Genomic DNA, 72,089 nt, shown 5'->3' on the forward strand with positions numbered 1-72,089 from the left:
GTGATACATACATAGGCTATGCACAAACTCTTCCTCTGCGTAGCATAAGCCCCGCGGCTGAAAGCGCCGTCTCGGTGCTAATTATAGCGACGCAGGTCGTGGACCGTGGTACGGTTTTGAGACGCGCTACGTGAACAACGTCCGTTGTTGAGCGGGGGAAGTTGGCGATGGCATGGCCGGTGATATTTCGTACGTGACATCGGTGACTTGTCGGATAACACGGTAAGGACCAGAATAGGGAAAGAGGAGTTTTTCAGAAAGTCCCACACGGCGCGACGGCGACAACACTAGGACAAGTGATCCCGGCGGAAAGTGAAGGTTTCGGTGTCGGGGGTCGTAGCGCGCCTTCTGGGCGACTTGGGATGACAGGAGGTTAGAGCGGGCAAATTGGCGAGCGTGGTCGGCGCGAGCGATGGCGGCTTCGGCATACTCAGTTGTTGTGGGCTGAGAAGGCGGTAAAAGGGTGTCAAGCGGCAAAGATGGTTCGCGACCATAGAGCAAGTAGAATGGGGACGAGCCTGCAGTGTCGTAACGGGACGAATTGTAAGCGAACGTGACGTAAGGCAACGCCACGTCCCAGTCTCGATGGTCGGTGGAGACGTACATGAACAACATGTCTGTCAGCGTCCGGTTGAGCCTCTCCGCGAGACCGTTGGTCTGCGGGTGGTAAGCAGTTGTGACTTTGTGTTGTGTTGCGCACGCGCGAAGAAGGTCCTCAACAACTCGGGACAAGAAATAGCGGCCTCGATCAGTAAGAAGCTGGCGAGGTGCTCCATGTTGGAGAATTACATCGCGTAGAAGGAAGTCGGCAACATGGGATGCGCAGCTGGTGGGAAGAGCACGGGTAATGGCGTAGCGCGTCGCGTGATCACTGGCGACTGCTGTCCACTTGTTGCCCGAGGTAGAAACGGGGAAGGGACCGAGGAGGTCGACACCAACATGATAAAATGGCTCACTGGGGATGCTTAACGGTTGTAGGAGACCGGGCGGTGACGCGGTTGGCTTCTTGCGGCGTTGGCATATGTCACACGTGGCCACAACGTTGGACAGAACGGTAAATGCCGGGCCAAAAAAAATCGATGACGCACGCTGTCGTACGTGCGGGAAACACCCAGGTGACCAGCCGTAGGTAGGTCGTAAAAATGTTTGAGGATGTCTAAACGAAGGTGGTTAGGGACAACAAGCAGGAGCTCAGGGCCATCTGGACGGAGATTCTGGCGGTAAATGATGTCATGCTGGAGTCGAACGAAACAGATGCGTGGTAGGTGCAGGGGGGCCGATGGTGAGACTGTCGATGATGGATTTCAAAGCGGGATCACGACGCTGCTCATCACCGATGTGGAGTAATCCCGAAATGAAAAGCAAGCAGGATTGCGGCAGAGGTTCGTGAGGGTCAACCGGGTAACGAGAAAGACAGTCAGCGCCTTGATGAAGGCGACCAGACTTGTAGACGACGGAAAAAGAATAGTCTTGAAGGCGTAGTGCCCAGCGGCTCAAGCGTCCGGTGGGGTCTTTCAACTAAGAGAGCCAACATAACGCATGATGATCGGTGACGACAGTGAAAGGCCATCCGTGCAGGTAGGGGCGAAAGTTTACAACGGCCCACACAAGCGCAAGGCATTCCCGCTGGGTGATAGAGTAGTTGCGTTCGGCAGCGGAGAGGAGGCGACTGGCGTAGGCGATAATGCGGTCGTGGCCACACTGGCGTTGAGCCACTACGGCGCCGATCCCATGACGGCTGGCATCGGTTCGCACTTCGGTAGGAGCGGCCGCGTTGAAGTGGGCTAAAATTGGGGAGGACGTAAGGAGGGATATTAGGGTGTTAAAAGCTTCATCTTGGTCGATACCCCAGAAGAACTTGACGTCTTTCTTGAGAAGGTCAGTGAGAGGACGGGCGATATCAGCGAAGCTTTTGATGAAACGTCGAAAATAGGAACAAAGTCCGACAAAGCTACGGACGGCGTCTATAGAACACGGAACCGGGAAGTTCTTCACGGCGTTGACTTTGTCTGGGCCAGGCTGAACTCCTTCAGTTCTCCGGTCAGCGGGATTTCGGTAGCGTGGAGGGCCGGGCATATAGCGAGGTCCAGGTGGGGCACAACTGTTGCGGGCTGCAGGAGGACTCACTGAGAATACTTGATGGAGACCCATGTTGCTAATTTTGTCTCGAACGACAGCTTGAATCAGCGATATGGCTGGAACAGGGCTGTCGACTGCATGGGGCAGAGTAACGGCAGGAGCAGTGGCTTCCAGTTGGCGGCGCACTATCCTTTGGACGGTATGTTCGAGGGGGTCGTGGTGAGAAGTGGCGGACGGAAACGGCTGGGGGGATGGTGGCTCGCAGGAAGAAGTCGCAGCGGTGTTGGGCAACCGTTGGAACTGCTGCGTGATGCGGCGGCTCTTCGCTTGCTCGAACAGTCGGCATTAGTTTAAGATGGCATCAACTGTAGTGCAGCCCTTACACATGAGAAAGTGAAAAGCGTCGTCAGCTATTCCCTTAAGCACATGCCCAACCTTGTCCTGCTCAGTCATCTTCTTGTCGACCCTAAGGCAGAGAGCCAGAACGTCGTGAATATAGGAAACGTACGGTTCGGTCGATGTCTGGGCACGGGATGCAAGTTCCGTTTTTGAGCGTAGCTGACGTTGGATGGGATTGCCGAATATTTTCACGAGTTCGGAATTGCAGAAGTCCCACCTGGTTAACTTGGCTTCATTGGTTTCATACCACGTGAGTGCCGCACCTCTCAAGCAGAAAAGAATAATGGCAAGCATGAACGTAGGGTCCCAACGGTTGTGGGCGCTGATCCGCTCGTAGCGCTTTATCCAATCTTCGGCGTCAACATCGTCAGTGCCAATGAAGAAACCGGGCTTGCGGGTCTGTGAAACGACGACCAGCGGAGTCGACGACTCTCTTGGTGGAGCCATGCTGGCAGGAGTAATATGACTCCCGCTTCGGAGATACGTGATGAAGGGTCACGATGCCTTTAGGATCGGATAGCTGAGACGAGAGGGAGGGTATGTCTGGCAACCTCCACCAAGATGTTACGGTGACGTGAAGGAAGACGTGAAGCCAAGCGGTTCAAGAGGCATCCACACAGTGTATTTACAATCCTGAGAGCACCGCGCAGGCAAGGAAAAATATCGTCCTGTACTTCGTCGCCTAGCTCGTTACCCGAGTCCGAACACGCAACCGTCATCTTCTTTTGGCTAGTACCTCGCACATGTCCCAATGTGATACAAACATAGGCTATGCACAAACTCTTCCTCTGCGTAGCAATATTACATCCAGTGTGTCGAACCGACAAAAAATACCGGTTCGGTTACGGTTCTGGTTCAGGCGAAATCATTTTGTACCGGTTGAGTTCCGCTTCGACAAAAATCAGGTGTCGAAGCAACCCAACGGGAAGTGTTCACTTATCTGATTCACTTCCTGAAGACGACCGGCCTCACGCAGCGGCTGTAGCCCGGAGTGCAGTGATTGACTGGTGTGCCCGGACTGACAGCGTTCTAGGACTGACAGCTCTCTTTATACCTTTCTCTCTCTCTCTCTCTCTCTCTTTCTACTTTATCCTATCACTCCCCCTCTACTTCCCTTCCCCTGCACTGGGTTGTATGCAGGTGAGCTCCCTGCCGAGCTCAAAATATCCCCAGTGAATTTCCTTTCATTTTCCGGTCGCGAACCACAACCCCCCCCCCCGGTTCGCGAACCGGTTCGATGAGTGAAATTATCCCTGAAATTAGAAAAAAAAACAATTATTTTTTTAAAGCGACAGTGAAATCAAAGTACAAACAAAAATTGAAAATGCTGCTGTTCCCAAGGGCAGTTGCGCAATTGCAAAGCAAACTTTTAACAATTGCGAGATATTAAAAACACATGAAGTGGTGACGACTTACCTCCGACTTTTTCGCCCAGATTTTATGTTGTCCTAGCGACTATTCATCAAGCCGCGCCAAGAGATATGACGGAGGGATATATTTTCTGCCCTTTCCATTTTTGTTGAAATCTCAATCGTCGCTATGGAATCGCCCATCACGCTAACCTTGAAGCCTTAAATTTAGGCCTGCGTACTGGCGCGTTCAAATACCAGCGCGTAATAGCAATGGCGCACATTTTTTTGTATTTGTAATAAAAGAAAAGAATCCTACAACCGGCACACAAATACTACCAATGAATTAGCTTATTTGGTCACTCTGAATAATTTTTTAGCTGTCACCTTATCGAATGTGTTAGCCACACTTCTGTTAAAAGTAAGCTTTAGTTAACGGTTATTCACTGCGCTATTGCTCTTACCACTGCAATCCCTTTTGAGATAGCTATACCGAATGTGTGCATAACAATCAGTTTTTCCTGTGCGGCCTGACCCCCGGCCATTGTTCCAAGTGCTGCATTGCGGAACCTTATAACAGATTATGCTGTTACAAAATGAAAGGGAAATTTTACGCGCGGAGAATAAAATTGGACTTTTGTGGGACGCCCTTTAATTTGTCAACAGCAGTACTCCGCTCCGGAACGAGTAGCAGTAAAAGTAATGTAGCGAGTTGGGCAGTCAGTAGAACTGCACCTTCGAAAAAAAGCAGATCTGAAAGAGACAAAACTGCAGAGCAAGCACAGAAGATGATTCCTGCGCGAATGGGACTGTGTGAGGTACCGGCCTGCCTTTCTGTACGTGTCATCTGCTTTATTACTGTTTCTGCTTCCAAAACAAGGATGCGGGCTGCAGTTTCTTGCTAAGGGATTCAGTGCGTACCTAACAGTTTTTCCTGACGTATCTGTTGTTATTTGTACATGTAAAAAACAGAACTTGTCCACGGTACTGTCCTCAAAAATTGACCACAGAACTCACTTCCTTCGCACTGATAACACGTTTGGTTGTGAAAGGCAGGGCAAAGAAAAGATAGAGCAATATCAACGTTTTGGTGCTTTTTTTACTCTTCCGTTTTACTTACATTTTGGGTAATGTTTTAAAACAACGTGATTCGCCTTTTCGTTTTTGTTGTTTCCCGTGTAAACACATTTATTAAAGAAAACTGGCGCATTTCATGCCTCGTTCTATATGCCTGCTTCGAGGCGCAGCTTATGTTGCAGGCCGACAGACTTATTTTAACCCGCTGGTGATATTAAACGCGGATCAAAATCTCGATACATGGACGTTCTCGATTTTCATCTACTTCAGAAAAACGGTCGTGGGGAAGGGAGATCACGGCCACTTGTGGTCAGCAGAAACGGCTTAGCCACTCAGCAGCTCCTGCGGTCACACTTGTCAGGTATTAACAATTGGCAGGTGTCGGACGTTTTAAACAAATTATCAAATGCATGAAGTTTGCACACATCGGGTGTGGGCTTTCGCTGTTGCGCGGTGCAGGCTCAGTGCTCAAACAAAGTCGCAGCAAGGGAATGGCAAAGTCGTTTGATATCCCCTGCAAGCTGCCGAATATCACATTTCGTTTGGTCAGCTTGGACTACGCTCGCGCTTCCAGCAGCCACAGATTTGATTGATTATAGCGTTTAACGCGCCCACGCAACAGAGGCGAAGAGGCGCGCCGTAGTGGAGGGCTTCGGATTAATTTTGACCAGCAGTGGATACTTAACGTGCGCTAAAATGCCGATGGAGCCATCGTTTGTCCTTTTTGAAGTTATGGAATGTCCGTGGACAAGTTTTGATATTATGCGTAGGCTTAACGTTTGAATAATTTGTTGTTTTGCAAGGATGTCCATTTTTGTAAGGATGTCCATTCGGTCACTTTCAAGCACGCCGCAATATTCAACAGATGGCGAGCACATTTGGGTCATCGTCTGCTGCTCCGCATTGAATAATAAACACGATCTCCGCGCCCGCGGTTTTCTGAACACCGTCACGCCCGCGGAAACGCAATTGGAAATTTATATTTTACTCCGCTCATTTCTTTTCCGCATCGCTCTTTCTTATAGCTCCAGCACACTGAGGTAATGTTGAAATGTCACAAGAAAAGCGCAGACTTTAAGGTGGTGTACAAGAAAGCCAAAACGTCTGCGCCTTTTTGGAAGTTTCTCCTATATAGCGTAAGCTTGTCTCTTGTGATTTGAACCGGCGCTAGGATGACGACTTGTGTCAAATGGTAGCTGTTGCGAGTAGTAGACCTTTACACTATAGGGATGTGGGCCTTTCCAAAGCCAAGCAAAATGTATTAGCGGGAAATAATAAAAGAACGACTTGTAGCTTTTCTTACAGCGGCTACGGGTGGCTCCATTGTTCTATCAATCCAGCAACGGGGCGCGCCGATGGCGATAACGTGAGAGCTTTTTTGGGGAGGCAAATTATGCGTCTGTTTTAAAGAAAAAAATATTTTTTTTGTACTTAACCGCGAGAGGAGGATGTCAGGGTTTCCTTTGCGGAAACGTACTTTACCTTGGGGATTTAAACTAAATCTGGTAGAATAACACCTGTCCATTACTTCCAATTGTTCATCAATCCACTCTCGTGCTACAAACGGGGAGCTTCGTGGTTGGCTTAGTTGGTAGAGTGACTGTTATAAATAGACGGTGGTCCCGCGTTATAATCTCTGAACAGGACCAATTTTTCTTCAACTACGAAATTTCCGAGAAAGCTGTACAACTTTTCTTTGTAGGTGTACGGCTGCATTGGAGGTGTATGTCAAACTTTCCTTTGTGCAGTAAGAAGCTGATGCAATTTTTGCGAAACGAAGCACGGGTTAAAAGCAATTCGTTAACAACGAAATTCATTAGGGCTCGCGCCGAAGCGTCGACCTTGTGTCGTCAACCCTAACAGTACCAAAGCAGTGACAATGCTACTGTATAGTGGGCATGCGAGCAGTACGAACGCAGGAAAATTTACAACCGCCGTTGTGTTCACCACGGGAGCTACATAAACGAAGTGGAACAGAGCATGAGGTGGGGGGGGGGGGGGGGGCGGGGATAAAGGGATAAAGGATATGCAGTTGCGTGGCGGCTGGGACAGAAAATTTGCAGTCAAGCGGGCAGATATTCGGGAAGCATTTTATCATCTTACCGGTATTTGTTGCTTTTTGGCTGTGCTCTGGGGGTATTTTAAAGCGTATTTAATGTGTGTTGTTGGCCGTCTGAACATATGCTGCTTTGCTAGAGGCCACGAGAAAGAGAAGGAGATGGAGAGGGAGAGAGGGGGAGAAACTTTGATTAAACAAGAAATCTGTCGATTTTGTCCTAAGAGTCGTTCCCTCCTTCCACGGCCTCAGACTCTTTTGCTCCTCTACCGGATGGGAGAATCAAGTACCTCTGAATCGCAAAGTCGGAGCTAGCCAGATCTACCTGCCATAGCCCAAGCGTATATGTGATGGTGGTGACTGAAGGCCAGAGGATAGGTTAGTTGCATGAAATAAGTTGGAAGCGTTTCCGCATTTAAGGCATGCGTTTCTGTGTGTTTGAGATATTTTTGCTAGCCGAAAATTGTTTGAGCTTCCTGAGTGTTTGGGCTTCCGCGCCAGAGAGGTTCCTGTTCGAGTTGGGAAAGAAGAGTTCGTGCACCTCTTCGGATCGCGAGGCATTCTCCAAAGCCTCTTGAGAGCGGCTGCTTAAGGCTCTGGCTGTTAGCCGTGCGGTTTGGGAGATCTCACGAAGCCTGGTCGCCCCGCTCACTTCCATCGAGCTCCTCTTGTCCTAGAGTCAAGATAATGTGGTAGAACTGATTCGGTGTTTTTGGCTGTAGTTTTTGAAGGCGTTTGTGTATTCTTCTACTTACGATATTCTGCATAGCCCCTTTTTAAATCGGTGACCATATGGACGCGTTCGTTTTAGCGCTTTCCTTACCCTATTAACCGGAAGAGAGCCGCAGCGTGGGGCAACCTTTGGTGGCTCCTTCATGACCGAGTTTAACAAGGGAGGCATTGCTCCTGTTGTATACACCAGAGAAACGTCGCTGTAGATGTCGTTTTTCTTGTTTTTAGTTTGTTTCCGTAGGAAGACTACTCCGGCTCTCCTCTCTTTGCGCCGGTGGGAGTCCATGTTTGGAAGGGGAGGGGAACTTTCAGTGTTTCGTACTCCTCTTCTCCTGTTTCGTACTCCTCTTCTCAAGTTAATGCTTATTTGTCCTTGGCTTGTGTATCAGGCGCTGTGGATTTAGAAAACTACAGATTTTTCTGGTGTGCATTGTACTCCATTATGTCCAGTCAGTTTTAATGCGTAGCATTCTTTGCCGAGTACAACCACAGCCAAGGCGGCGTAACGCCCCACATTTTCACAAAAATGCAGATATCACGGAAGTTCCATGTGCATACGCTATAATGGCGTGAATGGAGATAACTGGACGCGAAAAATTTCTAAAAATAAAAAATAAAAAAATGTAAAGAAACGAAAAATGGCGAAATGTGTAACGCCGTACATTTACACAATAATGCTTAATTCGCAAAAGTTTCAAATTTAATTGTTATAATTACGTAAATCAAGATAATTGTTCAGACGAATTTTTGAAAAACTAAAAAATAAAAGAAAGGCCTAAAAATTAAGATGATCCAAAAAAATATATAACGCACGGCAGTTCCACAATGATGCAAATTTCACGAATGTTAAACTTGTAATGGTTTTCACAGCGTAAAAGGTGATGAGTTGTCGAACGAAATTTTGAAACACTAAAAAAATAGGGAAAAAATAAATACGGAATATCAGAAACTGTGTTTTGCCCTGCATTTACACTATACTGCAGATTTCGCGAAAGTTCAAATTGTAATCGTTATAATAAGGTAAATAGAGATACTCGCTTGATCAAAATTTTGAAGAAGAAAAAATTGAAAAAAATATAGACTATGGAAAAGAAAATCGTATAACGACCTGCATTTACACAATAATGTTGGTTTCGCGAAAGTTACACTTGTAATCGTTATTATTGCGTAAACGGAAATAACTGGTCGGAAAGGATTAAAAAAATGGCCGGAAAAAAATTACACACTCAAGACAAGCAGGATAAGAATGCTACCCATTCCTAGGCCGCTTGTTTCGAGATAATTATCTGAGTTGTTGCAGAATTTTGCCACACATATTGTAGCCTTTCGAAGTGCCTTTTCTTTTTCAGCCAGCGATCCTTTGGTAGCCCATATTGCTACATCGTCGGCGTAAAGAGTATACCGTATGTCGGGAATGCTTTGCAGCTCTTTTTCTATTTCTATCATGGTAATGTTAAGGAGCAGAGGAGAGATTGCTGAGCCATGTGGCGTCCCTTTGTTGGTCATGTGAACGGGATTAGATCGAGTGTCTACTGTTCCTTTTGACGCGATTCGATTCCATATGAACGCTTTTATATAATTGTATGTTCGCGCTCCAGTGGCCATGGGGTTACTGGGAGAAAGAGTTTGAAGTTGTTCTCGGCATGCCCACGTATCCGCATCACTGGTTTCTAAGATAAAAGGAAATCACGAAAAGGTCATTATCCGTCTTTAGTGGAATCCGGAGGTAAAGGCGATGAAAAAAAATTTGCGGTCAAGAACCCAGCCGCCCTAATGAAACCAGGCCCACTGCGTCCGCAGGGGTGAGTGGCGTTTGCCGCCTTCAATGCACCCGTGGTGCGTTCTTGCTCGCTTGCTCTTCTTGTTTTTTTCGTGGGAAGGCATCTGAGCGAACGACACTTACGAGACAAGCATTTTCACTTCGGTGTGGTTTATGCGTGCGTGAAAATGAGCGATCGGGACCATGCGTTTTATTGTTGAAGTAAGCTACACAGGTGACGTGCCTTGAACACAACGAAATGGGGAACCTCGATACCTCTAAGTGGTTTTGTTTCTTTTTTTGGTGCTACGCATAGTGGGCGCTGCCAAGCAGTTGTTGCTAGAACAATTCATTGCGTGGTTTGTTTCATAACTACTCGGGAGGTGCGGATAGTTAGTAACGCCCTGAAGTTACTGCATTTTTTCTTTGTCTATACATAACAACAAAAAAGAAAAAAAGCTTCAAAAGCCCCCCGTGAAAGTAAAAGCTGCGCCCAAAGCGTGAGTTGGTGAATGACCAGGGCGTGGCACACAGGTATACAAGCCGCCTGAAGAGCAGCGTACTGAAAATAGGCGCCCTGCACCGGAAAGTGGCAACTGTGAGCGTCGCTCGCAGCAGTTTTTCACACAGAGCTGACTGTAGTGCACGCTAAGAGATCCGTACAGACATGGGGATTTCTCGACCAGTTATTACCCACTTCCTGCGGCGCACCGTTCCAGCGATCTATGGGGATGACACTGAGACACGGCTTAAAGAAAGACAGTCGTGATGAATGCATCGATTCCTCCCCGCCTTTTGCATTTTCTACTATCTGTCGTTTCGGCTTCATATACGCGACTACCGTGTTTTAGTCTGCGCCACCTAAACTTTTAGTACGTCTCGGCCTCTGTTATTCTGGAGTTCGCGTTATTGATACTGGGCTATCCCACAGGTATTACCATTGTTGCGACTGGCCATCCGAGCGCAGTCACCACTGTTGAGACGTTGCCTGGCTCCGTCTGCTATCGATGCGGACCAGAGCACAGCGATGAAGTACTTGAGCTGACGAGTACTTGAAGCAACATTTATATACAGTATGTACAAGGGTAAGTTAAGCGTTGCATGCCTCGCACAAAAGCGACAGCACGTCTAAACTAGCTACCGGCTCTCTTATGCTTCCGGGCTGTTTTATTCGTGCCCGGTCCGTTGCAGCCGCGAGAAGATTGAATAGCTCCAAGCAGGACTCTCGCTGGCTGAAGTCAAATTGAATACGACGGATGGAGGGGAAGCGATTGCGTCAGCCAAAGCCGCCACGTGCCACGCAGAAACAGCACGCAGGCATGTTTCTGCGTGTATGCCGCGGGCCGTTCGTCCGAGGCATGATTCGGCCCAGCCGTTGCGAAGGGGAAAGGAGAGGTGATTCTGCGGCGCCTTCAAGTTGGGGCACGCCTGCCGTGGCCGGTTTGGGCTGGGCGCTAGGCACAACAGCCTATTTTCTTTCTTTGTGCGACAGCCGCTGTCGACTTGTGATAACCCCGGCTTTTGGAATCTGGTACAGGACGCCGGCACTTACGTAAGTAAATGCTACAACCAGAGGCCATAATGAGTGTGACATCTTTCACAATAGAAATGGCGCCCGAGCCACTCAGATATAGTAAACGGCGGTGCTTCTTTCGAGGCAAATATCAACACAACGTACGAATTCAACTGGGTGAGCGCAGCACCGCACATCCATGTACCGAGCTGTCTAAGCTACTGCGACAGCGTCTTCGTGGGTGTCAGCCAACAGCTCGTGGGAGTCAGTAAACAGTCGTGACCCAAAGAATATAACAGTGACTCGAAGCGTGAGGTCAGAGCTACAAACAAAAATATAGTGTAGACGCAGATAACGCGAACTCGCAGGCCATCATGCGATCAAAAACGTGTGCTCTTACTTAAGAGTGGTAAGCAGACGGTGTTGATACGCTTGAGGCGTACACCGCATAGGTTACGCAAGCACATCAGCCCGCAAAAGAGGCAGGTTGACTGGAACATTTTGCAAAAAAGATGGACACGCAGGAGATGGTTCTTGATGCAAATAACTTATAAATAATCCCAATGTCGAAAATGCCAAAAAGCGGGGTCGAACAACCCGTACAAAATTCAAATGTGTTTAGTGCAAAACACATAATGCACTAATCTTTTGCGCTGCAAAAACATAGCAACTAAAAGAAATGTGTTAGCGAAACAAACGGTAAAAAAAAACGGGTTGACTGGAAGCGGCGCAATAAGGTGAAGATGAAGGCGAAGTTGCACAGGCGACACTGAAAACATGGAATAGACTTGGCTAAGTATACGATGCCTAAAGAATACAGGCCTACCCAGATAATTTTTCTTATAAAACAGACGTTGTAACTTATTTATAAAGCTCGAATGTACTTTGCGAAATAATGGTCTACTTTGGAAACGCACTGCCTCTACGTAAATTGTTATTTATAACGCTTAAATGTACTTTGTGAAATGATTGTTAACTTTGAGAACACACTGCCTACTTTTCTGACCACAGCCCAGAATTTTGTTAAGATTTATTGTGGCAATCACCTAAAATGGTGATGCTTCGCTTTGACCTACTCCAAAGGACTAGGTTACAGCGAAGCGTCACTTGCCGTTTTTCGGGGAACTGTAGTTGAGTTTCGAGCTTTGACGTTAACGGCATGGGTTCGAGGCCTAGGAGTTCAAGTTTCTTTCCCAGCGATTGATTTCTTCTAACATGTTCTGGCTGGTTATTCGAGAAAGAAAAGATGCGGGGGCACGCGCATTTTTGTTTTTTTCTAATATTTTTGTCAGTTATGCGCCCGCCGGACAATAGCCCAAAAGTGCGTTATGTTTTCCTGGAAGGTTTTTACTTTGCGAGAAACAAAAATAGTTGTGGCGCGGATGACGTGCGCTTTCCCGGAGCTTCTGTATATTTTCTAAATTTGAGTCTTGGCGCAAGGCAAGGTGTTAAACTTCTCTCCAAGCTGTGTTAAAAACAAAAACTACGCCAGAACGACCGTGAAGCACTTTTCTGCGCAGAAACTTGCTCCACCTTGCGGCTTTCCACTAAGTCTGGTTGATTAACACCAGAACGACGTGTAACAACGATTGCGAGGTGCGGGGAAGAAAAATTTCGAGAAACATTGCGAAATCCGACCGGAGGCTAGATTGTTACTCGCTTTCACGCCCACATCTCCTTATGTGTAATAGTTACAAACTTGAACGTAATAGGCACTATCGGCCAGGTATTTGCAAACATATATGCAAAATATCACTTGTCTAGAAAAAATATAACTATATGAAACAGTGATTGACTGCCGCACTTTCTTTAAAAATCCCTAACATTGGAAACCAAAATAGGATCTCCGATCTCTATTTTATTCAGTATTGACTGCTGAAATAGATATCGCATTTTTTTGTTTGTACTGAAGTTAAAAGTGATTGAACTCAGGCATCCATGACGTGTCTTCATGCCATGTGCTCCGCTACTACCGCTGCTTTTCTCCCTTCGCGAGATTATAAAAAAAAAACTGTCTGACCATTCTGCGGCCACAACAAGTAAAGCTGAACCTTTTATGTCCTTCTAAAAAAGAAATACGTGGTTATATTGTTCTATTTGCGATGTTTCACAGAATGTGAGCTAGCAGAGCTATATAGTGACTAGGATCGTAGTAAATACGCGCCATTGGGGAGTCACTTTCTTAAAGACAAAACAACTAGCGGGTTAACAAAAACAAAGAGTTTTCGTTTTATGTCGACTGCCGTCGCTGCCCCCGTGCCAGCCACTTGTTAAAATCAGTGAAATTGTTCAAAAATGGGGCCCCTATTTAAATTAAAAATGTAAATTCCTTACGTGGTTTCTCGCTCAGAGAAACGCTAACGTTTCCAAGGACATGCGTATATCATGCAAAGGTTCGATGTGCACTTTTGTTATAATTTTGGTTACAGGTACAAAAAACGTCTGCAACAGAAAAGGCCGTAGAGGTGTGTTTTTTGGCACGAAGGTATTTATTATAATAAAATTACAAGGAAACCTTATAATTCGCTACAGAAATAGATTACATACAAAATTATTTCTTTCCTATTTGAGCCCGTCGGGAGACACGACCATATGTATAAAATTGAGCTGAAATGCTTATAAAATCTGCGTTAGCACTCTGATGTTGAGAGGCTCAAACACAGCACACCAAGCATAAATAAGAGGGAAATAAAGCCAGACTTTGATGCTGTAATTTAAACTGAAAAATACCCATGCCTGCTTTATGGAAACTATAAAACATATTAGGTATCTGTGCTCGAGGATCCAGGTTCCCGATAAAGACTGAGTTTCGCCCTAGCGCCGCGTTAGGTTACCGTTTGCGGCATCTCCCGGGAAGGGCGCGTTAGTGCCTATGGCGTCATGTTTGTCCCTGCGTAGCAGCTTGCTGCCTTATTAGGTATTTCAAAGGTCTCTATATCTGCGCCGTAGTCTAAGACAGATGGCACTATTTTATTGCAGTGCGCCCAACAAGTTTCGTTCGAGAAAATGCGCACGTCGAGGAGAGCCAGCGAGTTTTTCGCCTGTTACCATTCAGAGGTCCATGCATCCCTCTGTTGTACTCGCAAAGCACGCGGTCAGTTATGGCAGCCGACACACCGAGAAAATTGTGTTTCGTTATTATGTTTTTTGTTTGCATTAAGAGAAAGGTGAAGCCCGAAAAGGAGCCCGTTGCTAGGCAACGCGAGGAAGCCGGCAGCGCCCCTAGCGGCGCTGGCACCGCGCCAAGCGGAGAACGCGGGCGCTCCAAGACCCCGGCGAGGAAACCGAACGACCCGATGACGTCAAAGATGGCGCAATTGGAGAACACGATCAAGATGTTGCAAGAGACCATCAAGCAGGTGCAGGAAACCATCAACAAGCTCACGGCAGCGCAGAAGCCGGCGTCCCCGTTCACGTGGACGCTCGGATCGGTCCCCAAACCGGCGAGCTTCACGGCCCTCGGGGTGAAACCGATGGCTGCGGAGCCGACGACGGCACCGGCCATGCCGTTTACACCGGCGCCGGTACAGCAGAAGATCCGGCCTCCCCTAGCAAAGCTGCGCAGGAGGAAGGCACCGGAATCGGACACCGAAACCGACAGCGCCATGGGCGAAAACAGCTCGGGCAATTCTCAGACCTCATCGGACGACGGCATCAACTACGCCGTCGGAATTCGCAAGATGAACAAGAGGCTCGATTGGCACGAGCTGGAAATCAAGGTTCTGAACAAGAAGGTGACCCATCTCGACGAGCGAGTGAGTCGCCTGGAAGTCAGAGTGGAGAATGGTTTCGCCGAAACGAAGCAGTCAATCGAAGAGCTCAAGCAACTCATCATGGGCCTAGCAAGCAAGATAGGCCACGGTGACCAGGAACAGCAGCAGGGTCCGACTCCGAAACATGGATAGAAGACCCCAAGGCGATCAACTCAGGATTTGGCACTGGAACGCGAACGGGTTTCGGTGCCGAAAGGCAGTATTACAGCAGCCCCTGCGATCGCTAGATGCATCGGAACTCCCCGACGTAATAGCGGTGCAGGAGACGCACGCGGAAGATTCCACGAAGATGACCTTGCCTGGATACCGCGCACACGCCTGCCCGCCGAGCGCCCGCACCTGCGGGAAGGGGGCGGCACAAGGCGTGTGCACGTTCGTCCGCAAAGGCATAGCGCACATCAAGCACGACAAATTCCTGGGTTCTCGGGATTCTGCGATAGAGCTCTGTGTAACCTAACTGGCCATAGCGGGACGGCGAAGCGGAAGCAGAAGAAAGGGGAAGACGTCGACGACGGTCTACGTTGCCAACGTCTACAGTAATCCGCAACACGGGAAACAGAAATTTAAGACGCTGTTTCACAAAGTCAAAGAAGGCACCCTTCAGGCGGGGAGGGACGTGGCGGGAAGAGGAGACGCGGCAGCCATCGTCTGCGGCGACTTTAACGCACAGCACACCGAACTCGGCTACACGCACACGACGGCCAAGGGCAGAAGCCTGCTGGACGACGCGAGCGAAGCCGAGTACACGTTACTCACGAACCCGGCGCACCCGTCACGCATCGGAACGTCGACTGCCCGAGACACAAACCCGGACCTCGCCTTTGCGATCCTGCCCGACGGCGGGACCGCGAGGTGGCGGAACACGGGCCACAACTTGGGCAGCGACCACTTCATCATCGAGATCACGATGCCGCTGAGCCACTCCCGCGAGGGAAGCGGCGGCAAGGTTACCAAGCACAAACTGGTCGACTGGTACAAATTCCGCGAAACGGAGCTTCGAGAAGTCGAAGACATCGAAGCGTGGACCGCCAACATGGTGGCCGCGATAGAGGGCGCCACCGAAGAAATCGAGGCGCCGGGTGAAGTGGAGAGGATGGATCCCCACCTCGCTCACCTATTGGGGGCCAGAAGATCGCTCCAAATGCGATGGAGGAAACAACGCCATAACCGGACGCTGCGCAAGCGGGTGGCCAATCTCGGTCGCGAGATCGAGAAATACAGCCGCCAGCTCTGCGCGCAACAATGGTTCGCGCTATGCAACCAAGCCGACGGGCAGCTGCACCCCGGCGGTACATGGAAGTTACTGCGACAGCTCATGGACGAGACCAAGAGCAGCGAATTTCAGCGCAGCCGAATGGCGCAGATATTACATACCACCGCAAGAACAGGCGTCTCAATGAGAAGTACCTGCCGTCCACCCAGCACGAGGATCATCCAGACTACGCTGGCCCGCCCAACCCCGAACTCGACCGAGACATCGAGGAATGGGAGGTGCGACAAGCCACGCAAGATTTGAACTGCCGGTCGGCCGCTGGCCCCGACAGGGCAACAAACAAAGCGCTGCGAAACATGAGCGACGCGGCCATCTCGTCGCTCACCAGCTTCTTCAACAAATGCTGGCGCAGCGGACAGTTACCGAAGATATGGAAGACGGCCAAGACCATCTTGCTGCCGAAACCCAACAAGCCGCCGGGGATAGAGGGCCTGCGACCCATCTCGCTTACGTCCTGCGTGGGCAAGGTACTGGAGGACGTCCTCAACACCCGGTGGAATCGATACTTGGAATCCCGTGGGATGTACCCGGATTCGATGCTGGGGTTCCGGGCGAAGCTCGGCACCCAGGATGCAATGTTGCTGCTTCAACGAGAGATTCTGGAGCCCCCCGGCGGGGTTCCGAAGAACGACAGCCGCGCGATCCTGGGCCTGGATCTGCAGAGTGCATTCGACAAGGTGCGTCACTCTGCGGTCCTGGCCCAGGTGTCGCGCCTCAGGTTGGGATCAAGATCCTACGAGTATATACGGTCCTTCCTCTCTCGTCGCACGGCTCGGCTGGAGGTGGGAGGAGTCAAGCTAGAAGAGAGAGAACTGGGCAACGTGGGCACCCCGCAAGGCTCGGTGATCTCCCCGCTCCTCTTCAACCTCGTGATGATCGAGGTGGCGAGGGGCCTGGAGAAGCTCGGACCTAACATCAAGCACTGCATATATGCGGACGACGTCACCATCTGGGCGACGGGCGGCAGCGACGGCGACGTCGAAGCCGGCCTGCAGGCAGCGGTGGACGCCGTCGAGACCGCGCTCTCGGACACGGGCTTCCGGTGTTCGCGCAGAAATCGCAGCTCCTGATTCTTCCGCCACCCGGCCGGCACAGAAAGAAGGCGACCGCAGAAGCGGCCCGCAACATCGTGGTCCGCACCGGAGACGGCGAACCGATCCCGCACGTCCCGGGCCTCCGGGTCCTGGGCATGTTCGTGGACGCCGTCCAAACCAACAGCACGGCGGTGAAACACATCACGACCAAGATGGGCATCGCCACGCGCCTTGTGAAGCGGGTCTCGTCTCGATCGCGAGGCATGAAGGAAGAGAGCCTCCTGCGTTTGCTGCAGGCCTTCGTGGTCAGTCACGCAGCTTACGCGGGGGTTTTCCACCGCTGGACGCAGGCGGAACGTCAGAAGATCGACGCCGCCATCCGCAGGGCGTACGCGGGGGCCCTCGGGCTCCTGCAGGGAACCAAGACCACGGCCTTGCTGTCTCTGGGAGTACACAACACGCTCTCGGAGATCAGCGAGGCACAACGAGCGTCACAGCTGGCGCTCCTGGGCAGTACTGCCGTGGGCCGACGCTTGCTGGCGAGAGCCGGCCTATTGCCTCCGGGCGAAGAGCCGACGACAACATCGACGACGGACGAGCTCGTTCCCCTGCTGGACGACCTCGTCAGACGACTAGTGGTCTACCCGCTCCCCAAGAACACGGACCCGGAGCGGGACGGCGGAAGAAGGGCGGCACGCGCTCTCGCGCTCGCCCGGCAGTACGAGAACGACGACGGCGCAGTCTTCGTGGACGCCGCGAGGTGCCGGGGAAGTCGCGACGCGTACGTGACGGTGGCGGTTCGGGCGAGCACCGGGGAGCTGATCACGGCGAGCAGCGTGCGAGCTCGGACGGCCGGCCAGGCGGAGGAGATGGCGATCGCCGCGGCCGCGGGCCTACGTGTCACCCGCACGGTGCTGAGCGATTCCAAGACGGCGGTGCGCAACTTCGCGCGCGGCGTGGTGTGGAGCGGTTCGGCGCGACTGGCGGAGTCCCTGGAGGCTTCGCGGGCTGCGCGACAGGACCGCGCCAAGAGTATCGTCATCAAGTGGTTCCCGGCCCACGCGGGTAGGGAGCTGGCACCCAACATCTGCAACCGCAACGAGGAGGCGGACACTGCGGCTCGTGGTCTCGCCACGTGCCGGGCCGCGGCCGATCGTCCGCCACACCTCGTCGACGACGGTGAGGAAGACAAAGAAGAAGAAGCGAAGCCCCTCGTCGACTACAGCGGGGTGCTCCGCTGGCACCGCGACCAAAGAAGAATTTTCCCACCTCCGCATAGGGAATTATCCCGGGCCGAGGCAACGAAATTCTGGCAACTGCAAACGGAGACCGTGCTCACGCCGGCGCTTGCGCGTCACGTGTGCCCGGAACTCTATGAGAGTGCTACGTGTAGCGTCTGTGAACTGGAGACAGCGACGCTCGCCCATATAATGTGGGGATGCAACAGTGCTGTGCGCGATGGGGGGGACAATGTGCTGTGCCCGACGGACACATACCCTCCGGAAGTGCGCGTGTGCGTGTGTTCCACGGAACTCCAAGAACAGCGACGGGCGATCCAGCGGCTCGAAGACGCCCTGGCGAAGCAAAAGCGAAAGGGGATCTCCAATCCGCCTACCCCTCCCGGCAGCGATGCCAGGGACGGTGGGAAGGACGGAGGAACCCAAGTAGCCGGAGCTAAGCCGGGCCCAAGTCTCCGAGGTCTACGTCCAAGACATTAGGACTCTTACCTAAGTCTACGACAGGGGTGAAACCGAGCCCTGCGTGGCCGGTGTAACCCTGCACGCCGGTTTCGTTCAATAAAGTCTTTTCTCTCTCTCGGCGTAGCCGTAGATTCACAGAGAAAATACTTGCACGGAAAACGCAAAGTCTCAGTGTGCATCACATCAATCAAAAGGCCAGTCTTAACGTCGTTCTGAAGTGAAATAATAAATTTCATGTTACAGGTACAGTATATAACGTGTGATTAAAGCAAGCGACCTGTAGTCACCTGTGGTAGCTCGTATGTAAACCTGTGCTTCCCAACCACCACCACAGGGTGGAGGGGCCCGCAAATTCTTACCGCAAAGCAGTGTGTCTAAACCCTCACCCCCATCCCCAGATTTCATTCCGATGTCATCGATTTGCTAAGCGCCACTCCTCGGCTCCTCCACACCACAGCTGATACCTATTTCAAAACTATTTTCGCCCTCGCCTCCAACGGTGCCACTTTGGCAAGTTGCACAATCTGCAGCTAACGGAAGTATGCGGTTATCAGATTATTGCGAAAAATACACAGAAGCACGGATGGGCGTAAAAAATGCACTGACGATTACTACACACACTAATATGGAATTTGTGCGCAGCGCGAGCTGCAGTCTTCTCGGTCACTGCGCATTTTTTCTGCGTCTCAGGAAGTGTTCGCGAGATCAGCGAACGTACGGCGACTTGTGCTGCTCTGCTGCTACCTCGCAGGGCGGCGCCGCCGCCGGCCAGCATGTTGCAAATCCTGTTTGAACATCCCACGCAAATGTCACGTGGGTTGGATTAGCGGAGAATGAAACAGCGTCTGGGGAAACTCAAGGGGAGGGCGCTCCTTGGTGGCGACACATAAAACATGTGTGAGGGAAAGGCAGTAAGAGAGATGACGCCGTAGCCGCACGTGTCGTACTCCACCTTACCCTTCGCTAGACGCTCATCACAGTTTTCTTTCGTCGATGCTGCGTTCGCTCACTCGGTTAAGCGGACATGAACAGACGTCCCTACGGCGAAGCCCAGGTAACGGCTGCCAAAGGGCTGCGCCCTAAAACAACCGAAAGCCGCCGTCACCGTTTCCACTCAAATTGACTTCACCAGGTAGGTGGGAATCCCTCCCGGTAAAAGAGAAGCGTTTCCAGTTGGAACGCCGGCTTAAGCTCATATTTCTGTTTCAGCGTCGAAGGCCCTCCGAGCGACATTTTCACCAGTGTCTTTCACGCCGAAGTGCATGCCATCACCGGTTGCCGGTTTATGCCTTCATGGTTCGCGGGTAGAAAAAGGGAGCGTGCATGCACAGCAAGGCTTCTTGCCGCTACCGATAAAATGCCGATTGTACTGGCATTTAGATGGCGAAAATACGTGGCTCAATGCGGTCATTCTGCTGTCTTCGTCAGTCGAGTATTTCTGAGGTGGATTGATGTGCGGCACAGAAATCTTACACACACAATAAGACGCACACAAGGGGGAAAGAAAACGGGCGGCCACATGTTTGCACGCGAGAATAGAGCTCAAGAGCTTCCAGGATTTAAATCGTTATGCGACGGATCCATGCCGTTCATGTGGAGCAAGAAGAGGAAGAATCGAAGCGTTGGCCTGAACACAAACATCCGATTAGGCTGACTTTTACTATACTTTTTCTGCTGTTCACTCTGCTGTTTCTTCGTGTTTTTTTCTCTCTCTCTGATTACCGTAGACAAAATTATTTCTTCTGCTCCTATATTTTGCCTCGTATGATTGATTGTAATGAAAACATAACTCTTCTTGGCCAATCCCCCTAAGTGAGTATGCGCCATTTTTTGGGCCACCAACACCACCTAACGTGAATGGGTGCAAAAGCAACAGAAAGCTGCTGGCACCACCGTTACTGCCTCAAGTTTTGCTCGTGGAGTAGCGGCGAATCCCTCCGGGATGAACGCAAATTGCCCGCTCGGAACGCCGGTGTGAGCGAACATCACTTGTTCAGAGGGTTTTCGGGGGATATTTTCAATGGCTTCTGCCACTTCTAAGTGCGCGCACATGACCAGTTACCGGTTTATGCGTGCGCAGGTTTGTAGTGGAGAATAGTGGAAGGGAGGCGAGCACGCAGAGCTATAGGTTTGACATCCGTACTGATGGATGGAAGGTTTATTGTGCTGGTGCGAGATTTAAAAGCGTTCATTAAACGACCCAATGGGACCTCTCCGGAGTCGTTAGTGGTAAAGCGGATTGGGTTTGATTACCGACGGAAAACCCAAATCGTGATATAGGGACGTAAATATGCTATCACGCAGTTCGCAAGGCTGAAAGGCGAATTGGCGTCATTCTTTAAACTTACTACGACAGTTGCGGTAACAGTCTGGACCTTGCCTTACAGAAACAGTAAGAGGCTCACGACGCGGAAGGGACACAAACAGTTCCATATTTACCTGCAAGAACAAAGCTTCGATCCGTCAGAGATTCAATCAGCTATTTGGCTACGAAATATGCTTCATAGCAAATCACGGTTAACGTGCTTTGTTTCTTGCACTCCGTGGACTGTGTCCAGCTTTGCAGGTCATTCTTCTTCACAGGGTGGAAGGGCACTAATTTTTTTCTTTTATTTTGGAGTTTCTGCGTTACAGATGCCATGAGTGAGAACACTGAAGCTCGGCTTTAAAAACTGTGTGTAAGGTGACAGTGGACGACGGAGAGGACTCAACGTGCCGCCAGAGCGTGCAGTAGAACAATTTGGTTTTTAGTTCCTCCCCACCTAAGAGAAATCGGCCTTATATGGGAGCCTGGTTTACGGCTGAATGAAAAAGCGGACTCTTTAGCGAGGTCATCACTAGACGGCCCTCTGATCGACGTCAGTCCATTTCCCTCCATACTGCCCTGAGCACGGATACGTCGGCATCAAGATCTGCCGAGGTGGCCGGAGGGTGTCATCACCTTCTTTGATGATTACGCCCATTTGGATTATGCGTGGAACTCCCGATGTTGCGAATATTGCCAATGCGAGGTTACTTGACTAGCTTACGTTTTAGAGATCCGCAGCTCAACTTCTTTATGCACCACGCTGGGCTAACCTCCTCTCGTCATTCTGCTCTTTGTGATGAACCCGAAACCATAGAGCATTTTTTCTTAGATTGCCGCGGTTTCTCTTTAATGAGGAGAAAATACCTCGTGGAGCCACTTCACCGCCTTGGACTTACCCTTTCTATGGCGGTCTTACTGTCGTTTTGTGCCATTTCGCTTGCGTTTCTTCACAGGAATTTGGTTACAGCCGTCCACACCTGCGTCTCAGAGACTAGGCGCCTAACCTGTTAGCCACTCTCCTACACAGACGAAAAAAAAAGCCTTTTCTTGTAAATTCCCGCATGGCCTTTTCCTAAGAATTCTTGCATAGTGCGCACTCTTCTTCTACAAATTCTTGTATTTCTAGTGCGATTATTCTGATCAACAATTTTTTTTTTCTTCTCCAAACTTTTTCTCGTAAATTGGGCACATTAGCCCCAATAAAGCTCCTGATCCTGGCCAATCCTCCAAGTGGGTATGCGCCACAAAAAAGGGAACAACAACAACCACAACAACCACAACAACAACAAGAATAGGGACGGCAATCCGGTGACACCTCTGACGCACTCGGCTTGACTGCGCAGCCCTGTGATCGCTCGCGGGTGAAAACCTGGAGTGATACCACTGCTGCTCCTGAGAGCCGTCCGTCACTGATCCCGACAACCAACGGCTGTCCTGTGCCAGGTGACGCGCTGGGGCGAGAGAGTGCGGGCCTGCATTCATCTGGAGGTGGGAGCTCAGCTCCGTCATGCTGCTGCGGTATCGACCAGTTAGCCGTGTGCACCGTGCCTGCCCGATTTGCCGTAGAGCTGGTGTTTCGTAGGGCCGGGATCCGACGTGGCGTAGAGCCGTTTGAGCCAGCCGCACCGTAACTTCTCTGTCGAGCGCGCCCGCACAGGGACGTCGACATCCTGAGAGACTGCAACAAAACGCCGCGGGACGTTTCTTGTTCCTTTCTCGTAACCACTCTCCGGCTATCCTTTTGCCACATTTGACGCGCCCATTTTAGTCTAGTCTTTCGCGTGTGTCTGTTACCCATCGCCTTTTATCCACGACCGTCATGGATAAAACGAAACGCCCTTTACCCGTCCCGCGCCGGTCACTGACTGGTGGCTTTCACGCCAATTCTGGGCCCGTTTATAACATAATTAGTGTGCCTGCCCGCATTTTCTAACATCTGGGGGAAAGAGTCAGGGGACAAGGGTGTGCGTGTAACGTTAGTAAGAGCATAGATCTTGAAAGGTTAATGGCAATGGGAGTTTAGAGGGGACTCCCGGGTCAAGAGCACACATGGATCGAGAGCAAACGTGCTGAGCCACGCATCGATGGAGCCGCCGAGCGTGACAGCCGCAGAAAGACCACCTTTTCGGGTTTATTGGTATAAAGACCTATTTGGTATAAAGACAGCACCAGACAACTTTCCGCGTTTAATGGGAGCTGTGTTAGGGGGGCTAAACCATGTTCACGACTACTTGGATGATTTCATCGTCGCCACTGACATCTGGCAAGAGCACTTGGACACACTCCGTCAAATGTTTCAAACTACCAAAACGGCCAACCTCATGATCCCGCCGAGCAAGTGCGAAATTACAGAGCGGACCATTTAAGTTTTAGGACACCACAATAGAGATTCTAAAGTCAAGCTCCTCTTGAAGTATTCGAAAAAGATCCTAGCCTCGAAGGGACCAGGTACGAAGTAAGCCATAGAGATTTCCTAGGATTAAACGGTTACTGCTCAAAATTTGCCCCCACTGCGCTGCCCCAACAAGACAACTCACAGGCCTTACTAAAAAGCAGCAAAGCAACAATGCGTGCACGGGCGAAGAACAAGATGTTTTCATGGCTTTGAAAAATCTACTTGCGTCCGCACCCATTTTGCAACCTCCGAATCTCACCAAGTCCTTCATACTTCGCAAGGACGCTTCAAGTACGAGCCTAGGTGGAGTCCTCCTTGAAAACTGAAGAGAGGACGTCTTATACCTTATCGCTTACGCAAGCCACAACCTGTTCCCTATACGGACGCGCTACTCATCCATTTAGTGCGAGTGTTTGGCTCTAATTTGGGTGGTAAACAAATTTCATATTTACCTATACATAAAACATTTTATCATACAAAGCGGCCACCAGCTCTTGAATTCTATGGAGTCAGTTAAACATGTCAACAGCCGTGTTTTGCGCGGGCACCAGCTGCTCTAATTGTGTTTTTCCGTGGAATACATCAAGGGAACTTACAATGTAGGTGCTGACTACAAAGGTAGAGTGTAATCCTCGCCTGTAACCTTCTGTTTTCTACATAGTGTGGTCTTCAGTTATTATAAACGTGTAAATTGGGACCGTCTGTTGTTTTAGTGTATTGTTTCTAAATCCTACATGCGTGCGCTTTGCGGTGAACTGGGACGGCGGGAGTGATTATATCATTGTGAACTGTGCGCCATAAAATTTCTGTGTGTACAACGAACATCTCCCAACTTCACCCTACCTTCTTAATTCGTAGAACATTTGTTTCTCTGAAACAACCTCCTTGACCCTTGGTCGTCGGGATGAGGTGCTGGTGAACGATGAAGAAGAGGACACCGAACGTGCAACCAGAGCGTGCAGAAGACCAAATCGGGACGGTGGTTCGTGGACGCTTGGGTCGCGCTGGGCTTGGGAGCGCGGCCCTGTGATCGCTTTCCGGTGAGAACGTCGTTCACAACCGCTAATATTAGCGATTGCCGTCCGCCAATGATGCTTACAGCTCGGGGGCTGCCCTGTGTCTGGAGCTGGTGACACTCTGGGGCGGGAGGGCGCCGGCTTGCAATCACGTTAGGGTAGGACGCCGGCTCACATCCGACGCTGCACCATCGAGTCATGACCCGAGGGCACGGTGCCTGCGCGGTGTGGCATAGAGCCGGGGTGGCGTAGAGCCGGGATCCGACGTGGCGTACAGCTCGTTCAGCCACGGCGCCGTGACTTCTCCGTCGACCGCGCAGGCATCGTAACGTCGACACTCTGAGAGACTCCGACAAAACCCCGTAGGACGTTTTTGTTTTCTTTTCCATGAACATTTCCCGGCTAGCCATTTGCCACATTTAAGGCTCCTACGTTTCGTCTAGTTGCTCGCCTGTGTCTGTTGCCCATCTGCTTTTTATCCATGCCCGTCATGCATAAAGCGACCCTTACCAGCGCACGCACCGTTCATCTCCTCGTGACTATCGCGCCAATCCTGGGCCCATTCATTACAAAAGTGGCGAGCCTGCCAGAATTTCTTAATGTCTGCGGAAATGAGTCAGTGGTACAAGATTGTACCTGTAATGTTAGTAAGAGCATGGATCTCGAAACGTTAATGGCAATGGGAACTTAGCGGGGACTTTCGGGCCAAGTGTTTTGGGCGTGGATCGTGAGCAAACGGGCGCACCAACGCGTTGTTAGAGCCGCCGAGAGGGACAGCCGCGAAAAACCGCCTGTCGTGTTTCTCAGGGCTGTAGCATTTCCGGTATACGCCTTTTACAATAAAGACAACGCCAGCTGTCTTTGCGCGTCTGGCGCGTGCTGTGTTATCCGGGCTAAACAATCTTCACCAATACTCTGATGATGTCATCGTTGCCACTGACCCCTGGCAAGAACACTCACACACACTCCGTCAAGTGTTTGAAACTATGAAAAGCCCAACCTCACGATCAAGCCTCACTAAGTGCGAAACGGAAGAACACACCATCTATTTTTAAGACACCACGTTGGAGATTCTAAAGTCAAACACCTCTTCAGACCTTGGACAAGATCCTAGCCCCCAAGTGACTAAGTACGAAGAAAGTGATAGTCTTTCCTGGACTTAGCCGGGTACTACAAAAAATTCGTCCCCAACTACGCCGCGCTCACAAAACCATTTACAGCCCTTACTTAGAATGGGCCCAGCAACATGTTTGCTGTGGCGATTAACAAGGTGTTTTCATTGCTTTGAACAATCTACTTGCGTCCGCACCCGTTTTTCAAGCTCACGATCTCACTAAGTTATTCATACTTCGCTCGGATGCATGAAGCACGAGGCGAGGCGGAGACCTCCTACAAAACGGCAGAAAGAACGTCTTACACCCCATCGCTTAGGGAAGCCGCAACCTGTCGCCGGGAGAGACGCACTACTCAACTATTGAGCGCGAGAGTTTGGCCCTACTTTCGGCGGTAAACAAATTTCGTATTTACGAATGCGGGAAGCATTTTAACATACGGTGAGACCAGCAGCTTCTGAAATATACGCAGCTAGATAAGCACGTCAACAGCGTTGTTTTGCGCTGGACCCTGCTGTTCCCAGAATACTCTTTTACAGTAGAATACATCAAGGGAACCGACAATGTATAGGAGGACTACAAGAATACAGTTTAACCCTCGCCTGTCACCGGCTATTTTGTACGTACTGTAGTCTTCAGTTATTATTACGCGCAATTTGGAATTTTCACGTGTTTTAGTGCTTTTTTCTATATCCTACGTGTGTGTGCTTTGCGGAAAAAGTGTCGGTGGGACTGATTGCTTCCTATTGGACTGTGCGCAGTAATGTTTCCTTGTGTACAACGAACTTCTCCCAAATTACCCCTGCGTTTTTAATTCTTAGACCAGTTGTTCCTCCCAAACAACATTCTAAACCTGGGGTCGGTGTGAGGGGGTGCCGGCAGACGACGAAAAAGAGGACACCAAGCATGCAGGCAGAGCGTGCAAAGAACACATTGAGACGGTGATTCGTGGTAGCTTGTAAAAACGTGATAAAGAGCTGCATTTCTACCCCTGATGTTCCCGACTGCCGTCCGCCACTGATCCTGACAACCCGTGTGCTATCCTGTACCTGGAGCAGGTGACGCGCTGGCGGGAGAGGGCGCGGGCCTGAATCCATCTTGCGATGGAATTTCGGCTCACACCCGCTGCTGCACCATCGAGCTGTGACCCGTGGGCACGGGGCCCCCCGATGTGGTGTAGAGCCGTTGTTAGATAGAGTGGGGATGCGACGTGGCGTTGAGTCGTTCAAGCCAGCTGCGCCGTGACTACTCCATCGCCTTTGGAGTTTTCTTGACGTTGAGTGCCAATAAAGAGAAGGAGTAACTTTAGCGATAATTCTAGGACCATGAACTTTCCAGAAGTCTGCTCTGGTGTTACTCCAGGCAGCCGGTAAGCCGGATAAGTCTTAGGCGGCGACCATTACTTTATGTCTACAGAAATAACGACTACGCTACTTAGACAAAAGACAAGGTCAAACCTCACAATTGTAGAATTGGCTAGCTTGCGGAAATCGTGTGCAGAGATGCCGCAAGTATGCCAGGACGTATGCGACATTGCGGCTTGGGTGAAGTCGCTATAGCTGGTGCCACCAAGGTCTTCCCGGAGGAGGTAATCCTAGAAGTGCATTCTCGCCTGCTTCACCAATGGAAAGCCAAATGAAGCCTACAGAGAACAATAGCATGAAACAATCAAAATGGCCCACTGAGACGACGCATCGCCAAATTCAAGGAGGAGATCGAAGAACACGCAATGCACCTCTCTAGTCAACAATGGAATTCCCTATCCTCGGAGATGGATGAGTCAATGAGTGTCCCACGCACGTGCAACATACGCCACCATTCACTAAACTCCACCCCAAGCAACGCCCATCAATTACAGGAACTTTATCGTTGACTACACGGTTACGATAGAATCCCTGAAAAACTGTTGGTCGAGAATAGACACCTTAGCATCGGCCCCCATAAGAAGGCAAGAAAAAACTAAGGAGCCCCTAACATAAAACTCGGCGAACCTATCACGGAGAAAGAGATGAGAGTAGCAGCGTCTCATCTGAGAACCAAATCGGCTCTTGGCCTAGACGGCGTCTCCGACAAAACGCTGAGGAACATAAAAACGATCAATTCGTTACCGCCCTGACCAAATACTTTTCAACAAGCTGGATGGAAGGTACTCTACCGAAACAGTGCAAAACCGTAAGGACCGTGTTCATTCCTAAACACCGCACAATTTTGAATTGAGATCCTAAGACCTATCTCTGTGACGTCTTGCTTAGGCAGAATTTCGGAGCGCATGGTCTTGAATAGTCTATACAACTACGTTGACGATAATCACCTCTTCCCAGACTCACTGTTCGGTTTCAGACAAGGTCTCTGGACGCAGGACGTGCTCCTACTACTACGGCACCAAGTCACTCAGGGACGACACCAATCTCCCTATGATACCAGGGCCGTCCTCGGACTACACTAAACAAAAGCATTTCGCGAAGTCAAACACTCGGTCAGACTAAAGAGAACAGCCAGCCTCAGGATAGCTTGTAATCAAAGGGACTCCATACACCTTGGAGAGCGAGTCACTAATCAAGGATCCGTCATGCCTCCTTTCTCATTAAACCTGCAGCTCTCATAGGACAGCCTCCAAAACTCAATCAGATACCCTGACTGAGTCGTAGTCCGTATGCAAACGATATTACACTTTGAGTAGCATTAGGTAGTGTGGAATGATAAAATATACCCTACAGCTAGCAATAGAAGTGGTTCAGACCTTCGTTATCACTAGAGTTCATCTTTACTCACTGCCAAAATTTGGGACTACTCGTCATCTGTCATCTACCCCAATGGCCGTCAGACCCAAGGTGACCATAGAATCTCAATCAAAACCAAAGATGGGACTGCCATACCAACCGTTAACACCATTAAATATTAGGCCTTCCGACCCAAGCTAATAGACGCAACACAGAAACTCTAAAAAAATGGAGAAGCCTGAGATGCAAGTTAGCCCCCTGATATTAGATATCCAGTAGATATCCAAGGATGTCTGAAAACAGCATCAGAAACCGCCCTCAGGCTTTCCTCATTAGTAGAATTGCGTATGGCGCACCACTCTTACGTCTCTAAAAGCCTGAAAAGGAGAGATTAAACACACTAATCCTAAAGATATATAAACACTACCTATCTAAGAATACCTCAAAGTTATAAGAATACCTATCTCCGTCAGGACACCCAGACTACTCGAACTCAGTATCCACAACACAGTGGAAGTAGCGCAACGTACGGTACAACACGTATGTCTCTCATCTACACGGAGGACTAAAAGTTCTGTGTAATTTTAGAGCAGAGGCGAACGCGGATAACCTTGAGCAAGTTGACCTTGCAACTGCTCTCAAATCGCACACATAATTCACTATCCCTCGGAACACGCGTTTCATCCAGGACACTGGATGTACGCGAGCTCAAGTAAGCGCTTTTTCAAAGAAACTTCGAGCAGAGCCGAATGCCTGGTATACAGATACAGCCGAATATCGTGAGAAGTGGGCGCAGAGTGCGTAGCTCAAACCAACTATCCAGGAAGTTAGAAAATGGCTGGCACAATCGTAGCTGCACACGCTGTAGAAGCTGAGGAAGCGGCAATCGCCCTAGCGGTCTCCTGCATCCAAACGTCGGGAGTGGTATTATCAGACTGGGAGGCTGGCATTCCAAACTTTACTAGAGGACGTGTATCGTCCAAACCAGTTGCAATACTAAGACGTGTAACCAACATTTTGAACCTCCAACATTTCGAAGGACGAGCGCTTACTAACAACTGAGTTTAATGAAACCAAAAACGACAAATCTCGACACAGCGCACCCTTGTGGCGCATCATACAGACAAAACTCACGTAATTCAACAGCAATCGGGAAGAAATCAGCAAACCCATGCGCCGCAACACATTGCCCGATGATCCGCGTGAATGTTAACAGATCGATAACATCAGCACCGAACATTGCGAATCCAAGCAATTTACTGCCTTTTCACTGGACGCTATCTTTAAGACAGGCGATTTCCTCATTAAGGAGGGCAACGGATGGGGCGCTTACACAAGTTCCATTGTTATTGCACAAAAAGAAAACGTAATCCTCTGCCACCTCGTATGTACGTTGCTCTGGGTGCCTAAATAGGACTTCTGTTTTCCAGCAGAGCAACACACCCATGCTTCCTACAATGGTCAGATAGATGGGAACATGGGGTCCCCTTCAAAGAAGACGAGTGTTCTCGAAGACGAATGTTCAGGCAACTGCCAGTCTGGCCTACGTAGGATCCACCCCAATAAAACGGGATTCGGTAAACAACGCCTTTCGCGCATTTTACCAATTCTTTTCTATGCCTGACCTCGCAGCCGTCTGCTCGAGTTTCTTTCATTTGGTTGACTTTTCTTGCAATAGCCCCACACAAAGAGGACAATTTGTTTCGTGCAGAGAACAGTACCTTGACATCAAACTTCCCCGCGACCTTCTTTAATCGGTGAGCCAAGCGATGGGTGTAAGGTACAACCACCTTCTTAACCTCACGGGCCACTTCAATCTCACCCTCAATGAATACACGCGAGCGCTTGATGTCTTTTACAACGCGTTGCGCTGCCGAAACCAACACTTCTTCAGGAAGCCCTGCCTACTTCAGGCAAGCCACCTGACATGAAAACCTGGACTGCAGTCGGTGCTGGCACGACTTTGAAATGCAGAGCATTTCAGTAACTCACGATGTCACCCGCGTTGTCCCGTCGTAGTCCGCACCGTCGTTGCCCGCACCCCTCCCCCTACACTATATAAAAGAAAATATTATCCGGCGCCAGGTTTCGATCCCTCGACCCTGCGGGCGGAACGAAATGTACATGGCGCTCTACCCACTGCGCCACAAAGCCGACACAGAATGGGACGCTACGAACGCGCCTTATATCGTTGGCTCATTCAAATTACTGTTGACGAGCGCTCTCTCGTCAGCAGTTGCCACAAGTGCAACAACATTAACGTAACGCAAACTACTTAACGTCGTGCGCCCCCGGAAATGCTCTGCATTTGATCGCGCCCCGCGCGAGGGGGATGTTTCACTGCGTCGCCATGCGAACAGTTTGCCACGCTTTAGTTTCAGTTCTTTCTTTGCAGGGGTGCCGACGAGCGCCGCCACCTCCTCGCACTTCACCGCGGGATGATCCGTGGCGGGGGCGAGAGATGGCGCTGGCGTCTCTGCGGCCGCGTCTGCTGCCTCCGCGGCCACCGGCGCCGGCGCTGGGTCAATTTTTCCTGTTTTAAAAGTTCGCACCAGGGGCTCTGCTAGCCCACTTCACCAAGGAGGTCGCCTTTTCTTTCGCTCTTTTCGTTTATCAGTCCTTCGTTCCGTCTTCTTGTTCCCTGCACCTCCTTTTAAATGCAGAGCATTTCAGTAACTCACGATGTCACCCGCGTTGACGTCCGTAGTCGTAGTCCGCACCCCTCCCCCTACACTATATAAAAAAAAATACTATCCGGCGCCTGGTCTTGAGCAGTGGGAGTGCGCGTTGCAGAGCTGCCAGCTCGAAGACCAGGAGGCCCTGATCTCTCGGGCGATGATGGCAGCCGCGGCACGCGGTCTACCGGAAGAGGATGGCCGCCCACAGCTCCTAACTCTTTTTCTCCCCTACCCCGTCCCTGCTTTCCAATAAACGTTTTCTTTCTCTCTCTCCGGCGCCTGGTTTCGATCCCTCGACCCTGCGGGCGGAACGCAATGTACATGGTGTTCTACCAACTGCGCCACAAAGCCGACACAGAATGGGAGGCTACGAACGCGCCTTATACCCTTGACTTATTCAAACTACGTCAAGAAGCTGCTGATACAACGCATTCACTACCACCAACTCCCCAAACACTAAACCTTAACGCAATACGCCCACCCCCTATGCGACACATTTACTCGAGTCCCCCTCGCGGGGAGATGGGCTTCTTTTTTCTGTCAAGAAAGACTTTTTGCACTCCTCGGACTGAACTCCCATCAAACGTGGTCCGAACCGAAAATTAGAGGCAGGCGAAGTGTCCACGCGAGCTTCAAGGTGCTGTTGGCTGGCTGCAGCCTACACCCAGCCACGCGAGGAGACTTTCCAGGCTTCTTCGGTTGGAGTGGAACCGGCAGGCAAGATTTTTTAGAGACTGCCTGCATGTGTGCTGTGTCTCTTCCGTGAACGCGGTTGGTGTCGGTGGGTCTTTTTTGCTGTGGAGTAAGCAGGCGGATGACCTGGTTGAGCTGGTTGAGTCTTGTGGAGGATGGTGTTCCCGACGCTTCCGAAGAAGAAGCGGCAGCTGCCTTTGGATGGCCAAGTCTAGGTTCTTGGTGACTGTCAGGTTCCCAACCGTTTCTGTGACGTTCTCAAGCACGGGCTAAAGTTCTGCCTTCCTCCGGACCTCACGCCATTTGACAAAGTCGCCATGACCCGTTCCTGCTCACGCCTTGCACCGGAGTCGGATTTGACCCACTTTCAAAGGGAGTGTGTGAAGGTGATTGCAAGTCCGGATGGGAGGCCACAATGATGCGCGCAGGTGGGACCGATGGTGCACATTTTTGCGACTAGTGGCATGAGCGCCCTTGTGTCTGACAAACAGGGCTTTTTTGTGGTGTTGCCTGAGGGAATATATTCTAAAAAAGACAGTGCTGCTATAGAGAAGAAGACTTTTGTTCCAGTGGCTCTTAAACCGGAGGCTGTAAAAAGGCAAGCCCTTAGGCTCACTAAGAAGATGAACCTTCTTCGCCTAGCAGCTTCTTTAAAGAAAGCCAGAGGGGTGCAGCTGGCCGCGTTCTTCACAGCCAAGTCCCACAAAACGGGCATTCCATTCAGGGCAATTGTGTCTGAACGCCAGTCTTGGCAGTATGAAGTTTCGGGGTTCCTACTGATGCATTTGAAGTCACTGAGCCTTGCTGGCCAATTTCTTTTGTCCTCTTCTCAGCAGCTGGTTGAGTTTTTCGTAACAAAAAACCCTGGCCACTGCCCTGGATTCAGTGTAGACGTTGAGGATTTGTTCTATAGCCTGCCGCATGCACAGCTTATGCAATCTGTGAAAGACTGCATTACTGTGCTGATCGATGAGGTTGCTTTTAGAGGTCGCTGCGGGATTTCGGTTGAGGGATTTCTTGAACTGTTGGAATTTTACCTGCGCTCCACTTTCATTGAATGGGAAGGCAAAGTGCATATTCAAAGATCCGGAGTTTGTACTGGTTCAAGAGTGGCGCCAGTTTTAAGCGACATTTTTCTAAGTTATGTGGACAGGTCCCTTGAGCGTGCGCTTGAGGGCACAGTTTTAAAAGTATGTAGATATGTTGACGATTACATGGTCTTCTGCCGCCGAGCGGGCATGATGCGGGACATGATTGATATTTTGAAGCAGTTCAAGCAGTGCGGGATGGGGCTGACTTTCACCACTGAAGTCCCTACTGATAGCGCTATCAGGTTTTTAGATTTAGTTATAATTTTCGGTTCGGACCACGTTTCATGGGAGTTCAGTCCGAGGAGTGCAAAATCCTTTTGAATTTTTCCTCCTGTCACTCGAAGACAGTCAAGAACGGTTTAGCCGTGAACTGCATCAAGTCTTCCTTGAAAAAGTCGTGCCAGCACCGACTTCAGTCCAGCTTTTCATGTCACGTGGCTTGCCCAAAGTAGGCAGGGCTTCCTGAAGAAGTGTTGGTTTCGGCAGCGCAACGCGTTGTAAAAGACATCAAGTGCCCGCGTGTACTCATTGCGGATGAGATTGAAGTGGCCCGTCAGGATAAGAAGGTGGTTGTACCTTACACCCATCGCGTGGCTCACCGATTAAAGAAGGTCACGGGGAAGTTTGATGTCAAGGTAGTGTTCTCTGCACCAAACAAATTGGCCTCTTTGTGTGGGGCTATTGCAAGAAAAGTCAACCAAAGGAAAGAAACTCGAGCAGACGGCTGCGAGGTCAGGCATAGAAAACAATTCGTAAAATGCGCGAAAGGCGTAGTCTACCGAATAGCGTTTGATTGTGGTGGGTCCTACGTAGGCCAGACTGGCAGGTGCCTGAACATTCGTCTTCGAGAACACTCGTCTTCTTTGAAGGGGACCCCATGTTCCCATCTATCTGACCATTGTAGGAAGCATGGGTGTGTTGCTCTGCTGGAAAAAAACAGAAGGCCTGTTTAGGCACCCAGAGCAACGTACATGCGAGGTGGCAGAGGCTTACTTTTTCTTTTTGTGCAATAACAATGGAACTTCTGTAAGCGCCCCATCCGTCGCCCTCCTTAATGAGGAAATCGCCTATCTTGAAGATAGCGTCCAGTGAAAAGGCAGTAAATTGCTCGAATTCGCAATGTTCGGTGCTGATGTTATCGATCTGTTAACATTCGCGCGGATCATCGGGCAATCTGTTGCGGCGCATGGGTTTGCTGATTTCTTCCAGATTGCTGTTGAATTACGTGAGTTTTGTGTGTATGATGCGCCACAAGGGTGCGCTGTGTCGAGATTTGTCGTTTTTGGTTTCATTAAACTCAGTTGTTAGTAAGCGCTCGTCCTGTGTAGTTCTTCTCTTTGTCCCGCGTTTTTCTGCGCTTTTATTTAGCATGTCTCCATACCAACTTGCCCACTTGTCGGTGCTCCTAAACTTCGAACCTCCCCACAGTCATGCTACTGTGAGTTCCTGCACACGCTGCCTTGGAAGGCAACAAGGAAGCACGGGAGTTCACTGTGCCGCTCTAACCAACCAAAACAACTGGTCATTCCAACCCACGGACGTACCTCGGAGCGGTGGCTAAATGATTCTAACGGATCGGGAAATTCTTAACTACATTACGAAGGGAAGGCTATCATATCCCGGCAGCCACGAGTCGCTTGTAGCACTAAGACTACTGCCGACGAGTTAATTTCCAAACACAGTCCGGTATCCTCAGATGTACCCTGACCTATATGAATCGAAATGTAGATTCTGTGCAGGGTGGCCTACACTCTCACACATCAAGTAGAAGTGCCCGAACATCACTACAAACTCGGAAGAAAAATCGCACATTTACAAAACATACACAACGACGTGCAGTGGGAGGCGGCGCTCCAGAGCTAAACCGCTGAAATCAACAGGCCGTAGTACTAGTCTTAATAGCAAGGGAGGCCGCTGATTTCCTTGGGATCTGCCCAAGTCTTGCAAGAAAGAAGACGTAAGACCAGTCTTCTCATTTGGGCCCAATAAAGTATTTTCTCTCTTTATCTCTCGGAGAAGCAGAGCGAAGCACTGAAGAGGCTGTGTTCGGGATTGCAGGGCATCCGAAATTTTGAACTCGGCAACACAAGCTAGAAAAATAGTCAACAAACGTACGCCAAGCCGATACGGCACATTTTTTTTAGATGCGACGCATCTCATTCACTCGCCTTGTCCCTGCATCCATCCGGCGTTGTTGTCGGCGTCCACCCCTCCCCCATTGTCCTCGCCGCGCCAGCTGTGCTCTCCGCCGCTCACCCCCTCTCCTCTCCGATAGCGAACACTCTCTCGCGAGGGGCATTGGATTGGATTCGATTGGCTTGGCTTGGCTTGGCTTAGATTGGATTGGATTTAATTGGATTGAATTGGATTGGATTGGAACTCTGCGATGCTTCGCATCACTTCAGGGTTCCACTCGGGAAGATGGTGTAATTTTTTCTTTCCAACCAATCTCTGCGCGAGGCCTTTTCTCTACAATCGCGCACATGAGGAAGCGCTGGTATGGGATTGTACACTTGTGATGCAGACCATGGTACTCGGGCTGACGTAAGTCGAGGAAGCGGTGATGGCGGCACTGGTTTCTCGGCAATTTATTACGGGAACACCTGAATTCTGTTTGTGGTCTCGAAGATTGTGCGTTGGTAAAACTGGAATTCTAAATCGATGCAGTACCACTAGGGCGTCAAAATTGATAGAACTACAACGATGGCGGCGAAACACCCGAAAGCTTCAAAATGAAACGGGGGACTTGCAGACAATTCCGGCTTTAAAAAGGCAAGTGCAACCACTGAGACACGTAGAATGCCAAGCAAGGTTTCCAAAAGGCTCTAATTAGGTTTGCAAATGAAGTGAAACCACGAGGTTATGAAGGCGGGAGGGAAGGGCGCGTTGTGTAGATGCTTAAGTTCACGAAAAAAGCGATAGGATCCTGACATTTGAAAGCATCTAGTAATGAAATAATTTAGATGTTTGCAGGGCGTTCTGAAGTTTTTGTACCTTCTCATTCGTACCCTCCAGTATATATATAATCTTGTGCAACTGGCATGGCTAGAAAGGTCACACTTTTAAAGCATTTTTGGTGCTCTCAATTGTGAATCCAGTAAAGCACAGCCTGTTATTGGAAACGAGCGTGTATCCATATATTAGGAGAAGGCGTGAGAGATTTGCCGCAGTGTTTGTCCTGCATTACGGAAAATTTGTGGGGCTTCCTCCGGTTACCCCGAAAAGCGAAATATATGACAAAAATGAAATGATTGGCATTTAATTGCCTAACAACGTTGTCACGAATTAGAGGTTATGGTTCGGCTGACAGCAAATATTAAACGACTCCACACAACAACGGAAGCATTTAAAAAACATTATGTAATTTAAATAGCGAACATTAATGAATTTAGTGTTATGGGGAATTACTATTTTTTTCACCCATATTCAGAAATGCCCTTAGCTCATTAGCTGGCTTCCAATTCCATAGTTCAAATATAAACACACGACGTATTGACGTCTGGAAAACACCTTATTTCTGTAAAAATTACAAACTACAAATTTTGGCCCATAACCTTCCAGCGGTTTCGAACAAATACCAAAACATAGCCAAATTCTCACAAAAACAAGTTCTACAATAGTTTTCAGATTTGTTGTATGGTAACTTTTGATTGCTTTTGTTTTCCTAATTTGAGATTTGCTGCTTAAATATATTGGCAATTGTGTTATGAATGACCTCCAGGAAATAGTGTTGTCTCTTTGTCTGGTTTTGTCGTGGTTTTGTAAAGTATTGTGAATTCTTGAAAGCGTGTAAACCTTCCTTATTTTATTTTTCTAATGGTATCGTGTTATGTTCCAGCGTGAACTTGTATTTTTGTGATTATGCTTGTCGCTGAGCCTTTTAGTGGGTAATTATGCTCTGTCAAGTTTATTATGCAGCTTTAACTCAGCAAACCACCCAGTTTTATCTGGAAATAAAAGTTGATCTGATTTGATTTGGTAATGACCAATGCCTTAAACTGGCAAGCACCTCAATCCCTGCATGCGAATCACATGATGGGGTTCGGACCTGCTAAACAGCGAAAGGTCCACGCCTGATTAGACGCTGGCGTGGGGAACGAGTCCCGGCACGGCGCGCCGTTTCAAAACAAAGCACATTTACTTTCCCGACATATACAGGAAAACAGAACAGACCGACGCAGAGGGTAATACAGACAAAGGAAAACAAAGCTCTCCAATGTGAGCTTAGGAGCCAGGTGACCTAGCAGGACGGGAGGAGTACAGGAAACAAAAGACGGCTTTGGAGTCTTCCCCCAACTACTAACAAAAGGCCCCCAGACATGCACACATCCACGCACACAATCCGGTACACTAAGGAAGGCGGATAAGCAGCTCTGGGCAGTTCATGGGAATAAAGGTGATAATTGGGAGGGCGATTAAAGACAGTCTGAAGAAAAAAAGAAGGTGTGGATGCCTCATTCCCGTTTGGTGGATTTTCGCTCTGGCGAACATGCGTCGGTTCTCCGGTCGTCTGCGGCGGAGTCATGCTGATCGGCGACGCAATTCACGTGCATCTGGACCACACAAATTCTCGGGGCCCGAAGTCACCGCTGTCGTCGCACTGGGGCCTACACCGCAGCCCTAGGAACCACCAGCCACGTCACAACCACACTACCGTCCGCCGCCACGTCATACTTCAGTTTCCCGCGAGTCACGAACGCCGCGCAACACCGAGCACACAGTCCTTCGGGCTGCGCGTCTTCTAAGAAAACCGACGGGAGGGGCCTTCCGTTGACCGCGGCACCTCGTCCACCTCTCTCCCGAAAACACATGGCCAGCCGGCACATGGCCATGCGGAAATGGAGGCGAAGGCACTGTTCCTACGCTGGTATGCCTCTGCTTGTCCCACAAATGTGACCGGAGAAGAAAGAGCCGATGAGGGACACGAACTCCGCAACAAACGTACAATCAGGTGAGCACAATGTTTCGAATACCCTCATATTAGATATAGAAGGTAAGCAATGGAAACCTTTCTGTGTAAAGTTTCTTATCTGAAATCTTATTTTGTACCTTCTTATTGTAAAATGCGGTGCTTTCCTAAATGGTAATACATTTTGAAGGTTGTTTCAGAAAAAACAGGGGCACCTGTTTATAATTGTTTTTATTGTCTTTCTTACGTGCAGGCCAGCAAATCACTTTTGCCGTTTTTCTTCACTGAGTGATGTTAGCAACCTGGTAATGCAGGCACACTTTCGCGACACAGGACCTTGCTTCCAATTCTTTTACATGTTGTACTTATGTGGCTGCCGTTAGCAGCAACATGCTGAAAGGAAAGAAAAATCAGAAGAGATCAGTAATAGCCTCTGGTAAAACAGAAATTCAGTAGCAGGTGTTTGTTATAGCCAGTCCTCTGTAAGACCAATTACTTACTTGTGAAGTTTTGTTGTGTTGCATTTCGAGCACCAGTACGCTACACCAAACAAAGGTAACTACCACACTTTTTATTCTTATGCTCAATAGCGTGGTAGTTTAACTCGACGGTATTTCCTGACGCCAGGGATATTAGGTCCCGAATAGCTACTTTGAGCGCGTAATAATACCCATCCTGATCAATTTTAGCCATAACAGTACAACATCTTCCTTTCTGAACTGAATGTAAGGATGTAAAACTTGCGCTTAAAAATGATCCCTTTATATGAATCTACAAGTAAAAACATGTGCATTCGCGAATTGCTTTGAGATCTATGCTCTCGGTGATCGTTGTTAGATAAATTCTTACCACGCAGGAGGAATAAAAATTCGACGGTCATTTAGAGGTTTTCGTACAGGCTGCGAATGTAAAACAAAATGTGTAGCCCTCCCTCTAAAGACGGCGATGGTTTCACGCGAAGGTTTTGAGTGACGGTTTTTACGTTTGTTGCCTAAGTTAGGACTTCGTTTCGACCATCTCGAAATGGAGCAATCGGATCGACGCAGGCTAGATAATGAGACAGACCCAGGTTAGATTCCTGCCAATGGAAACGTTATTGTCTGGCACACCACCCGGCGTTTTCGCGTTACAGACGCCATCAGTGAGAACACCAAAGCTTCGCTTTAGTAGTAAGGTCTGTCCTCGTGCTATGCAGTTAAAAACAGAGCAGGCTCGTCTTCTGTTTTATCCCTCACGGCGTGATTTTGAAATATGCGTTGTGAAGCGAAAAGTGGCGCTTGCTTGCTTTGTGTTCTATTTCTCGTCTTGGCACACTTTTGAAGTACGCAGTGTGTAGTACGGAATGGCGCGCGTTCCTTTTTTGCTAGTTGCGAGGTCATAAAAGGAGGCATGTCGGCCAAAGTTTGACGGCGGTCTGTCAACATAACGGGTAACACGCGTCGATCCTTCAAGAGAGCCAAGGACAGAAGAGCGCACAACGAAAGTGTGGATGAGTGGTCTCTGTGAGTGGAGAGAGCTGCCTTTGTAATACAGGTGACGTAGTCAATCCGACGTTGAGTAGAAACGCGACTGATTATCTGCATCTGCCAAAACGTCGCCAAGGTCACACACCGTACCGGCGAGTCTGCTCACTTCCGCGACCGGTTGTGCCTGAGTCGAACCGAGTCCGCAGCCAGTGAAGGGCGGCAACTATGGAAGGAATGGGAACGACGGCCGCAAAATGCGAATATTGGTGGACAACACGGAGAAGCATGTTACGGGGCAGACAACATAGAGCGACAAGCCCCCAACGCTGCTGCTAAAGCCTGTAAGCATGAATACTGAGACGGTTAAAGTACCAAGCATGGTTGGCGCAGAGCAGAAGGAACTTGCGAGGGGTGCTACATTCCGGACATCTGAAGCCGGAGCCAGGCACGTGCATCATCCCTAACATAAAGTCTGGAAATGACAGCGGCAAGTTGCTGACGCACTCTTAAAAATACACCCGTGCATCTTCAAATATTTGTTTTATTTCTGGCGTGGTACTCTTTTTATCCTTCTTTACAATAAATGGAGAGCCATGTTCCACGTGGCATCGGCGTATCGCATTAGGTCAATAACTTCCTTGTTACTCCGGACGCGGGGCTACATTTCCTTCCGTGCGCTCTTTTTGGAGTGAAGCTGTTCATCGGTACGGTCCGAGGGACTTAGGAAGGAGGAAACAATTTTCTCAGCGGCCTCTTTTAAGCGCATAGGAACATTTCGAAAAAATAGGAAAAGGTATTAGGGCCTCCATTTTTTTAGATTGGATGGCTTGTTTTCTTTATTGCTACTTAGAGTTAGTCGTGTGTTTGTTTCCCGTTGTTCGTCTGTCGCACCAATTACGTCGACAGACAGCTGGAAACACTAAAGCAGTTAATGCCATACACACTAAACTTTTTAACACCCTTAAAGGTGCTAGAAGGGTGCACTCAACATTTCGCACCCTTTTTGCACCTTTTAAGGACTAAAACATTGCTCCGGCACCCAATCATGAGGGTGCCACATATTAATGGGTGTAAATCTTAACATTTTTACACCCTTTAAGGTGCAAGGAGGGTGTACTGAACATTTTGCACCCTTTTTGCACCTTTCAAGCACCCAAATATTGCTCGGGCACCCCACCTCGAGGGTGCCAAAATTCAGGGGTGTAATCAACAGTTTCATAGGGTGCTACGACCGTTAAAGGGGTGCTAAAAAGTATTTCTTCTCGATTGGGGTGTTACCACGGCACCTTATCGTTAGGGTGCCTAAAAGAACGGTGTGTGAATGCAAGCATGCAAAACTGCACAAAAACAGGCTGAATGTTTAAACCGCACATTGCACTATTTCACCGCCCGTTGAGAGAATAAATATGAACTCTCCACATAGACCAGGGGAAAGGCTCTAAAATTGCTGTTCGTAAATTGAACAAAACGTGCTGAATGTTTAAATTCCACTCTGCACTAATCTACTGCTTCGAGTGTATCACAAGGTTCGTTTCGATGTCTGGGTGCACGGGAAGGAAAGGCTATACAAAATGCCTCTTGTAGTCCTATAAATAAAACTTTTACGCGAGGCATCGGTGTCCTCAACGAAATCGAATTTACCTAAGAATTTGTTCCCGTATTAATATGCCCCGGGCAAAAATTCCAACAAGATTTTCTTGTTGGGCTCACAGCACGCCTGTGGGGCCAATACGAAGTTCTGTCGGCACTCTATCGTTCCAATAGCCTAGTCTTCCAACAGGGAGTTTAACCTTGATGGCGTTTGTGGGGCCAATAAGAAGCTCTGTCGGCACTTTATCGTCCCAACAGCGTAGTCTTCCAACAGGGAGTTTAACCGTGATGGCGTTTACCGGCTCGCCAACACGATAAGTCAACGCCAACAGACGCCTCGTTCGTAATCAGCGGCGCGAGCGCGCCATCAGACAGAACCGACAGACGCCCTGAAGGTGGTTTTTAGGGCCTAAACAGCAGCGTCTATGTCTGGCATAGACGCTAGACGTCAACGTTTGTGTTCTGAATTTTCCCTTCAGTAAGTAACAGTCAGACGGACGATAACATAACTATGTGAAGATATGCTTTGGCTCATACCACGGCAAGCGCAATCGTTTGTGGCTGCAGCCTCGGTTGCTCTTCGTCCACAACAAACTGAATCGGCTGTACAGCTTTCTTCGAGGGCGTGTATGCAGGGGTTCTATCTTCCTTTTTTGCGCAGGCCGACGGGGGCGGTCGTGTAAAATCATTTTCGCTCGTCGCTGCCGTAGGGTTGCCACCTTCCTGGTTTTGGACCGGCCCGACCGGTTTTTTAAACAGCGGGCCGGTTGCCGGTCCATATCTAAAAACAGCCGTCATCAGCCGGTTTTTTGGCTTTTGTGCCGTGATTATGCCCGTTTTGGCGTTTTATAAGCGTCAATTCAACAACTAAGACGATAAATACGTGTCGACACGACAAGCTGCGCAAAGACACGCGAGCAGAGAAAATACGCGGGCGAGCGCGCTGCCTCAGATGGAGGGGGACCTAAGGGAAGAACAAAATAACGAAATTCTACCGCCGCGGTCAGCAATTGCGGTTACTTTTCAGTGAAGCACATGCAGAGCGATTAACCAAGCTCTCAATCACTTTCAGTACAAACGTTATGTTGATTTCTCTCTAAGAAAACACTACAATAAATGGCACTGCATGTTAAAAAACATGGCGTCTTTTTTCAACACAATCCCCCCCCCCCCCCCGGAAGGCCCGTTTTTTTTTTTTCGGGGAAAGGTTGTAACCCTACGCTGCTGTTCTGCCTACCTGCTTGCTGTACCTATTACGTCGCCGCCACCGCAAATCCCCACTTGTTACAAACTCAGAGGTCTTCGCACTGTTAGCAGTCGTTTTACACGATGGGTTTGATGTGCCTGACATGCCAGGAGTGACATCGCTTGTAGTATTAGAGCGACGTTGCTTGTCTGCAAGACGGTGCCGGTCAAACAAGCGTTATCAACGCCATAATTCTAACGGCACATTCCATTTATTTCGTGGCTGCCGTGGCTTGCGCAGAAAAGGTCGGGTTGACTGCGATAGCTTTTCTTGAGTCAAATAATGGAGCTTTGGCTCCATAGAGATAATATGTTTGGCTCAATCGCTTGCAGCGCTAGCAATGCGGCCTCGTCTGCAAGACCGGTGCGTGAGAAACAAGCGTTAGGACAGCCAGAATTTCAAAAATGCAGCATAAACTAGACCATCGTTAACTCTTTCGCTACCGCGCCTATCAAAATCGATCAATTTGATCGATACTTTTGGGAGCGCCTTTTCATAGCGTTCCAGGCGTTTCTCGAACAAGTAAAGCTGTTCGGAGTTAGATCAGAAAATGGCCTTTCAAAATCAGTTTTGTTTTCATTTTTGCAACGGAAACGTGATTTTTGACACGCTTTTGAATCACCTGGTTGTGGAAAAGGGGCGTGGTCATCGCGCCTCAAGGCTACCAACGAAGAATGCGTGCAACTCGTAATTACTCTGCACCAGCGCTTGTTTTTTGCTATCAGGGCGTGAATGGGGAACTAGCAAACGATTTTCAATCGTCAGGTTCACGCTCTGACAGTAATAATCCCAGAAATCGGCTGAAAATGTCAAGCAGTGCCTGGTTGCAAAGCTACTTTATGATTTTAGGCAGTTTTATTGCCTTTGCGCAAGTTGTCCTAAGTACTCTGGTAGTTCTACTTACCCCAGGACCATTCCCAAACAGTTTACAACAGTTTCGGTTTCGTTTCTGCATCGCGAAATTCATATTTAGCGCAACTACGCAGTTACCCAACTTCAAGGCTAACTGCCATGGCGCCTGAAGCGTCCGCGACTGATCCTCGAACAAAGCACGCCGCTCCTCATTTCCCCCCACCCTAACCCGATTGCTGCGATAAGAACTTCAGATGCAAGTCAAAAGGTCACACCCAGTCGCCAGATATCTGTTCCGCCGAGGACAGCGCTTCAAACCGGCCTTACACTGCCAGCTGTTCGCCTTCCAGTTTCGTTTTCATGCGAGGGTATATCCGGGTGTCTAATGTTGCTGCTTAGTTGAACTGTCTATTCGGACGGAGTCTCTGATAAGTTTTTGTACTGTTTCATTTGGAAAATGTTAGGTGGCGCTGCAATAGAGGAGGCTCGTTGTGCTGATCTTTTTTAGCGCGCGACTGCTACTCGGCCAAAGATCGCAGGGGACGATTCTAGCTCATCGTACCTCATTTTTGCGAGCAAGGCTACAATTGCGAGTAAGAAGATGATCATAAAGCTCAGCTTTATATTTTGAGAGATAACTGACCGTGAACGACAACAAACATCAGCCACGGCGTTCCGTTTTCAACTTCATGCATGTTTTTTTCTGCATCGCGTGCTTGTCCCAAATATTGTGCTCGCTGTAAATGCAAAGTCAGCCATTGACAAGATGTTTTTACGTTATGTGGGGGCAAATTGGTGCCTCTGATAACGTCAAACCGCCAGATTTATTCCAAGGAACCACCCAAAATTGCACAGTTTGAATTAGAGGTTGGGCTTCACCGCATGACACGAGCACCGTGCGTGCTAACATTTTTTTTTTATATCTGAAAAACTGTTCCGCGCAAGTCGACATTTTTTTTAGTGTGTGTTTTTGAAATGTTTCCCTGCAAAATGTATATTCTAATTTTTTTCTACTACCGGTGGTTTGATATACACAACTCCTTTTTTATCATTTTTTTCGACAACTTGACAAAACTTTTGATTTTGATATTTTTTTTCACAACTATGATATATGAAAACCTTTAAAAAACTGGTGTTATTGGAAAGGCCGTTAAATAATCTGCATTTTGTGCTCCTGCAATTAGTGCCTAAATAATTTTTTAGCAGAAAAAAAAATGTTTTCTTGGACCCCCCAAAATTGGTCAATTTTCTGCGGTAGCGAAAGAGTTAAAGGAGGCGATGACTAGACACAAGCGACAATATTCGTTGACAACTTACGTAAGTATAGAGTTGTTTTAGGCGCCTCGAACACCGCCCGCCGGCATAGCTGTTTGTTAACGCGTCCGTTTACTGTTTTGTAGGTCAATGGTTCGATTCCTCGTCGAACGTGTTTTTTTTTTTTTTACGTGAGGGTTTCATTAGCTCCTTTTTTAACGACCAGGGTAAGCACCTGTTCCTTGCTTTCTATCACGCCGACATTTACCGCTCTCTTCCTAAACCCAAAGTAGCTCGTTTTCTCGCACGTTCTCTCTTGAGAAGCCCGCCGTGAAAACAAAACCAAAACAAACGTCAAACCTCTTTACAATATTAGTATATATGTCAATTACTTTATGTGTATTCACTTTTTGTGTTTAAAAACCTTAAATTTAAGTTATAAACACATTTCAGACTTTGAAAGCAGAAAGATAATTACCAACATTACAGTAGTAACACAATTTTCGTCAAACATAGAGGTGCTGCATTTTGAAGTCTGGCAACTATCTCTTACTTTTGTGTGTGTTTTTTCATGGCGTTTTGTGCCGAGTGGTTGATGGCGTGATTTAATCTGTTTTATCTATTTCAAGCTTAAATCATAGTTATAGAAGCTTTATGGGTGATGTCTACCCTTCCAACCTACGCGTGTGTTGAACATGGGGACCCCGGAAGAACGATCATCGCCGGATAAAATACTGCGCGTCAAAAGTGGATGACATTGCATCAGAACAAAGCGTGTTCGTGTGTCCGCGAGATGAAGACGACAGTGAAGGAGAATTGTACGTTGGAAACATCGTTTTTGCTCGGGTAAGTACGCATTTTTTATTATTCTGTATTTGGTTGGAACGAGTTCTGGTGTTTATGGGTCAGTAATTCGCTAGACCCCCATCTCGTTTGCTCTGAGAGCCTATGTGAGTTAGTATACTTGTTTGGCGCCCAGTCCACCGTTTCCGCAGAAGTCAGCATCAATTTACGCTGAAGCTAGACCTTGGCTACGATGCTCGCGCTATGGTACACGGCTGCTAATAATTTCACATCACGCAAGGCTCTTTAACACCGGGGCGTTTGTTTATGTGTCTCTCAAACAGTGCCTTTGCGGTTGCAGATCGCAGTCGCAATTTCGCGTGAGTGGCACAACGCTGTGATTAGTCCTCCCTCGTGAATACCCGCGGTATACCAAGAAATAACATGAACAGGAGGTTCCCTGGAAGTGCATGTGAAAACGCGTACACGTGATTCCATGGCTGGCGTCTCGTAGGTGTTGTGAAATCTCCCCCCCCCCCCCCCCCCCCCCCTTACGAATTCCGTGCAGTGCGCTTCGCAGCTATTGCGCTCGCGAGACCGGCGACCGTACGCCTCGCGGTCTTCGGGCCGCGATATGTGTGCTGTTCTCGTGAAGCTCGACAACAGCGAAATTGCCGTACTCGCTCGCCAACGCGCCCCGACAGCGTACGCGTCGACCGGGTGCTGACGGAGTTGTGCTGGAAGAAAAGCAGGCAAGAGATGAGGGCGCACGAGGTGTAGTTAAACATGAGAATTTACAATGTGCAAGGTGGAGAAAATAGTATGCAAGGGCCGGAAACGGTGAGAGAGTTCGGGCCGCGCGCCAGCGAGCGAGTGCGGTAATTTACGTTGCCGAGCTTCACGAGTCCGGCACGAATATGACGACGCCCGTCTGAGAGTTCATAGAGGTATAGAATTCACATACGTGCAAATTGAAGGTGAAATGCGCGCATGTGGCCTCGCAGGGAGTTAGCATAGTCTCGGGGTAGTGGGGGAGATTTCACAACGCCTACGAGGCGCCTGCCGATTCTGTCAGAGTAGCTCTCGGGAAGTCTGGGGCTTGATATCAGAGGCATATGTATTGTTTAAATTAGTGCAGAAAATTGAGCCAATTCGCAAGTTCTCATTTTCGCAAAACCGCAGGCCATACAGAGACTAAGAAGAAAGCTGTAGGCACTCACTCAACTCGATTTATATTGGAGAATTGAACGTGCAGATACAAGTCAGACATTGAAATGGAGGAACCTCAACTATCACACACCAGTTCCCATTGAAAGCAAGGGATACAGATGAGCTGCTAGCATGCGTTCCATGCAAATTAGCTCAGTAGCTAGCTTTGCATATATCATGCATACCCCACTCACAGTACCTGCGGGTCTAATAAATACATTCTTACTGTGACCTAAATTTCACTTGGGGTGTTCCGGGAATGTTCTTATTAGTGCCTTGGAGGTTACTGTCTTTAAACGATTAAAAATCTACTTGATGTAAGCATTCGTGCTTTGTGTGTGCTCTTCTTGTATTTCAACAAGTGTCAGCACACTCACAGATTATGCACCTGCAGGTGCTGCTGCTGGCTGTCCTGGGTCAGCTGCCTTCCAGTCCAGTTTCAAAGGCTTTGCCAGGGCCTCCCTTGGCCAACCGACACTGCACCTGCTGTACCCAAGTACTGCCTGGCCTTTCGTTGGTGCTCCGTACGCTTTGCCGCCAGGAATGGTCATTCATCCATCATCTGGCCGCTTGGACCACCCGTTCAGAAGTCAGCGCATTTGCTCGACACATCGGTCCAGGCACTGCTGCCATATCGGTGCACCCACCGATTATGTACTTTCAGGTTAGTTATTGCATGTTGTGGAACTTGCCATGATGTATACCTGTTAGCAGTGCTGTGGCCTCTGATTATTTGAAACATTTTCATGAAGCAGTGCTGTGCGTATGGAGCGTGTCATTGCTTAGCAGAGATATTGAAGAGAATCTGGGGCTGACGACTAAAGGGCAAGAAGAGAAATTGAACTGACTTTGAAGCAAGTATTCGTATGTAATCAAGCCAAGCAAACATTTAGGATCTTTCGATATGGTTCTAAACTTGCAATACAAACTGGTCTACTTCAGATCATACTGATAATAATCATACTATACCGAAAAGTACATCCCGCAGTCTGTAGAATTCTGACAGCGCTTATTTCGCAGTCTCTCATGACAGGCACTAATCTCAATGGTCTTTAAATCAGGAGACGGTACTTCACCATTAAATTTCCCTAAGAAGCACCATATGCAAGGTCAGGAAACATTTCATCCACTCTCAGGTCGCTAATTATTTATAAAATCACAATATCACATTCGAGTATCACCACGGTTTTCACAAGGGTTACTTGAGAAACACAACTTTCAGGATTTGTTCACGATCTACATTGATCCATTGACACAGGCTTACAAACTGCGGTAGTTTTTCTCGATTTTTCTAAAGCATTCAATCGCATTGCACACCACAGACTACTTCTCAAACTTCACCCTAATGTCCTCACTTGAGCAAAAGATTTTCATTCTTCTCAAATGCAGTTTACTTCTAATAACTATATACTTCTTTTGCTCGTGCCACTTTGTTGTCTCCCCAGGCAGGTTGCTTGGTCTATCTTCCATGTTGCATATCCTCCCATGTAGGTCTATTTGCAGATGATGTTGTAATTTATCACACAATTTCTTTCAACTACTACCGTCAATGCTTTCAATCTAATCTTAACACAATTAACTCCTGGTGCTGCAAATGGCTAATGTCGCTTATCTCTAAAACAAAGTGCATGACTTGAACGGTGGCAAGTCTCGGATTGTAAATACTTACTTCATTAACAACAGCCTGATTACCTCTTGAGACAAAGGTGGTGGATTTCAAAAGGTACATCGATTGGGAAAATAAGACGTGTGATTAATATTTTCATTTGCACTCCAAAACTCGCTTTATTTCATATGTTTAACCCACTGCCGTGGCTAGGGTGGTGTGCTGTGGAGGCGAATGTCGGTTAGATACCGCTTGGTGTAGCCGCTTTTCAGATGGAGGCAACACGTAAAGACGCCCGTGTTTGGAGATTTCGATGCGCACAAAAATACCCAGATGGTCAAAATTAATGCGAAGCCTTCCCCTACAGTGCTCCCCATATCCCAAGTGTAGCTTTGGCGTGTTAAACCACCGTTTTTTTTTTCATGTTTTTGGTATAGTACCAGCTGCTGTAGCAGGTGCAACTTAAAGGTAAAATTATACATAATGTTTCCAAGAGCTAAATATAAAGGCCATATTGAAGTGCGTTTATGGGTCTATCTCATAGCAGTAGTGAAAGGTTATGTACTCTGGTGCAGGTTAAGAACGCCAATGGCTCATGTGGTGTAGTCCAGTGTTTGACGGAATGCCGTGTAGGCAGGTAAAAGCATTATTGCAGTGATGAAACGTAGGTCACTGACCAAGTCAAGAAAGCCATTTAACGGTTTGTTGCTTGTTCACGGTGAGCATGTGTCGTGGAAAACGAAGCTATATATTGGGCATTACGCGGCGCAATGAGTTTGCATAGATATGGTGCAGATTGCCATCCATTATGTTGACAATGTTGGGCGTCGTCTGAACAATGAGGGACTCGAGCAGTAATCGAGAAGATAGATTGCACTCAGTTGTCAGTAATTTTGTCTTGTTCCAGTCGACCACGTGTCCCGTCCTCTCACGGTGCTCTGCCAATGGACTTGTTTTTGCATGGCCCTTGTTCACTTCGTTCCAGTGCTGCATTAATCTTCTGTGCAGATTGCCCGTTTCGCCAATGTACACTGATTTGCATTCAGCGCATGGAATCTAATAAACAATACCCGGAAGCTTGGAGCGTGAGAGGGGGTCTCTCACGCTGACAATGTCAGAACGCAGCTTGCTAGTGGGCACATGCACAATGTATGCACTGCGTGTCTTGAAAATGTGTGCGAGAGTTTCACCGATGTGTGGGACGTGGGTAATTGCTGCACGTTTTGATGCAGTCGTTGTCCTGAATATAATGCCTAAAGCATTATATTCAGAAAGAAGCGAAGAGGGCGACTAGCAAGAATCCACATTGACATTAGCAGGCAGAAGCGTCCACAAGGCCTGTGTCAAAACGTGCTGCAATTCTCGTCCTACACATCAATCAAACTTTCGCACGCATTTTCAAGAAACACATTGTGCACATCGTGCAGGTGCCCACTAGCAAGCTATGTTCTGACATTGTCAGCGTGAAAGACCCCTCTCACGCTTCAAGCTTCCAGGTGTTGTTTAGAGAGAGAGAGAGAGAGAAGACTTTATTTCCGGTCAGACTAAGACCTATTGGTGTTCTTCAGCCAGAAGAACCATGCTGAGCTGGTCGTCGAGGGCCGCCGACGCCAACCACACCCGCCAGTTGGGAAGAGGAGGGTTAGGGTAATGAGGGGACTGCTGGGCGACTGGACAGGAGAAGATGATGTGCTCAACATTTGCGTACGTACAGGCGCAGTTGGGACAGGATGGGTCTGAGCGACGACGATAGAGGTAAAGGCGTGCCGGAGTGATTAGAGTGTTCAGCTGAATTGCCCGAAGGGTGTGTACTTGTGCAGTAGATAAGGAAGTGTGGGGTGACGGAAGGGTCTGAAGTGAGTGTCGGAGATGCTTGTAGTGTTGTTTGAGGGTTTTCTTGTAGAAATATGCCTCGTCTGCTAAGGGCGGGGAAGGCCAAGGGATCACCGGCGCCCGGCTAGTAATCTCGCGGGCCAGCTGGTGAGCCAGCTGATTGCCGATGATCCCTGAATGGCCTGGCACCCACACCACAGCAACCGAGGCAGGGGAGAGGAGCGAAAGAGATTCAGATATGTCGTCATGGAGATCTTCGGGAAGTCGGTTGTCGCGAAGAGCTCGAATCGCCGCCATAGAGTCAGAGCAAATGCGATAGCGGGGAGAACGGGGTTGCAAAGTGAGTTCTCTAGCTGCGTGGACGATCGCCGCCAGTTCGAGGGCTAAGGGTGAAGTAGGATGGGAGAAAGGGCCTGCTGTGGAGGTGATTGGGGGGTCAGCGGGGCTAGCCGTAATGACACAAGCAGTGGAGCCCCGAGTAGGGTTATATGCGGCGTCAACATAGCATGTGACAGTGTCTGGAGAGAAGGGTTCGTGGTGGTGGGCACGAGCTTGTCGTCTTCCCTCGTGAAGGCGTGGGGTCATGTTGGACGGAATGGGGGCACAGCGGAGGTTACCGGGAAGGGGCCGTTGGGGGTTGTGCAGAGGAAACTCAATTGGCCGAATGCCCGCCTGCTGCAACAGCCAATGGCCCTGCTTAGAACCAGACAGACGGCCAAGCTGTCGATCCCTGTGGAGGCGCAAAAGATCGGGAAGAGGAAGGAAGAGACCTGTGGCGTATAATTTCTCTGTAGATGCGTGCATTGGGAGATGCAGGGCAGCTTTGTAAAGTGTGTTAAGGGCAGATTGAACCCTTCGCAATTGTGTCTGGGCTAATGTGCAATATGGGAGACAGTACAAGATTTTGTTGAGGGCGAAGGCTGTTACCAGTTGACTGGCTCTGCGTTCATCGAGACCACCACGCCGCTTGACAACCCGTCGGACCAAGTGAGTAACTTGTTGGCATGTGGTGATCGTGGACTTCATGACATAAGTGAAGGAATGGTCTTGGAGGGGAAAGCCCAGAACACGGCAGGAGGAAGCACGGGGGACGGGGGTACCATCAAGGGTAAGCGACAAGAGCGGGTTCACAGATCGTTGATATTTAGAGCCGGAAAGCAAGAGCAGCTCAGATTTTTCTGGAGCTGCTTGCAGGCCTGTGCGGGCAAAAAATCGAGAAATGAGGTCAAGGCCAGATTGCAAAGTGAGTTCCACCTCCCCAGGAGACCCATGAGTGCACCACAGTGTAATATCATCGGCGTAGAGAATTGAGTGAAGGTTCTGGATCTCGGACAATGCTCTGGCAAGAGGGGAAATGCCGAGGTTAAAGAGTGTAGGCGATAATACGGCTCCTTGAGGAGTACCGCGAGTGAGGGTGATCGGTGGTGATAATGTGTTCCCCAGCCGGAATCGAGCCGTTCGGGAGCGAAGGAAAGAACGAACGTAAGAGTAGAGATGGGAGCCACAATTAGTGTCTTGGAGGGGGGACAGGATAGCGTCGTGAAGGAGGGTATCGAAAGCCTTGCGTACGTCCACCGTCACGAGCCCGTGAACTTGGTGCCCTGAGGGCTGAAGGAAAGTTTGCTGAAGGAGGAGAAAGAGGTCTTGAGTGGATATATGTGGGCGGAAACCGATCTGATTGTGTGGAAGGAAGTTGGTACTATCGAGTAGGTCTGTGAGACGCGCGAGAACCATGCGCTCCATCGTCTTCCCTACACAAGAAGTCAGAGAGATGGGGCGAAGGTTTGGGAGGGTGGCGGGCTTACCAGGTTTGGGGATGAGAGAGATGGTGGAAGAGATCCATTCCTCAGGTAGCCTGCCCGTGCTCCAGTATTCATTCATTTGGGATAGAAGGAACTCTTTGTCTGAGTCGGGGAGGTTCTTCAGGACGGAATAGGAAATCTGGTCCGCGCCCGGAGTGGTGCCAGCTTTATTGAGGGCCAGAGCACGTTCCAGTTCGGGTAATGTGAAAGGGCGATCAAGGTCACTGTTGGGAGGCCCTGTGTACTCGGGGTAGAAAGAAGGGAGTGGTGGCGGAACGTATAAATCGGTAACCTCTCGAATTAGGGAGTCGGCATCATGCAGTGAGAGGTGCTTTTGAAGGGTTGGAAGAGGAGCCGGCTGAGGGCCAAGAAGGGAACGGAGGAGAAACCAGGGAGATTTAGTGTGTAGCGAACCGTTGATCGAATCGCATATGCGATTCCAATTCGATGAATCAAGAGTGGAACAGTGGGTTAGTATTTTGGTGTTTAGGGTGTCTAGGCGTTGTCTCAGCTGTGTGTTGTGGGGCTGGGTACGTACAAGACAAAGGAGGCGTTTTCGGCGTCTCCACATACGCATAAGGTGGGGATCGGGGTTGTCTGATGGAGGGTCGGCGACGGTGGTCGTGGTTGATTCCGACTGCGTTCCCTTCAGCGAGCGTATCCACAAGCTATAGTCAGTAGTTGGTTCTTGGGCGCGCAGGCGGCGAAAACGGTCCCAGTTAGTATGTGTGATTACACGTTTCTTAGGTTTGTGTGTGAGCATGAGTGTTATTTCAATAATGTGATGGTCCGAGAGGAGAGTATCCGGAAGGACTTGCCAGGTTGCCGGTGGATTCGGGCCGTTGTGAAAGGTGAGGTCAGGTGTTGTGGGTCGTTGTGTTGTGTATCCGTCTCGGGTGGGTGTGTCTGGAGCATTTATGAGTGTATATGAGCCTTGCATTGCGTGTGCGTGAAGAAGACAGCCCGTACGAAGGGTGTTTGAGTATCCCCATATGGTGTTTGGGGCATTAAAGTCTCCGCCAAGGATGATGTCACGCCGTTTGGGAAAAGATTGGAGAAAATGAAAGAGAGGAGAAATTAGGACGGTAGAATTGGGGGGATTATAGACATTCACAAGAGTAAGAGGTGGCTTCGGGGGGTCTGGGTAATAGGAGAGGGCCGTAACATATGGGAGTAATGTAGAGGGGACGTCTTCCGGTTCATATGATATGTCCCTACGAATATAAATAGACGACAGTGGCGCAACAGGGTCGGCGTGCAGACCTCGATAGCCGGGTATGACTTTTGCATGCCGTGTCTCTTGTAAAAGAAGAAAGTGCGGGAGTGTGGCTTGTGTAAGGAGCCATTGCTGAAGAGGCGTGCGGTTCGTAGAAAGGCTGCGGCAGTTCCACTGAATCAATTTTAGTGCCATATTAGAGGTTATTGGGAAAGGTTGGGTGGGGCGAGAAGGGTGGCGGGCTTAATCTTAGGGGCCAATCCGACTGACGAAGCAGGAACAGGGTTGGCGCGTTTAATTGAGCTGTTTGTGTCTTCCATGGGTGTTGGGGCGTCATCAAATTTTTTGCTTATGGTGGCATTTAGATTGTTAAGGGACTCTGTGAGCTTGGTAATGAGCGCCTCGAGGCTAGAAGTGCGTTGGTCTTGCGCATCGAGGCGCGTTTGCTGGATCTCGACTAGCGATGTAAGGGCAACTACGCGTGACGTAAGCTCGGTAAGCCGTTGCTCGAGCTGGTCGATCTTACAAGAAGTGGGGGAACTTTGGGGGGTGAGTGTGGGTGGAATCGGCGGCCCTACCTGAATTCCAACATGCGGCGGCGTAAGCAGATCTGGATTCACTGGCACAGTCTTCGTTTGTGCACTGAGTGCGGGTTGAGATGCAGGAGTTACTGATGAAGGGGGTAGATTAGGTCGCTGGCCTCCCCAGGTGGCAGTCGGCGGCAGAGGCATATTCGAAGTGGGTGGCTTGGACGATGCAGGGGGTGTTAGCTTCACTGGTGGTGGCGTGGTGTGAAGGCTCTTCTGTTGCTGTCTATGCCGTAGGAGCTGCTTCTTTGCCTCTTTGGAACAGGCCTCATCCCGGGTCTTGCGGATATTGCATACTTCAGCGAAGGGTGCGTGGTGGCCTTCACAATGGAGACACCAGGGTGTGCAGGTATGCGGTTCGTCGGGCTGGGTAATGACGGTGGAGCAAATGGGGCACCGCTGCTGATTGCCGGGACACGCCAGCGTGCGGTGTCCATATTGCAGACAGATTGTACAATGGTGGGCACGTGGCTTGTGTGGGCGGCACCGAAATTCGATTCGCTGGTAGTACACGTAAAAAGGGACGTGTGTGCCAGAGAACGTGAGAATGGCCGAGTTCGTACTACCCATGCGGCGGGCAGAGAGGATGTCAGACTGGTAGCAGTCCAAATCACGTATAAGGTCGTCAGGCGTTGCATCTGGGGCGATTCCGTGTATTACTCCGCGGCACGAGTTCGTGGGGGCCATTAGGTAAGGGGCTACTTGATGGGTGCGTCCGGCCAGCGTAATGCTTTGGACGCGGAGGAGGCGGTTGACGACTTCGACGTGGTGCGTTTTAACAACTGCGAGGCGGTCGCGATGGCGTAAGTGAAGCGAAATATCGGCACAAGTATGCGCCGGTAGCTTCGCCGCTCGGATGAGGGCTGGAAGAATACCAAGCCGCTCCGCGGCCGCGCCGGATTGTATGGGTGGTAGATGTAGTCCGACGGCATGTAGGTCGAAGCTTGGGCGGGCGGTGAGTCTGGGCTTGCGGGGTTTTCCGGGGGTTATCCAGTCTCCTTCTTGGTCATCTGGCTCGACAGGGAAGTCCTGTTCGTGGGTAGAGGCGGTAGCAGGCCCTAGTGTGCGGAGTTGAAGCGAGTGTGGTTCGGGACGCTGCATGGTAGTGCCTTGCGAAATGGTCTGCGTCTGCAGTACCGGCGGCGCAGACGCTCCCGAAGAATGCATGGCCAGGTCGGTAGTCATGGCAACGGCGCCCGGCGATGTCATGCCGCGTGCAGGTGGCTCGAGCAAACCCAGCGTCGGCGCCTGTCCGGCGCGAACGCGAAGGTAGGCTTAGCTTGCCACGTTGTGCGGTGGAAATTTCACACGGCTTGTTTGCGACTCCTGGCCACTGAACGCCGAGATCCGATGGTCAAGGGAGTCCTGGTAGGCTTGCTCACCTGGCGTGAGGTAGAGGCGGCAGCTGGACGCACAAAACCGAAGAAATCCGGCGAATTTGCGGGAGCTGACGTCGCCGTGTCCGATGCTCTCGGCGCTGGTGGCGCCCTCGGTGTTGTTTATGTTTTGAACAAAAAAAGTGCCATTTAAACGTGACACCTCCTTCCTTGCAGATTTCTGATGCCTGATTGTTCAGTTTGTGGGGATACGTTTAGCAGATTGCTCACATGTCTAACCTGTATTTGTGCTTGAGCAGTCAAACGCTGATGTTAGCAGTGAAGTAGGTGAAAATTGTAGTTTGATTGTAGTTGTGTGGAGATTACTTACATTGTGTTAATTCGTAGAAAAGCAAAATTGAGGTAACCCTGCTAACTGTTCCGCATTGCAGCATTTTATTATGCGAACGTTAAGGAGTTCAGGTGCTTGTTAAAGGTGAAATAAACAGTGGTACAAAAAGAAGAGCATCTACTAAACAGAAATATCTTCACAATCGCAGGATGCCAACGGTCCGCCTACCAACTTGTGTCCTGCATCGTTTCTGCTGGCTGGAGCGGTTCATGGAGCATTTTCCAGCTTCTCAAAGTTTGTGGTCAAGCGCTCCTCCAAGTGAAAGATGCCGCAGAGGGATTTTTTGTTTTAATGCCACAATTTCACGTGCTCAGCAGCAAATTTACTCGTAAGGCTTTTTAAATATTCATCACCCAAGAGGGCATGTTACCTTCGTCTTCGGTGGAATGTGTCTGCACTCAGGTTATTTGTGACAGAAACAAGTGGACCACGTCATGAGAGTCATTGAGGCCTTGTTGATTGTGCATGCTTCTGAAATGACATTTTCATAAGCTGAATACTTTCCACATATTACGATTTGTGAACAAATTATGCTAAAAGTCGTGATTAGTTGTACTACACTGCAGGAAGGAAATGCCAACATACGTTTTAAGCGCCTCTGATATTTCAGATCGTTGGCTGGTGAGCAATAAAACAAAACTGAAATTTTTTTAAAGTAAAATCAAATATTCGTTGTCACCAGTGCATGACCATAGTAAAAGCTATCTAGTCACCAAATTTATAATTAGACACGAAATGCCAAGAAAAATAGGGAAATAAACTAGACAGCTGGCTACAATAAACCAATTCGTAAAATTCCTCAATGTCTATCAAGTGATGATTCAGGCGGGTTAGTTAAGATGTCAGTGGGTTTACACACCCAACTTGCAGGGAAGCACATGAGCTCCCAATATTAACATGTTTTTAGTGAAGACCGTCTTCCTTCATTAAGCTGCTTTGCACATTGATGCCAGTCTGATAAATGTCCTGAATTTTTGTTATGATCAATCTTTGTATGGGAACCATATATTTTTATATGATGTCGCTGTGTATTTCTGAAACTGTATCTAGTCACTACAATTTTGTCGTGGTCAGGTTTTTTCAACTAATTCGTAGCTTTTTTAACAATTATGGTATATTTTGTGTGCCTAAAGGAATGCCTCATTGCATGTTTAGCCTATGTAGTGTTGAAAGCGGACATTTTGCTTCAAAGTGGAATGTCGGGCTAGCAACAAGGTACTTCGCGTGCTGCTCACTTTCATTCATGCCATTATTTTTTATATTATCATTTAAAATTAAAAGCCAACCAATTTGCTGTCGTTTTAATTTTGTCACCCACTTTATACTTTCTTTTTTTCAACTTTGTGTAAGGATTGACTATCCATATTTTTATGATACCAAGGCGTTGGACTGGGCTAGCTGGTACATGTTTGAATGGATGAAAAACCATAGGAAAACCCAGGACACAGAAGAGAACGACGGGACAAACTTGTGCCGTCATTCTGTTTTGACTGTTTCCTGTGTTTACCACTGGTTTTTTATGCATTCAAACATTTTTTATGAGTTTGTTGAACAATGATTAGTTTAGGTGTGTTCAAACAATTGTTGGCTGCGAAGGCTCCCTGTAGCATTTGTATAAGTGCTCTCTGCTTTTTTTTTGAGCCAATACCCCACCACCAGTCTTCATGAGGTGGTCTTTTGTAGAAATAAGTTGAAATAAATATTTGTTTGCATTGCTTTACATGTTTTGAAAGAATTTCTTGTTCATTCTTGTTTCATTCAACCCCGTTTCAGAATCCTGCTTAAGGCATTTCCTCTGTTATTTTTTTTCAGAACCAGGAAGGGTGCTCATCCTCGGTTCTTGCTGAAGCAGCAGTATCCATACTTCACACGTGAGCTCTGAACACACAGTAATTATGGTATGAAACATTCTACCAGTATAAGCCTGGTTTGTAGACGTCATTGTAGATGTCAAAGCTCTTGACAGTGTAGTCCAATGTCTGGTGTAACGGGCAATGTCTACAACTAGTAAAAATTAATTTTGTGGCTATAATGTTTGTGATTATTTTAAAATGCACGTCAACTACTATTTAGAATCGCTGTCTAAATTGGCAGCCATTTTCCTGGTGGATACAGAAAGTGAAAAAGCGCATGTGTAGAGATTTCAGTGCACCTTAAATGTCGCAAATTTGCTAAAGCTAATCCAAAGCCCTCCTTGTGGTGCACTTCATATCCCATGTACAGTTTTGCGTAAAAACAGCTAAAAATTTATGATCAATTTAAACTTATTTTAATGTTTTTAAATGCAAATATTCTCAGTTTAAGCTGCCATATTTAGAGTAAAATATTTTGTAACAATTATATAGCTACCAAAGGTTTACAGAAAAGCTTTTTGCTTTTGGTTGTGCACCTTCTTATCAAAAGAAAAATGTTGTTAAGAAAGGCAGAAGAAACCCAACTATGGAAATTAGCAAACCCTACAGCTGCGGATAGAATGAATGTTTTGTAGAGAATCTTTTGCTGATTTCAGTTCTAGTCAACTCTAAAAAAGTCTATCGACGTAGAATGCTTACCGTGAGGCACCTCGTAATACTAGCCATAACTAATGGGCCCTGGCTGTTGGCTTTTCATTAGCAACAGTGACAAATGACCCCACATCCACCGGCAGGGACATAATGCAAGGCACCATGTACAAGCTAGCCTCATGATAAAATAATGTTTTCTGAACAATGGCATTACATTTCAACCATGGGCTTCACCAGGGAACTTGTATGCATTGTTCTGTGATGTTTGCAGTTCTTGTTATTGCTATGTGGGGTCATTTAGTCTAAAGGTATGTTTATAAAACTCCAAATACCACCAAACCTTGCAAGTGCTGTACCATATGAATATTTTTCCGTAAAGCAAAAAGAATAATGCAAACGAAAATAAATGGCTTGGGTACCGAACTTTTATACGTAGATTATGAGCCGCAGTTAGGAGGGAACTATATTATGAGCCGCATTACGGAGGAAACTATACATTTTGCATTTGGTCTTCCTTGATATTGAACCTTCCTGCTCAGCTCAAGAATAAGGCACTAAACATTGCAGGTAGCTACCTTGATTGGAAGTTTGATGCAATACTAAGAAGCCAAGGGTTTTAAGGTTCAAGGAAGTTTTGTGTGGTTGAAGTGTTGCACACCTAATTGCTTTCACTGCACAGCATGGTTAGGCTCTGCAGTGAATCTGGAAGGATGTGTACTGCAGTTCGGCAAAGTGAACATATAATTGGTTTTTTACGAAGTTTTGGGTAATCAACTACCTCTAAAGTTATAACTGTACTGAGATGTGGCTCCTGACTTTTTAAATTGATGTTTTAACAATCGGTGACACAAGTTCAAGGAAATTATCAGCTGATGTTGAGCTTCAATGGAATGTCTCACAGAACCGAGCTTGGAAAGCACGAATGTTTCATACCATAATCGTGTGTGATATTGTGCAATATGTGGTCTCACACCTGCTGCACCTGTGAACCGAGGATGACGCACCCGTTTTGTACCCCTTTAGGTGGGTGCTTTTGCAGAAGATGCTCCTACAGATTGGGGTGCTAAATAGCACCCTAGGATACTTCTAGGCGGAAGAGAGTGTTATAAGGCACCTGTCTTCTGGGGTGCTTCACAGAGGGTGCTCCTGCGGCGACAAAATCCAAGCACCCTAAAGGGCGTAAAATATTCAGTTTTTAGGGTGCTCCTGCGGCGACAAGCTGAAGCACCCTTTTGGGCGTAAAATTTTTTAGTGTGTAGGTTTTCCAGAACACAGTTAATCTTGGTGTGTGCAACTATTCACAGACACTTATCACGGGGTCCGATATTAGTGGCGCACGCACACCGCGAACGTTTGTTCCAGCACAGGCAACGTGCTCAGGTGGCGTGGTGGTAACGCAGTAGGATCTTACCGTCGAATGCCAGGTTCATTTCCCGTACAAAATCAAACGCAGTTTTGTACGTCGAAAGAAACGGCGATTTTAGATATCAATATCAAGGTGTTTGCAGAGGGATCGATCAGCTGGACTCCCAACCGATGCACTGGCCATTTTCATAACTTTGGACATAAAGGTAGCAGTTCCTTCTTCCCTTTTTGCCTCTTTCATGATGCAACCCGTAACATGGCGCTGTTCCTTGTTTCTTTGCCACCGGAGCGATCATCTTCAGATTGATCCCGACTGCAAAGAAAACACCCGCAGCAGCATCGCCGACAAGAACTCCAGTTTGTTCCTCAATAGTGCACCTAAGATGGTTTCCTTCAAAGAAATCTGAAAAACTTTGGCGCGCCTTCCAAAATGCGCTTTGAATAAGACAAAGAAAGGGAGAGAGAAGTAACATTTTAAAAAGAGGTTATGGTAGGGAAGAGCGACGTGCCTAAACGTGTCGTCCATTTTATTAATAATCTCCAACATATTTAGTAATAGCAACGAGAGAGAGCTGCAGAAACGCCTAGCGAGCTCAATCAGTGGTAAAAAAAAACACGGCTTTTCAGCGTGCACAGCTACTGCAGTTCGCTTTCAAATTTTAAGTGCGCTTGCATTTTATTCTACAGCTCACGGTTTTACTCTTCCGATTCAGGTAACAATAAAGTGAATACGAAAAGTTTAAAAAGCACTTTTAGTTAGGGTTACCCTACTGCGTTCGCAAATATTCGGCTCTTGATACCAATATTTTTAAGAATCTAAACACCACAAACTGCAAATGAAAATTCTCAAATATTGACACACGGTTCAAGATATGAGTAACAACAGGCGTTTTTTATTCGTATTTTTAAAAAGCGGGCGAATCAAGAACCAGGAAGCAACGTGGATGGCAGCGGAACAGCAAAAGTGGAGGATGACGAGGATGACCGAGGCTGACCCTTTATTTGCGTGCTGCTTATTCTTTGGTTCGAGATTTTGTTTGCCAAGATTACGAACATTCGTAAAAAGCTGGCACACTGTGGTGCCCGTCTAGGCCAACTAGATTCAGAGGAGTTTCAGCAGGAGTGTGTTAAGACGAAGGTAGAAGCAGATATGCGTTGTTTATTACAAGCGGTTTCGCGTCTAGAGCGAGTAGAAATGTGTAACTAAGCGCTATGTAATTGGGCAACGGAAATAGAGGCAGCGTAGTTTCCGGACACGGCGGCCGCAGGCACGGTGAAGGAAACTTAGACAAAGCTGAACAGAAGCTAGACAGGATCGTCACTTCCGCCTCCCCCCCCCCCAAAAAAAAAAGACAAACGAAAGGGCGCAGCAAACAACAGTGGTGGCAGGAGGCGCGAAAACTCGAAAAAAAAACACCATCTTCCCGTGGGGAACCCTGATGAGGATGCGAAGCATCGTGGCGGTTCCGTGTGGTTCCATTGTGTTGCCGTTATGTTGAGTGATCTGGTTTTTACTAGCGCCAGAGGGAATTCCGCGTCCGGGGCCACACCGGTGGCAAAGGCACGCAAGTGCTGTTGTGTTACGGTGAGTAGGCGGTGGTTCTCGAGGCGCCGAAACTCGTCCATCATGTTCTTGTCGATGTTGTCTCTGTGGTAGAATCGGTAGTCTCCGCCAGCTTTGGTGAGGTAAAGGTTGTTGACATTGGTGCACCGGCTGAGAGCAATGTACAAGCCCTCCTCTTCGCAGCTTTGTCTTCTCGTTCTTATTCTTCTTCGGCGGTTCCCCTACGGGAAGATGACGATGGTGGTTGAACGCGAACCTATCTCGTGATGGATTCTTTGGTTGGCCAATCCCTAGTGGCATCCTGCCACAATCAGCATCAGAGGCGCTGCGGACGGGGCTGGTTGAACTGCAAGGCGCGTGGCGCTTCCCGCCGCAGCTTTCCCACGGGAAATTCAGCATCCCCCTCGAAAGTTTTCAGTTCGTCGTTTGCGTTGACGTTCAGCTTCGCGTGCCTTCGTAGTATAAGTATCTTCTTGACGTAGTTTGAATGAGTCAAGGACATAAGGCGCGTTCGTAGCACTTGCTCCTGTCCCGGATTTGTAGCTTAGTGCGAAGAGCACCCCGTACCTCCCGTTGCGGCCAGAGAGTCGTGGGATCGAAACCGGGCACCGCTAACTATTTCTTTTTTTTATAGTGTAGTATCGCGGAGCTGTGGGTGTAAGCAGGAGAGTTGCGCATTCGCAGTGAGCGTGTGGTTGGCGCCGCCATCAACGACGCAGGACCAGGCGAGCTTAAGAAATGATCCGCATTCAAAAGCAACAGCTACACCGACGTGCTGGAAGATAGGCGGACCGAAAGTATCGTAGAGCAGGCTCCCAGTAAACGACAACACGCGGCACATAGCGCACTTATTTCTAGTGATTCCCGTATGGCGAGGTATGTCCTCGCAGCAATGAAAAATGTAGGAGGTGATGAGAGTCTCAGGTAGGGTGGTTCCCTTGTAAGACCATGCCGAAAGCGAACAAGCAGCCATGTTGAGCGAACGCAGAAACTGGTGATTGTCGCGAGTCTCAACAATGTTCTCAAGGGAAAGCAGGGAAACGATGAATTTTGTATACACAGTAAAATGCAACAAAACGAGTATTATTCGTACATACCGCCTACAGTATCACCAGCAGCGTAGATTAGTCTTGCAGGTTATAAGAGAAAAAATCCAAGCTGAGAAGAAACAAAATGAATTTTATGGGAACAACACACTGAATATTGACAATACAGGCGCTTAATGATAATTTGTTTCTGATGACACCGGGCATGGAAATTTTGAGAACTCACTGTAGGCGGTTGAAAGTAAAGTTCTTAGGCATATCACAACTTAAACAGAGAACCACTGTACAAAGTGTTTAAACTCGAAAGCTTAAATGGTGAGTTAATATAGTTTCCTAGCATAATGCATCAAGGTAGTAGAGTGAACCTTACGTGAGAGAGTCTGAAACACAGAGAGGAGGTAAACACCTCTTGTGGACTTGCGTTCACTTTTGTTTTAATTCTAGTTGTTCCTCATGGGATAGTAAGTTGTTCTTCGCTTCATTTGTCGCCACCTCCGAATATTTGTAGCCTTTGACCACGAGCATATGGCCTGTGCAACTAACACTACCTCAGCATTAGCGCACCAAAAAATCGTCATTTACCTGTTTGTATGGTTACAGTTCAAGACGAGTTCAATGGCTTCCTCGCCGAGAATATTCTTAAGCCGCTACAGATCTTTCTGGTACAACTCGTATATGAAAAAGAAAATTGACAATGATACCTTGTATTGTACGCACAATTAAGCAGGTCGGAGAAGTGATACAAGGGTCTCTACAGAGTGGGGTGGCACCGTGAAGATACGGGGATGAGTATCATTATAGGGCAATTGAAGCTAAAGGAGGAGTGCACCACGCATGGCAAAAAGCACAGCTAAGGTCGACGTGCAAGTTTCAGAAATTTCAAAAACTGATTGCGGTACTCATATCAGAGACGTCGATAGAGCAGTCTACTGTAAATTTTAGGTTTATGGAAGAAGGAAACTGTTGTGTGTACTCAAACGCTTCCGTCCGACGCGGAGGCACACTTACATGCTCCCCCCTCAGTGGGGTGAGGGTATCATCATGCACCTCATTCCTCTCCCGTCTGGGAGGCCAGCGGTGGTCGGCGGTATACACAGAAACCACCGGACGACAACATGACGTATGTCACAAAATTTGACCACTCCTCGTCTTTGTTGCTTTGGCCGTTGGTTTTTAGCGGAGCAGGGCCCCACGCGCACCTTATTAATTTCCGCATTCCTTAACTGCATTATAGCGGTGTGAGGTTATTGCAAAGTGCAGTATTGGGCGAGTTGGTTATCCATTATTACTAAACAGCGCAACAAAAACACGGACTATAGCTTAGGTACACAGGACGAGCGCTGACTTCCAACTGGTCTTTTATTGAAAAAACACATATTTATACCCCACACACCTACACACACGTGCCATAAATGCACACCCCAAAACAAGCAATTCATCACAGCAGTGCTATGACGCGCCACACACGCTCTAAAAATTCCCATTAGAACACTCGCACTTGAAATGATAAAAACCCTCTCAAGCCATGACACACGTGTTGCGCCCCTAGATTACTTTCTATGTAGCGTTCCTTCCCCCTTGTAAAAAATCAAGTTCTTTGGCTGACAAAGCAACCGAAGGTACGCTGACGCAATTTTCCCCCAACCTAGCAATTTTCGCTGCCTCCACTATCTCCCTTGTCATCTGGTCACTATGGCGCTGAATGACTTCGCATTTTTCGAACATGGGAATGCACTTTCCGGTGGTGCCTTTGCAGTCTCGGCAGTGAATGCCTAACTGCCCTTTGACACTTGTTCGTACGTTGTTGTTATGCTCTATCTATGTAATCTATGAGATTCCTTTGCCATGCGGAAAAAAGTACGTGGGCCAGACGGGAAGGTGTCTTAATACAAGGCTCCGGGAGCATAACAACAACGTACGAACAAGTGTCAAAGGGCAGTTAGGCATTCACTGCCGAGACTGCAAAGGCACCACCGGAAAGTGCATTCCCATGTTCGAAAAATGCGAAGTCATTCAGCGCCATAGTGACCAGATGACAAGGGAGATAGTGGAGGCAGCGAAAATTGCTAGGTTGGGGGAAAATTGCGTCAGCGTACCTTCGGTTGCTTTGTCAGCCAAAGAACTTGATTTTTTACAAGGGGGAAGGAACGCTACATAGAAAGTAATCTAGGGGCGCAACACGTGTGTCATGGCTTGAGAGGGTTTTTATCATTTCAAGTGCGAGTGTTCTAATGGGAATTTTTAGAGCGTGTGTGGCGCGTCATAGCACTGCTGTGATGAATTGCTTGTTTTGGGGTGTGCATTTATGGCACGTGTGTGTAGGTGTGTGGGGTATAAATATGTGTTTTTTCAATAAAAGACCAGTTGGAAGTCAGCGCTCGTCCTGTGTACCTAAGCTATAGTCCGTGTTTTTGTTGCGCTGTTTAGTAATAGTGAGGTTATTGGTCGGCTAGGGTTTGAGAGTCGCGTCCCCGAAAAGAGACATGCGCTTAAGAATGGCGTAGTAGACGGAGACGAACTTTCATGTAGACAAGACAACTGACGAAACGGACGTTACACCGACGAGCAGCATAAGATTCTAAATTCTCTCCAAAAATACATTAATCTACGAGGGCAACCAAGAAATAATTAGAGTTCATAGCAGAGAAACCCGCCCACAATAGTTTAAGCATGTCGTGTGGTAGGGCACACTCACGGCTGAGGCGCTAGCCAGTCCCGGTTCTCGGTGGCTTTGGGTAGAACGGCAGGACGTCACCACGTCACACAGTCGACGCCGCCGATTCAATGCGCGCTCGCCGACGGCCAGCTGGTAGACACACCTGGCATGGCAGTCAGGTTCGGTTTCCGGGCGTCTTAAACGACGGCCTCAGGAGACCACGGCTACCGCTCTTGTGGACAGCCCTTAGCAGCCTCTATATTCCAAATTAATTCATGCTCCTCCGTCCGAGCCGTGATCTTCGCTTCCTCTTCTTTTGCGTCATCACTACTTATCCTTCCTGTAATTCTTCCGGCTATTCTTGAGAGGGCATTTTTGTCAGGGCAGATAGCCCAACAGGGCGATTGTCCACGTTTCTTTTAAACTTCGTTGTCGTCGAAGCCATATTTGATGCGCACATCCCCACTGTCCCCTATCGCATCACATCACTACTTCTCATTAGTATATCTACATCACTATCTCGTCACTAAACTACATTAACGGTAGTGACAATGTTGGTGCCGATTTGCTCAGCAGAGTCTAGTTCTGCTCGTGATGATTCGCTAGCAATTGGTTTCCACCATAATTTAGCGGGTACGTGAGGGCACTGTGTGAACTCTTTCTTGAGTGTGTTTTTAGGACTGATCGCATTTTAGAGCCACTGTATAAACACAGCCCCTTGTTGGATTGCGAACTATTGAGTGTTTATTTTTCCAGTGTTCATCCGTGCGAGCTGCTTTTTAGGAAGTGTGCGTGGTTTAAACCCTCTAATCTTCTTGGTTGGGAGTAATGCCATGGGATGGCCCAAGATGAATAATCACCAATGCGGAGGTATGTGCCATGAAGACTGTTCGTGCAAGTTAGCCATAAAAATAGCCGCAGCAAAAAAAAAGTCACGTCGGAAGAAGACGAAGCGAAAATCGTGGCTGGGACGGAGGACCATGAACTTGGATCCACGATTGTGCTTCGGCCTATCCTTTCCATATTCATTTGTGTTGATTTTGTAGTTGGTGAGCTCTATCTGCTACCGCACCTCATTTTCTGGCAGTTTACTTATTATCTTTTTATTCCCCTTTATACTCACCTTTTTCCAGTATTTAATCACTTTACTTCTTTTCATCCAAATTCCAGTTTTTCCTCTTCTCTCAGTTAGCGCCCATTTCCTGGTCAATCCCCCTTAGTGGGTACGAGCCATTTTTTGGTACGAACCATCTTGGTACGAACCAACCAAGAGCAACGCTTCTAAGGACTGTTCGCAAGAGCGGTAGCCGTTGTCTCCCGAGGCCGCCGTTTAGGACGCCCGGAAATCCAGCCCCGCTGCCATGCCAGGCGGGTCTACTAGCTGCTGTCGACGACCGCGCATTGAATCACCAGCGTCGTCTGTGTGAAGTGGTGTCGCCCTGCCGTTCTACCCACAGCCGCCGAGAACCGGGACTGGCCATCGCTCCAGCCGTGCGTGTGTTAGGTTATTCCGACGTGACCTGTTTTCGGTATCATCCATCTGTGCAGCAAGCCTGTCAATCTGGTTAGCCATTTCAGTGGTATCTTTTTTTATAGTGTCCAGGTCGGTTTGTATGGTTGAATGGCTTGATAATGTCCTCCTAAATCAGTCATGCGTTTAATTAGGTCCTACAGGGTTTTGTCTGTTGTCAGTAGCTGGTTTTTAATGTCTAGTATATCGGTAATCTCCTTCGACTGGCCAGCCGATAGCTTTCCTAACTGGTTCATTACGTCCTCAATACTTGGAGGGCCAGGGTTAGATTCAATATCTCGCGCCAAAAGCAAAAGAGACTGCATGGCATGAACACTTTCCACAACATTTGTAGCGCAACACCGTGGGCTCGGTAGCTGTATGAGAAAGTAATTGCTAGATTTTTTTCCAAAAGAATGACACATTCCACTAACCTGCATGGCGAATTGAAACGGATTAGTGGTCTGCGCTGAAGCACAGCCACCGAGCCCACAGAGCGCGCGGGACGACAGGGGGGGGGTTTATAGCTGACGTGGCGAATGATGTTGCTGACGATGGCGCTTTCCAAGGTGATTCGGGAACCAAAGAGGGTAGTGGTTGCACTGTTGGGCACGATGAATCGGTTGGGGACGGAACAGGGCACGGGCCTGCGCCTGGCGTGCTGGAACAGTTTGCTGCGATCGCTGTAGCTTGGGGGCAGGCCATAATTGCGGGAAAAAGAAGTCCGGTGAAGAAACTGTGCACCTGCACGGCGAAATGTAACGGATTAGTGGTCTGCGCTGAAGCACAGCCACCGAATAGAATCCAGCTCCCAAATATGAAAACTGCATGCTCTACAGAACTCGACGCCGCCGCCTCGTAAGCACAAGGCCCCTCCCAAATTGACTCTCAGGAGAACCGCATGATAAAACCCCACCCGATGGTTCCTCCCCTAAAACAGAAACACACTTAAAAAGGAAAGTATGTATCTTTGTAAAACAGAAAGCCGAACACGCCCCGTTTTATCCATCTCATCTTGTGCCCAAGTGGACGTGCAAGCATCGACAGAGGCGTCCAGAGCGGAAATGCACGCCTGTGTCCGTCATTACGTAACCGCGTACAAGCACGTGCAGCCACAGACTTTGACATCACGGACGAAGCCAGCTCCTAAAAATTTCGCCGAGGTTTTCTCCGAAAACCTGCTGTTTTACAAATGATAATCAGCCGGCTACTAAAGGTACTCTCCGTCATAGCAATACAAAAACCGGGACTTCGAGTCAAATTACGTGCATAGCAATCATTGGACTATCCCAACATTCGGGCCACGCATAAAGGCTTTGACAGCGTGTCCATTCCACGCGATATGATTACCATGTACCCCAAAACTTGATCTTCTCCCCGTCTTTATTTTTTCAACGTGTACACCGGCCCAAAAGAGCTCTCGCACTCTTTCAGAACCCTGTTTTCCCTAGCCAACCAAGAAGCGAATAGTTATGCCCTCCTCATAGTCGGGGATGTTAGTGCACCTCACATTGGACGGGGCTATTTGACAATCACCAAGAAAGGAGGCTTACTGTAAGAACATATACACTCTCACAGAGTTACGCTGGAATTACAAGCGGACACACCAACAAGAACAGGAAACACGCACAGAGATATGCCAACCGGAACTTCGGTTCACTCATGACATTGAAATGTCTTGCAAAAACACAGGTAATAATTTCGGCAGTGGCCATTACATCATATAGTTTACCATGCCATCCTGCGTCACCCCCAACTTGAATACGAACAAAAATGTATAACGGAATGGCATGCTTTCAGCGTTACCCCCTAGCCAATGCTATCACCAGTCTTCCGAACAACCAACCAACAACAGCCAACCCACATGGGTTGCTGAACTCTTTATAGAATATAAAGCGCATGATCAGCCACTCGACCCACACCTTCACGCATAAATTGTAGCCTCGCGCCTCCATAACATGTTGGTAGCCGTACTTAGCCTACGGGACAAGTAGAAAGCCACATAAGCATAATAAACTACCACGAAAGAAACTTTCGGAACTTACTCAAAGGAGCTAAAAGTATGCGACTCAATTGGCAACCAGTATATGGGAATAAATATGCGGTAAATTGAGAGGAGCACTCATTACAAAAAACGCTGGGTTCTTGCTTAATCACCTAATCTACTCTAAAGCAAACGTAGCACGATATAGACGCACACAATTATTACACAGCTACACTGACACACAACAGCAGCTTCTTATATCTCTCAAGGAGATATTCATTCCAACTGGTGACCGACGCGCTGTTACGGAAAATTAGGGAGCTTCTACTGAGCTCCTACATGCAGTCTCACGGGGGCGGATGTAAGGGTAGCTCTTTTGAACGTCAAAACGAACTCAGGCCCGGCTGAAGATGGAGTTACGAACAAAATGTTGTGTAACCTAAACAACAACTCCGTCGCCACATTATCTTACTTATTTGACCAACGTAGACACGCAATTTTTCTGCCTAGAATGTGGACTCACGCAAACATGTATCATTGCCAGGGCAGGCAAATCATTAGGCCTCAATCACCTTAGACGAATATTACTCACATCTTGTATAGGCGAACTTCTAGAGAAAATGATACATGTTCACCTGCTCAAACAAATAAATCAAAGAAACTGTTCCATATCCACAATGTTTGGCTTTCATGCTAGGCGTTAACTAATTACGTTAATCTTCAAATATAATATGACATCCTAGCCACACCTTCACAGGCGAACGCAGCAGCAATTCTAGCCTTAGACCTTACCATGGACCTTGGCAGAGTATAAATGGGGGAATTTTACAGGGAATTTTGCCCATCTCCCCCAGCATTAAAATATACAAATACATCAAAGCCTTCCTCACCTCATTAATAGCGACATTCTGTGTGGCCCCACAAAAGCGGAAGAATTTATTTTACATCAATAGGAATGCCGCAAGGAGCAGTGCTTTCACCGCTACTCTTTAACATAGCCATACTTCAGTTTCCCAATGCCTAAATAAACTACCAAATCTTCCCCATAGTCGTTTTGCGGACGAAATTACACTCTGAACCATGGAAGGGTGGGGGAGGGGCAGTCATGCGCAAATAGAAGAAATCCTCGAAGCTTGTGCGGAAGGTGTAAAATAAGGCGCTGTTGTCGCTGAAATCCAATGCTCCCCCACAAAATAAGAGCCATTACTCCTACCTCGAAGACAAGGCAAAGTTGGAATACAAGTTCACATTGGGTCAACCCCTACGCCGATTGTCTCAAAAATCAAAATTATCAGACTTATCATAAAACGCTCCACCACTAATACGGAGCTGTTCATCCCCCTCAGTGCAGTATATATAAAGCATCCCCAGTTCCTGTCTTTGTATGCGTGTACGCGCGTGTTCATGTGTGTGTATGTGCTGTACATACCGATCAAAGTGCTTTACATTTATTCCGCGAGTTCTGTATTCTCAAGTATGTCACGGACGTTTGACTGTTTAGAAGAGAGTTTGCAGATGCCTGCATTTTGTCAGGCGTCCGGTCTTCGTGCATCCTAATGTACCCGTCAGTAATATTCACATCTTACAAGTATAATTTGTGCGTTTTTGTGTTTATGTATTTGTGTGGGTGTGTGTGTGGGCGTGTGCGCCTGTGTGCGCGCGTGCGCTGGTGCATATTAGCGCGTGTGTGTGTGCGGGCGTGTGTGAGCATGTGTGTGCGTGTGAGCATGTGTGTGTGTGAGGGAGCTTGTGTGTGTGTGCGTGTGTGTGTGTGTGTGAGCATGTGTGAGCGTGTGTGTGAGCATCTGTGTGTGTGCGGGTGTGTGTGTGTGTGTGTGCGTGCGTGCACGTGTGTGTGCGCGTGTGTGTGTGTGTGTGAGCATGTGTGTGTGTGCGTGTGTGTGAGCGTGTGTGTGTGTGTGCGTGTGTGTGCACGTGTGTGTGCGCGTGTGTGTGTATGTGTGTGCGGGTGTGTGTGTATGTGTGTGCGGGTGTGTGTGTGTGCACGTGTGTGTGCGCGCGTGTGTGTGCACGTGTGTGTGTGCGTGTGTGTGTGTGCGTGTGTGTGTGTGAGCATGTGTGTGTGTGCACGTGTGTGTGTGTGCGCGTGTGCGTGTGCGTGTGCTCGTGTGTGGGTGCGCGTGCGTGCACTTTTGTGTGTGCGTGTGTGTGTGGGTGCGCGTGCGTGCACTTGTGTGTGTGCGTGTGTGTGTGTGCACGTGTGTGTGCGCGCGTGTGTGTGTGCGTGTGTTTAGATAGATAGATAGATAGATAGATAGATAGATAGATAGTTTATTGCACATCATAGTGGTACAAGGGTTTCCTTGCCTTCCTAAGCACGCAGTGCTTGTGGGAAGGCAGGCAGAACAGCAGCACCCGACCAGACGGGCAGTAGAGGTACTGTTTGTGGAAAGAGAACAGAGAAAGAAAAAAAAGCGTAAAAATGAAAGGATCGCGATGACAAACAGCCATTGACGTATAAAAAGAGGTAAAGAACGTGACACAAAAGGACAAGCGGTATCATGAAGATAAACGCGTACTGGACTGGTACGGTTGAAAAAAAAGGAAAGAAAGAAAAGCAATAAAAAATGAAACAAAGCGAAAACTGAAAAAAGGCAAGCAATGAAAAGATAAAGCGTAATATCGAAGGCACTATACAACAATGCATTTTTGCACACGCGTCAATAACAATCAATTCATTGTCATCTACAAGAAATGTGTCCTAGCACGTTATAAAGAAAGTACCGTAATTACCCGATTCTAACGCGCACTTTTTTTGCGGAAAAATAGGTCGAAAAATCGCGTGCGCGTTAGAATCGGATACGAAACAGAAACTGCCGAAACAACGGAGATTTCGTCCCGCCCATCGCCATCGCCATCTCTAGATGGCGCCAAAGTTTTTAGCAACGATTTTTCGGACGCAGGAAGCATAGGTGCCTAGGCTTTTTTATCGGCGTTCACACAAACCGTCAAATCGTTCCACTTGCGCGCTCGATAACAGCAGTGGCAGCAGCGGCTCTCACGCGTTCAAAACGAGCGGTCAGCTGAAGCGTGCGCCTCTGGAGAAGCTCGCAGGATGGGCGTGCGAAGCGTGGGCCACGATCCCATCGACTATGGTTGAACGTCCGTTATGAAGTGTGGCATCGCGAACGCGCTTGACGCCACCAAGGACCGGATGTTGTGGTCAGCGGAGAGCGACGAGGAGTGAGATGAGTGACATTACTTCGAGAAATAAATCGCCCGTTTCTCTCGCATTCGTTTTTCTTGCTCACAAAGTTCCGTGCGCGTTACAATCGGAGGTGCAAGTTTTTTGTTTTTTTTTGGCGGGAAAATCGGGTGCGCGTTAGAATCGGGGGCGCGTTAGAGTCGGGTAATTACGGTAGGCACCATTTCTTTATAGTGTTCTTTACATTTTTTAGGCTGGATGTGTTAGTTAGTTCCAAAGGAAGAGTATTAAACAAAAACGGCACATAATATTCACGTTTTCTCTTTCCATAATTGGTAAAAACACGTGGGATGTAGTATCGCTCGGTTTGTCTCAGTAACCGGTCCTTTTTCACGGGTGATTTATATTCGGTGTCATAATATCGAGTAGTCAGGATAATATAGCTGCATAGTTGGTGAAAATTTAATATCTGCAATTCATTCATTACCTCGGTAGTTTTAAAGTCATGTAATCATGTTCATGCACTATGTTCTTGGACACTGTGTGAAGAATCTTATTTATTTTCATTTGCCTGGTAGTAGTACAGCCCCCATATATTGTTATTCCATATCGAATGACACTTTCAGCTAAAGACAGGTATAATTGGTATGGGGTTTGCATGTTGAAACGTCTCGAAGCTTAAATACATCCTGACACAGCTTTTAGTTTTTTACATATTTGCGTAATTTGTTCGTCCCAGTTTAAATGATCATCAATGTAAATACCTAGGTACCTTATATGCTTAACATAAATTAAGGGTGAGCAAGAACAGTTTTCGCAGTCTCTTGTGTGTAGAAAAATATCGAGGTTTTGACAGAGTACTTTGTAAGGGCTTCTGATACACATGATTTTCGTTTTTGTTTGATTTACGAATATATAGTTTGTCGACATCCAAGTTAACAGCTTGCTTATATCATCTTGCATAACTTCAACGGCATGTTCGTACGAAGAGTGCACATAAATTAACGCAGTGTCGTCTGCATATTGATACAGATCGGACGAAAAAGAGAGTGAATTTAAGTCATTTGTATAAATGCTGAAAAGTAGAGGACCGATACTAGAGCCTTTAGGAACTCCATACCTTACAGTCATTTTGTCACCCATAGTGTTACCAATTTTCACCGCTTGTTGTCTGTCACTAAAATAATTTTCTAAGAAACCGGCAAACTTCCCCCTAACGCCCATTAGTTTCAGCTTATTAATAAGTATTGCATGATCAACTGTGTCAAATGCTTTAGTCATATCAAGGAATAAAACTAATGCTATTTGATTACTGTCCAGAGCTGCAGTAACTACATCATTAAATTCTTCAAGGAAGGAAATGGTACTTTTGTTCTTAGTAAATCCGAACTGAGTCTATGAAAGAGTTGAATATTTTGTGCAAAACTTCCCCATAATTTCCGAAATATGTTATTCC

At 48.3% G+C, this 72,089-nt stretch overlaps 1 long non-coding RNA gene across 1 annotated transcript; it reads left to right on the forward strand.

Moving 5' to 3' along the window:
• The first annotated feature begins 44,639 nt into the window (after nucleotides 1-44,639).
• LOC144144091 (uncharacterized) lies at nucleotides 44,640-56,558 on the forward strand. Its single transcript, XR_013317151.1, has 3 exons — nucleotides 44,640-44,920; nucleotides 46,461-46,730; nucleotides 54,987-56,558. It is a non-coding gene; the product is annotated as an uncharacterized LOC144144091 (long non-coding RNA).
• Nucleotides 56,559-72,089: the final 15,531 nt, after the last annotated feature.

The sequence above is a fragment of the Haemaphysalis longicornis genome, unplaced genomic scaffold, assembly GCF_048455015.1.
Source record: "Haemaphysalis longicornis isolate Haplotype H1 unplaced genomic scaffold, Haemaphysalis longicornis Haplotype H1 scaffold_60, whole genome shotgun sequence".
Lineage (NCBI taxonomy): Eukaryota > Metazoa > Arthropoda > Arachnida > Ixodida > Ixodidae > Haemaphysalis > Haemaphysalis longicornis.